Source organism: Babylonia areolata, chromosome 30 (genome assembly GCF_041734735.1).
Source record: "Babylonia areolata isolate BAREFJ2019XMU chromosome 30, ASM4173473v1, whole genome shotgun sequence".
Lineage (NCBI taxonomy): Eukaryota > Metazoa > Mollusca > Gastropoda > Neogastropoda > Buccinidae > Babylonia > Babylonia areolata.
The window spans coordinates 7,307,132-7,370,873 of record NC_134905.1 but is presented as its reverse complement, the minus strand read 5'-3'; the positions used below and the strand labels follow the sequence as shown (position 1 = coordinate 7,370,873).

Genomic DNA, 63,742 nt, shown 5'->3' with positions numbered 1-63,742 from the left:
TTGGTGTTCAAATTTGGAACATTTTGTTTTCTACAGTTTTCAGTTTTGTTTTCCTTATTTCAGTGATGAAGAATGATGACAGGGTGTTGATGCTGCTGCTATGGTGGTCCATTTTAATTTAGGACTACTTGAAAAAGCCTTTTTTTTTTTTTTTTTTTTTTTTTTTTTTTACTCTCAGAATAATATATCCTGGTGTCAACCAGGCTGAGAGATACAGTATCAGTATCAGTCGCTACAAGGAGGCGTCACTGCATTCGGTCAAATCCATAAACGCTACACCACATCCGCCAAGCAGATGCCTGACCAGCAGTGTAACCCAACGCGCTTAGTCAGGACTTGAGAAAAAAAAAAAGTAACAAAAACTAAAAATAAATAAATTATTAAAAAAAAACACAAAAAAAAAACAAAACAACTTCTACTACTACTAATATTTAAAAGGAGCAAAATCTTGATTAAGATACAGACAACGGCAGTGTTCGTCAGGGAAGCTGAGCAATACTTCCAAAGACACTACACATGAAGCGGATGACCCTCAACTTTTTCTTCCCGTTCGAGTCCATCGCTCTTTTAAATCTGTGTAGGAGCCAGTCCCATGGGACGAAAAAGAAAACTCACATATGATGGGGCTCAAACCTGCATCCTCCCAGTCATTAGTCCATGACGCTAACCACTTTGCCACGGTGGCTGGTGTTGCTATCATTATTACAATTTATGTTCATTCCTTCCTTCCCTCCCTTCTTCCTTCCTTCCCTACGTCCATTCCTTCCTTCCTTCCCCCCTTCCCTCCCTACAGTCCTTTCCTTCCTTCCTTCCCTACGTCCATTCCTTCCTTCCTTCCCTACAGTCCTTTCTTTCCTTCCTTCCCTACGTTCATTCCTTCCTTCGCCATGGTGACTGGGCTATCATTACAATTTGTGTGAAACGGTAAAGAGTGAGTGTGTATTTGAGTTTGAAGGGAATCATTTGAATGAAGATGAAAGAAAGCAGACAAAAGTAGTAAATATTTATCCTCTCAAAATGTCTCTCCTCTCTCCATCATACCCCCCCCCCCCCCTCTCTCTCTCATTCAAAATTTCTCGCTCACAAGACATAGTCTTTCAAAACAAATCAATACATAGGTACATATTTATTTATCTACTACATTCTTTCATTACAACATTAAAACATTAACAATGCCATCAAAACACACATACATATAAAACATGATTTTTTTTTTTTTGTCTGCTGTTGTGTTGTTTCAAAGGTACAATAAGATACACAGATGTACTCTTTTCACACTAAAATACGAAGAAGTGATGACCGTGAAGAAAAAGGCCTATACATACAATACCATACATTACAAACACACACACACACACACAGACATATATATATAAAACAAAGAGGAGAAAATTGGTATTAAAAAAAGAAAGAGAAGAAAGCAGCACAAGAGACAGAGATGGAGACATGTGGGAAAGGGATAAAAAAAATCAAATAGTTCTCCCCTAAATTCCATTAAAAAAAAACAACAACAAAAAAACTCCAGAAATGAAGAGACTAAGAAATTAAAACTAATAAACAGCTAAATGGGTGTGCCAAAGATAGAATTTAACACCAACAGAATGAGAGAGAGAGAGGAAAGGAACTCAACATCTTAAAGTTCCCCCATTTTCCTTTTCTCTCTCTCTCTTTTTAAAAAAAAAAGAAGATAATTTATTAAGGTTTCACATTCTGTGCTGATTCTTCTACTGTAGATGACTATGGCCCCATTCCCTTCCATCTATTCTATTTTTATACACATGGGTTCCCAATGGGTACCAAACTGCTCTGAAACATGATTTCAACCAAAAAAAAACCAAAACACCCCAATCTTTTTTTCGCTCTCTTATATTTACAAAAACAAAAAAAAAAAGCACATAAAAATACAACCCTCCCACAACTCCCCCCCCCCCAATCCCCCGAAAAAAAAGGGTAAAAAAAAACAACCCCTATTTCGACAGTTACTCACAACATAGAACACAAAATGCTGCACTCTCCTTCTCCAACAATTAGAGTGAGGCTGTTCTGTGTGTGTGTGTGTGTGTGTGTGTGTGTGTGTGTGTGTGTGTGTGTGTGTATTTTTGTATGTGTTTGGTGTTTGTGTATTTTGTTTATATGTGCTTTATTGGAGGTGAGGGAGGATGAGGGGGTCTACCAGGCTCACATCCAATTTACATACGTTATATTACAAAAGTGTATCAACACATGACTGAAAATAATGATAATAATAATAATAACAACAAACATTATTACACAGCACTGTTTTCAAACACATACAACATGCTGACACAATAACGAATCATAGTCAAAGGCATGAAGTGTTGAGAGAAAAAAAAAAAGAAAAAAAAAGAATGAATTTTGGAAACATTAACAATCCTACACTCACACACACACACACATGCATAAAAGAAAAAAAAAAAAAGCCAAATAAAATGCAAATTAAAAAAATAAAAAGTACAAAGACCTTTACTTTTCTTCCAACAAAACTTATTGGCTTAGTTTCAACACATCAACATACCCCTGTTCTCACCAAGGATTTCATTTTCACGAAACAAAAAAACCAAGATTCTCACACAGACGAGAACAATCTGAAGGGATTTGTAGGTTGCTGATGTCATGTGTCATGTTTAAAAACCTGGCCAAAGATACATTATCATGTTGAAAGGTTACAGCCCCATAGCCTTCTCATGAGTTTTATACTCACTAAGGCAGCGAACTGTTGCTGTATCTAATGCCCGGCATGAGAAAGTGGGGCCCAGCGTTCTTCTTCTTCTTCTGCGTTCACTCGTATGCACATGAGTGGGCTTTTACGTGTACGACCGTTTTTACCCCGCTATGTAGGCAGCCATACTCCGTTTTCGGGGGTGTGCATGCTGGGTATGTTCTTGTTTCCATAACCCACCGAACGCTGACATGGATTACAGGATCTTTCACATATGTATTTGATCTTCTGCTTGCATACACACACGAAGGAGGTTCAGGCACTAGCAGGTCTGCACATATGTTGACCTGGGAGATCGTAAAAATCTCCACCCTTTCCCCACCAGGCGCCGTCACTGTGATTCGAACCCGGGACCCTCAGATTGACAGTCCAACGCTTTAACCACTCGGCTATTGCGCCCGTCGGGCCCAGCGTTCAACTCAGGTGACCCATTCACACCTGGGTGGAGTGGGGAAATTCAGGGGCAGGCTCCTTTCCCAGGGACACAAAAGCCATGCTGAAATGGGGCTTCGAACCCCTGATCCCTGCTGAGCACTGGATCATAGGTCCAACGTCCTACTGATTTGGCCACCAGGGCATCCCCTATACAAATATATGAAGGTGTGTGTGTGTGTGTGTGTGTGTGTGTGTGTGTGTGTGTGTGTGTGTGTGTGAGAGAGAGAGAGAGAGAGAGAGAGAGAGAGAGAGAGAGAGAGAACAAATGAATGAACAAATGGTTTATTGTAGTTAGGCCTATTTTTGCCCATTCACAAGGGTAGAGAGAGAGAGAGACAGAGGGAGAGACACGGAGAGACAGACAGAGAGAGAGAGAGAGAGAGAGAGAAGAAAAAGAAACGAGGGGGGGGGGCAAATGAAGACAAAGCATTTTAACTGATCATACACACAAGCATGCTTCTTTTCATCAGACAAATTGATGTTGGAAAAGAAAAGAGGATGAGAGAATGAATGACCCACACTTGGAGCAGAGATTCATCGATCAGAAACCCAGGCACATACAAAATCACAAGTAAAACACCAATCTTCTATTAAAAAAACAGAAAGAAAAAAAGAGCAAGAAAAAAAAAAAAAGCAACCAAGACTTACAAAGCAACCAAAGTCATGAAACTCGAGTTCCAAAGAACAGGACAAACATGGATCACTTCTCTGTCATATCAAAGATGGCCCGATAAGTCAAACAAAAATATAACAAAAACCCCCACATAACCTGACCAATCGACTGAAGAAAGATTTGATCAGTTTTCTACTGCATTATAAATGCAAGCAAATCTTTATAGCCACCTCCCACTCCTCCTATGTTTTCGCTAGTATGGAGTAAATGAACACGAACGGTGACTCAGCAGCAGTGCAGGGTCTCCTCTGGTGTGTGACCTCCTGGCAACCTAACATCAATTGTTCCCTATGGACCCCTGATGCTGGGGCTGACAGACGAACCTGGATGTGGCTGCATGTGGGGGACTCGGAATCAGTGCTGTGGGAATAATGCCACTTAAAATGGTGCAGATGATAGGGTACTGGTGAAAAAAAGAAGAAAAAAAAGAGTGAATAATAAAATGTAGCTTCTCTCTAAAATCTATTTATGCAGTGTTTTTCTTTCGTCTCCTATGATTTACTTCATGTGATGGTGCTTGAATAACTGTACTCAGTACAGCTTCTGAGATCATGGTAATTTGTGCCACTGTCACTTGTGTAATAATAACCCTAATGTCATGTTGCCGATTTTCCAAATCTGTTATCAGAGCCAGAAATTTGTTTTCATCTTCCATTTTTCTCTCCCCCCCCCCTCTAACCACTTAAGAGAGAGCCTAATTCAAAACAAGATGGAGAGAAAAACTAAAACAGGTAAAAAACAAAAAACAAAATTAACAAAAAAACAAAACAAAACAAAAACACCCCCCTCCCCCTGAAACACATATACCACCACAGTATTAATGGTTTGACTTGACCAATTCAGGAAAGCATCTCTCCCTTACCCCCCCCCCCCCCCACCACGCCCCCCCCTCCCCCCTTCATTCCAACTCCTGCCCTCCACTCCACCATCCTTTCAAAATCATCCAATCACATAACAGAAAATGACAAATACACAAAGACAATCATCAATAAACACCACCCCACTTAAAAAAAAGTAAGAAAAAAGAAAAAAAAAAAAGTAAGCATACCATCATATGAACAAACAAATGAATAAATATATCAATAAAGACATAAATCCATCAATACATAAATAAATAAATATATATATGTTTTTTTTTTCTTCTCTCTAAAATCAGTACACACAACCTGGGTAGGCTTAGCCAAGCAAAAAACATCTCCTCCTCCCAACAAGCCGGGGCAACAAAACAAAACAAAACAAAACATTTAGTGCTCAACAACAACATGTAACACACAAACACAGGCTGCTTCCATCCCCCAGTCCCTAAATATTGCTAAATGTCAACACAATGTGTGCATCAATACCATTCGCAGCACAAGGGGAAAAAAGATTCACAATACTTGACACAGCTGCTTGTCCCAGCTGACCGCTACAGGCCCTCCAAATCAGGACCAGAAAGGTTACAGATCTATCTGACATTCACACACAAATACTGGAGAGACATTACTGACAATACTTTCCAGAAAGGTACACGATGTTCGTTTGCACACAGACACTAATGGCTAGAACATTAAACTGACAATGCCATCCTGATACGTCACATGACTCCCACCCACAAAACACGCTAGACATTAATTAACAATACTTTCTCCACAAATGACAATACTTCCCAGAAACAAGCCTAACTGACGACAAAGTGTGCAGCGTGACCCATTTCTTTTGTTGGTAGTCATATATTCATGTAACATATAAACATGAAGATCACATTATCTGTGAAGCAGGTCTGGTATAATATAGCTTTTGTGCCTGAACTGGTCCTAGGAAGAACTGAGAGAAGAGTGCTGAGTCTACAATTAACAATATCCTGGGTGTAGCAAATAAATCTGACCCAAACTGACAATGATAAACCACAGAACATGTGACTCACTTCATCGTCAGTAGCAGTCATGTAATTATAAATGCATATATATGTGAACATTGTCTAAAGACTGAGGTACTACTCAAATCTATAGCACACAAGATGGTTGTTGATAAAATGATTAATTCTGACCCTAACTGACAAAGACACACCGCAAAAAGTGACACATCATTGTTGCTAGTCAAGCATGAATTTATATATCATGTGAATATCACACAATCGTCTGAAGAAGGAGTCAGAATGAAAGAAGTACTTAGTTGACAAAGAAATAGGACATTGGTTACTTGGGGGTTATATTAATTTTGTCTCACAATTGGTCCAAGGACGGAGACAGAGAGAGAGAGAGAGAGAGAGAGAGAGAACGATAACAATATTATATTCAAGAAAGGCCATGGCCCCATTTGAAGGGGGTACACATTAATAGGAAACATCTTTAGAAAATGATGCGCACAAAAATATTGTACTGTAAGTCTTGAATATTGTGTGTGTGTGAGAGAGAGAGAGAGAGTTAGAAAAAACAAACACACCTGACAGTGCTAGCTGTACTATGTTGTCAATTCATAGATTATTTACAGGGATCAGGTTCGACATCGGTCATCGGTCATTGACGCATTTAATTTTGAAATGACCTATTGTTTTTCAAGTTGCAAGGTCACATGACTTATTGTTTTTATGACCAGTCGGTCAACCAAAGTAACCATCTCTCTCTCTCTCTCTTTAACGATCGCGATCGCTTTGTCGTCTGCTCCTACAGGAAATGACTATAAACTGGTTTATTAAAATACGGATCCGTGACGAAACGAAATCCGAAACGAATCTTTATCGCTGCCTTTTCTAGTCAACGCAGAAGACCAGAACATTGCATTTTCTTGTCAGAAATCAATGACATTCTTAACTTCTTTTTTTTCTAGTCAATGAATGACCAGAATGGCCAATGTATTACATTTTCCTTTCATTTGTGCATTATTAAAGTTTGAAAAAGCCCGGGACGGGTGATATTTGACCTATTGATTTTCAAAATGACCTATTGATTTTATGTTCTTCCGGTCATATGACCTATTGTCTATTGAACCCAACCTGATCTCTGTATTTATAATGTAACATGAGGACAACCAACTGTACTGTATACCTTCTCACTGTCAATGTATGTCATTGTATACCATGTAGTGTAGTACTCTGTAGTTAAAACAACTCCAACCGAACAAACTTGACCTTAAGGGTGTAGACGCCAATAGGTCGTTAAACTCCAATAGTCGTCCAATAGTCGTCTGTAGTTACACTAATGCATGCGGATGAAAAAAAAAGAAAAAAAGAAAAAAAAAAGGTAATACTAATGCATGCGGACGAATAAAAATGGTGCTGGATGATGGTGACATCTCCTCAGAGGGGTAGGGGGATGGGGCAACCGAGATGTCATGCAGAAAAACAGGACTATGGATGATGAATCAATACAAAATCAATACAACATTATAAAGCAAACAGACAAAACAAAACTAAACTGTCCATGACAAGTGGATGAATGCTGTCATCAACAGAAGGCGTTGCTTCCTGTCTTAAAACTCTATCCCAAAAGCTGTCCATAATTTTTATTTTATTTTTTATTTATTTTTTTTTGGCTATGAGATCTACAATGAAAAACAGGTTGCAATGGTTTGTCTGCTTCCTCCCCCCACCCCCATCTTCTCCCCACCCCACCAAATACATTCATACATATATTAAAAAAAAAAAAAAAAATCTTCTCAGTATTTCTTGTTCTTGACAACTGAGCTGTGTAATAATAAAAGTAATATCTTAACCTTAAAAAAACAAACAAAAAAAAAACAACCTTTTATTTTTGTTTTTTTCTTTTCTTTCTTTCTTTATTCCTTTTTCAATACTTCTGCACAAAATTTTCTGTTGAGTTCTGAATGGCTTTAACGAGGCACATGATTAATCGATTGGGCAAGCCAACATCATTGGGCAAGTGAAGTCTTCAAACTTCTTTCCAAGTTGCCCCCCCAGAGATATGAGGGCGAATGAGTTAGAATGTAACTGTAGACCGGCAGGTATTTATTTCCATAAAGCAAAGATTGGGACTCAGTGATAGAGAAAAAAATTGTTGGATAGCTGAAAAAAAAATAGTGCGTGGAAATATTACATTTATAAATAAAACAGTATTTGAAAAACAAACAAACAAAAACAAACTACTATACAGTGAGCAACAGACAATAATAAAAGAAGCTTTTTTTGGGGTGTGTGTTTTTTTCTCTCCTCAGTTAAATGGGCAAAATACATACATACACCTCCAATACACGCACACACACTCTCAAAAATCACATGACACACACTTTACATTTTTTTTAACACAATACTTTACACCAATCAGAACACAGCAAAAACAATGAAACAAACATCAAAAACAAATACAATAAAATCATCATCTTGTTTTTATACAACCTCAAAACATCAATAATAACATCAATACACATACAAATCCCTTGTTTTCATTGCTTGGGTTTGCAGTGATCTACACTTTATCCAAAAAAAAAAAAAAAAAAAATGACAAAATGTTATCATCGCCTGCAATCATCAAAATATATAGGAGCATTTACATATATATATATATATATATATATATATATATATATGTGTGTGTGTGGTGAACTCAAAACATTCATTTGTTCTTTTTACTTCATATGTGCTACAAAAGTGTTTCCATCTCTGTAAAGCAGACGTTGTCTCCCCTCACCACCTCTCCCACCCTCTTTTCATCTTCTCATGATTGCCAGCACCAAAGTAAAAATCATTCCAATCCACTCCTCGCTTGAACAGGTGACTGAGAGACAAAAGTGACCAAACTATTATTCATAACTGCATTATGGTTTGTACGAAGAATCAATCAACAGAACTGTGTCCAGTTATATGCATCAGTATGCCTCTTGTTTTCCCTTCTCAATTACACAATCAGTCAATTATATTATACAAGTAAACAACCACCCACAAAAAAACAACAACAAAAAACGTATGCAGGTGAAAGAGAGAGAGAGAGAGGGGGAAGGAGAATATATAAAGAGCGCGGGCAAGGAGATGAAAGTGCAGGTGACTCCTCAATACATTTCCAGTTCACTTCAGTGTTTAGAAAGTTCAATACCTTTTTGAGATGACTTCTACTTCTCAAAATTTCTTTTCTTTACACATACTGTACATAAACAAAATGCCATCTGCAAAGAAAAGTATTAACACCATATTCTCAGAATATGCCATCTGCAAAGAAAAGTACTCAACACGATATTCTCAGAATATGCCATCTGCAAAGAAAAGTACGCAACACGATATTCTCAGAATATGCCATCTGCAAAGACACGCATCAACATGATATTCGCAGAAACATACCACCTGCAAACAAAAATAATAGAATGATATCCCCCAAAATTACATTGTTTAGATTACCACAGGGTCTATGATTGGTTTGATTCTCATGAAAGTTGCCATTATAAATATCATGGGTGAGGGGTTGGGGATGGAAGTGGCAAGGGAGGGAGGGAGGGAGGGAGGGAGAGAGGAGGTGTGTGATGGGGAGCAAGGGTCCAAGCTGACTGATCATGTTCAATGGCATACATGTATCATTCTTATATATATATCTAACATATGCACACAATGACTTAATAAACAGCTGCCCAATCATCAGATCATGATCATTAATGAACAAAATTGGAACGGTTGACAGGACAAGTGGTGAAGTACACTTTTCCTTCTTCATGATCAATCCCCCCTTTTGTCATCAACATCAATCCTTCAATCCTCTTTTCGTTATCAACTTCAATCGTTCAATCCCACTCCTTGGTCAGTGCCTTTTCAGTTCCATGATATTTTAAAGTCATCCGATACAATCACTTTGATCATGATATACAATCCAACTTAATCTCGTGATAAACAAATACAAATACAGTAGAAATTATCGGTCACTACCTTTGATAACATTGTCAAGTCAAATGACTCTCTAGCCTTTCATTTTGATCACATTTATATCGAACCTACCTTAATCTTCTGAAAAAACAAATACAACAGAAATCATCGGTCACTGACTGACTGTCTTCTGGTTCCGAGATACTTTCAAGCCAACTGATGCTTTCATTTCCACCACACATGATCTAACTTGACAACTGATAAACAAATCAAAATACAGTAGAAATAATCGCTCACTGTTCTTAGTTCCATGACATTTTCAAGCTGACTGATGCTTTGATTTCCATCATATACAATACAACTTATCTGGTGATAAACAAATTTACAACAGAAATCATTAGCCACAGCCTCCCACGACTCTGTCAAGTCGATGGACTCTTTTGCCTTACATATTTCTATCATGAATAATCGAACTAATTATCAGTGATAAACAATACAAATATGATAGAAAATTTCAGTATCTGCCTTACACAAGTAAACCCTTTCCACTTTGATCACAAACTATAAATCAGTAATATACACTACAAATAAAATCAGATTTTATTTATTTTTTTTTTTTTACAATACTCCCCCCCCACCCCCCTTTCTACTTTTCTTCTTTTTTGTTGTTGTTTTTCTCTAAACTTGTTATCATCAATAATGATAAACAACGATAAACACAATGAAAAGGATGCAATAATACACTACACTACACTTAAACAAAAAGATTCTTTGTTCATTGAGGTTTTATTTTGGGGGTGGGGAGCTGGGGGGGGGTGGGGAAACAACAACAAAAAGCTGTAGAAACATACAACATGAACAAATGGCTAGGCCCTAAGAAAGCATGACACAGAGGGCTGTTAAGGGGACATGAAAACACTGACACAACACAAACATGACCGTCAATATTTTGTGCAGCACTTAAAACCCCTGCAGCAGCAGCAACAGCAGTACAAAGCAGTGGTTTGGTACACACGCACTCTCTCTGTGTGCTGCTGGTACTGTTGCAGTGCTCTCTCCAGTACTTGTGCACTTATGCATGTACTGATATGATACAACAACACCCTTCAGTACGACTAATCCACTACAACTACAACACACTTTCAGTACCAGCACACTTCAAATTGCTGTACTAAAATGGTAAATGGTAGTTTAGTACCAACACCTTTTAGTACTAAAACAACCACTCATAGTGGTAGTGGACAGACTGGTACCCCCCCAAAAAAACAAAAAAAACAAAACAAAAAAAACAAAAAAAGAACCAAAAAACAAAACAAAACAACCTTCTAATAATAATAATGTTCACAGAAGAGATAAAATTGCTCTATCCCACCCCCCCTCCCCCCAAAAAAGAGAGAAAAAAGGCATTCAGTTAATCACCCTGGGTATTTTCTTATGCTGCCTTGCCTCATGCACCGTTTCAAACAAATTAATCATAGTTAGCTATCTGTCAGAAATTACAAACCAAACCTAGTTAAAGTCTGTGACTGTCCCTAACAGCTTTGAATCTATACATAAAATCCGCCCCCTGTGATTTGGACAGTATTCCAGCATGGGACAAAAACCAGTGCAGTGCAGTGGCCATTTTGTTTTTACAGCAGTAAGTCATGTTTTCTTTGTGTGCATGTTTTTGTGGGTTTTTTTTTAAAATTCATCTTAATATGATTCTGTGGTGTGAGTGACAAGCCTTTGGATGCACACAATGTTTCCAGTTGGATTAATAAATCTGTATTGTTGAAAAACCTGAAAGCCACAGAAATTGGGTTTAGTTTTACATGTATGGAAATAACTTTTTTTTTTTCTTTACATCTTGAACAACACCAAATGATGTCTATCCACAATGCAATGGAAGAGTTCTGATGATGAATCAGAATGATTTAGTATACCGGTGCAGTTTGTTCGTCCAAACTGCTAGAGAATCTCTATGCACAAGGGAGACAGATTTAAAAAAAAAAAAAAAAAAAAAAAAATCAAAGAAAAAGGCAAGTTCTGTGGCAACAGAGAGAGAGAGAGAGAGAGAGAGAGAGAGAGAGAGAGAGAGAGAATATTCTATCACCTTACTGTGACCATCAACTCAAGCAAGAGGATGCAATGTCCTTGTTGAAGTCATAATTTGTATACATTCCAAAGTTGATAAAATACATACATATATGTTATCAAAGCACTCTGAATTTGATACATTTGTCTTTTAATTTACAATTTCAAAATATCCTGTTTAAAACGCAGAAACTGGGTTAGTGAAATAGAAATTTCGACTGAAGAAGCACAAGCTCTACAAGGACAAAACCAACACAAATAAAAAAAAAACCACACCAAGCTTTTTATTGTCATGATAAAAACTATCCTACTCATACACAGCTCCTCTCTAGGTGAGAGATCTGTCAAATGTATGTTCTACAAAAATGTATAACACCCCTCCTAGCAGAATTTCTAAACCATCATATTCTATGATTATCCATCTCTATGTTAATTTATTTTTGCGTGATGATTTGAAAAAAAAAAAAAAAAAATGACAACATTCATAATCAAGAATGATGTAGCCACAGACTCATTCACATACACACAAAGCAACAGCAGGGAAGTCGAATTTGATTACAGACTGGGTCTTTTCGGTCTGATCGTTAACCATCAACCCCATCTCCCTCCCCCCAATACTTGTCATGATAGGATTAAATCATATAAAAAAAAAATAATCTTCATGTTCCTCTCACTCCTCCGTATTTTGACACAAAAACAGAAGAAAAACTGGTCACAATGGAAACCTTTGTAGTTTCTCTCTCTTTTTCTCTCTCTCTCTCTCAAACAAACATGAATGAAGCAAGCTGCTTAAAAAAAACAACAAAAAACAAAAAAACAGTGTAAGATTCAAGTTTTCTTGTTTTTAGTCATTATCACAATACAATCATTTCAATTCATTGTAAGTGGCCTGACAAAAATTCTCTTTAATTAATCATCTCAATCTGTGTCTGAACCTTTGATGAAAACATCTTCGCACACAACAAAGAGAGCTGCAAAAAGATACACAATGAAACCTAGCCACATAAACAATGATCAAAACCTGTTTTAAAGGTCCAAACACACACAAAATTACAGCAACAGACATATCCTCTAAACTCCAAACACACATTACTACTGTAAAGCACTTTCATGTAACATAGGATGGTCAACATCAATTTTCAATCAGTCTACAGACCATATCATGCCTTAGTTAACTGTACCTTTAGTAACCTGCCACCAGTGCCAGCGTTCCCCAGAAAAAGAGACTGGGAAAGGCTCAAAACCAGACTACCCGACCAACGTCAGACTTCACCTTGTCACAGTGTGGGCAGGAGAGACTGTCACTCCTGTACCCAGCCGCACGGAACGCTAAATTATCCATCACCATCCCAGAGAGTACAACCCCACAGTCGGCTCTGAAAACTGGTTGATGCCTATCAGCTAACCTGTTGTATGTTTTAGGTGCTGGTGCTTCACCATTCTGCATGGTGCTTGTGCTTCAACATTCTGCAAATGCACAGGCTTGTTGCTTACCGATTGGACATAGTGGTTAGCTGTAACCCCCCCCCCCCCTCCCAGCCCCCACCATCTCTCCCCACCCCCACCCCCCGCCCCCTTTTTTTTTTTAAGCGAAAAAACTTCAGCTGTAACCATCAGTGGGTAAATTAAGGGGGGGGGAAAAAAAAAAAGGACATGTGACACAAGTAACTCTTAGTCTAGATTCTGGCAATTTTTTTGGTTTCTTATTGTAACAAAGGATTGGCACTGGCAACACGATTGCTATCTTCAACAAGTGACAAGATTTACTTTCAAGAAGGTTCTGGCAAATTTATGTGTTTTTTTTTTGTTTTTTTGTTTTTTTAAACAGACACAGGCGAGGGCATACATGTATTCTTTAAGCACTGGCACAACCCATAATTTGGTATCTTCAACGACATGTGACACAAGTAACTTTCAATGAAAATTCTTCTTCCTTGTCTTTGTATCAGTCACTGGAGTGGTGTGTATGTTTACTTTATGTATTGGCAACACATGATTAGTATCTTCAACCACTTTTTTTTTTCCATGTGTAACAAACAAAAAACAACAAACCCGCAGTACGAAAGTAACGAGAAATAAGCCACCCTCATTCAACTTAATAAAAGCACCAACAGTCTTCATCTAAAAAAAAAAAACCAACCAAAAAAACCAAAAAAACACAAAAACCGCAACACACAAAATCCCACAACACACACACAACACTATCCACAAAAACAACAACAAAGAAATGGCAGTGCTGGTTATTCCTGGAAACGTTTTCTTTTTCTCTTATCATTACCACAATTTTTTTTTTTTTTTTTTAAATAGAAAAACAATACAAGAAAAGTCATGCAATTTCACATCGATTGAAAGGGCCAGGGAAGGGATGACGTTCAGGGGTATGGTAAGGTTTTAACAACAAGAAATTGCTGCACATCACATCATGATTTCCACCCAGACCCCCCCCCCCCCCCCAAAGAAAAATCTGTGACGATTCAGGCTGGTAACAAACAAACAATAATTATACTTATGGTAAGGATGGCTCACAGAGTCAGAAGTGCATTAGTAGTAGTAGTTCCAAACAACAAGCAATAGTGATGCGTTCATTTAACAGTGATCTTTAAATTCAATCATCATTCATTATAACAACACATAACAGTACAAAGGCTGCATGAATGAATGAATGCAAGATCATTACCATTATTTGACCCCCCCTTCCCCTCCCCAAAAAGTCACACATATTGTAACAACTAAACAACATGAATGAACCTGAATGAGACAAATAAGGAACTGGTACACACATAACACATGTTTAACCTGTGACTTTCTGACAAGAAACTTGGGGGGGGGGGGGGGACAAAAAAACAAAACAAAAAAAAACAAAAAAGAAAGAAAGAAAGAAAGAAAAATAAACTTAAAAAATTCTAAGTTTGCTTCAATAGTATCAGTAAACTGACCGTGCCTAAAATTTCAGGTCTTCAGTGGTGAAAATAGATTGTTAAAAAAAGAGCTGTGGCTAGTAGCCTCCCATAATAAATTACCTCCCTTCTGTTTACGTATTTATGTAGAATAAATCTTTTTCATTCATATCCTCTTATTATCAAGACACTATTTGCTGTGTGCTACACACACTTATTTGCTCTTTTGTAAGAATGCACATTCTTACAGACATACGTACACACTTGTGTTACAAGCAAGCATGAATCACACAGTACGTACAACCCTGCTTTTTTTCTTTTTTTTTTTTTTTTTAAATCTCAGGCTGTCAAACTGCGTGATGCGGGCCAGATTGAAGCAATCTTGCCAGGTGAAAAAATGAGATAAGAAAAGTTTTGAAATTCATTGTTGCTGTTTTCTGTCAAGATGGTAATTTCTGCCTGAACTGTTTCATTAAAAAAAAAAAAAAAAAAGTAAATCAAATCTTATTTCACTGTCAGCCTCTTGTGAAGAAGTCTATCGCACTTCTTTATTATTAAAACAAATGAAAAATATATAAAATTATAAGGTATATGACACATGAATAAAAACTGAACAAAACATTTCTCTATGACTATGACATGCAGAAATCAGTTCAGTTTTAAGTTCATTTACTGAAGGAGATGTCACTGCCTTTGGACAAATCCATAACACACACACACACACACTACACCTATCTGCTAAGCAGATGCCTGACAAGAAATGCAAACCCAACATGCTTAGTCAGGCCTTGATTAAAGAAAATAAAATGAAATGAAGCAAAATAAGATACAAAATTAAATAGATATATAAGTAATCAAATTAAATTTATTAATGAACTGATAAAAAAAAAAGAAAAAAAAAGAAAAAAAGAATTGAAATAAAATATACCACAAAAACAAATCAGCCTCTCAGAGGCACATGTTTGCAGCAGTACCATCTTTTTTCCTCCACATAAATTTATTTTGCTATCAAAGTGGATTTCTTTCAACAGAATTTTGCCAGGGTTAAAACCCTGTTGTTGCCATGGTTTTTTTTAGTTTACGTGAGCTGAATCAGTGAATCTTATGAATGCCGCGTAAAGAGCACTGGTAAATCATTTTGTCTGAATGACTAGCAGAGCACCTCGACTGCCACACTCATGATCTATTAATATATTATTTGACAGGGGTAGACAGTTTCAAGGAGTAAAAAAATCCCACCCCCGTAGATAGGACTCAAACCGGTGGACATTCACTTCCTGGTAGGTGAATTACCTATCGGTCCATCTCCCTTGTTTTTCTTTGTTGCTGTTTTTTTTTTTTTTTTTTATATTTCAAAAAAGAAAAAGAAGAAGAAGAAAAAAAAAAAAAATCCTTAAACAAAAGATAATCCCCCCCCCCCCCCCACTCTGATGAGACAATAAATAATAACACACAACACAATGTCAATGATATGAACCCAAAGGAGAAAAAAAAACTATACCCCCCCCCACCCCCCCAAAAAAACCGCCCCGAAGAAAAACAACAAAAATACAAACTAATCAAAATATAAAAAAAAGAACTGTACATTAATAATAAAAACAAACAAACAAACCCCACACACATGGACACAATAAAATAAAAGCATAGCACTGCTTGCCATTATTTATTACATTAAAAAAAAAAAAAAAAAAAAAAAAAAAAAAAAGTCCTGACGAAATGTACTTGCTGCTGGTGTGTGTGCACACAACACAGTCACTGCCGTCACCGACAATGTCTGTCACCTGACCTCCTGACCCCGACAGATTCATCGCTGTGCAGGCATGCACGACAGAGCGGCAGTCCCGAGATTTCTTGTTTTGCGTCACCATTGTTTCATTCATTCATTGTTCATGCTTCCACCAACAAGGAGATTGGAGCGGGAGGGTAGGCGGTGAGGGGATGGGGGTGGGGGAATGGATGAAGGTCCGTGGCAAACACATCCATGGAATCAATGTACACACAGCCGACATCTCTCCACACGCCCCATGGGGTTCAACACAAAGTTTGTTGTTGATCAGTTCTGTTCCGTGATGAGGTGAGCGAAAGAAACAACTTCTCACCCCCCCAAGCCCCTCCACAAAACAAAACCATATCATTCCAGCCAGTGCAAGACTCCTCAATCCCTTGACTTGACAAAAGGCAGATTCTTTTTACACACACGGAAAAAAAAACAACGACAGCAACATGTGTCCGGGATACTACACAACTTTTGTCAGATGTCTTGTTAAAGTTAAATGATAAGATTTTCCACACACACGCATTTCTCCACTTTGCGTGGATGAGTTTTAGTACACAGTTCAGGACTTCTCCTCGTCCCAGTGATAAGATTTCCTTCCACACCCCCACTTTAATTCCACTTTGTGTGGACACATTTTAGTACAATGCAGGTGTTATCACCCCCCCCCCCCCCCCCCCCCCCCGCCACTTCAGATTTTCTCTCATAACCCTCCACGGACACTTCCAACTCCAGTTTGTGTGGATAAGTTGTTTTTTTTTGTTCAGAGTACAAAGACATCTCTCCCTCCTCACCTTGCACATACCCCCTCCCCCACTTCCCTCCCTAGCAATTACTGATAAAATAAAAAGAAGAAAAAAACACATTACAGCCACTTAAATCTCTTGACAAGTGACAGAATTTTCACTTTTCACACACACACACACGAAAAAACAGCAACAAACCCAGATACGTCCAGGGATACTAACAAAAAACAAACAAAACAACTAAAAAAAAAAAATCTTCTCCTTACTAATTAGGGACTCTGCAACACAGGCTGGGAGTGCTGTGTGGGCAGCTTGTCGATGATGGAGTTGATGTCCACCAGCTTGTGGATCCAGTTGTAGATGCGGCGAAGCGCGTCGTTGATGCGGTCCACGCAGTTCTTCCACACCAGCTTCTCCAGGCGAGGGTTGTCCAGCACCGAGGGTGGGTAGCGCATCACCAGGAAGCGGATGGCTGACATCTTGGCAGGATCCAGCGCCTTGTGCTTGTTCTCCATCTTCTTGCCCTTGATGTAGAACACTCCGGACACGTTGCGGTCGTAGACCTCGCCCAGGGTGAAGATCCGGAAGACCAGCTCTTTTGCCAGCCGCTCTCGCCTCCCTTGGCAGGCCTCCTCCGCCTCCTTCAGCACCGAGGAGCAGATGCTGATCTCATTGTTGCCCATGTTGCGCACCAGCGGCTTGCGGATGTTGGCCAGCGCTGACATGATCTGCTTGGAGGTCATGTTCTTCTGGAAGTCCTCCACTAGCATCTCCCAGAACTTGGGGTCCACGATCACAGTCTTGGGGTTCTGCGAGACCGTGGTGAAGCGCGCCCCGGCTGTGTCCTTGCTGCTGTCCGGGCCCAGCTCGTATGTCCCGCCCTCCGAGTCGTAGATCGTCACAGCGATGCCGCTCTGGCTGTCCGGGGCTGCCGCCACGTCCGGCACTGTCACCTCCGACCCCGCTGCTGCTGCTATGGGGACGGGTGCAGCATTGTTCAACACCAGTAGGTTCTGGTCGGGGAGCTCTGACACCGTTGATGTCGCTGTCTCGCCGCTGGGGCTGGGGGTCTCCGCCACAGGGAGGCTGACCGTCCCGACAGGGATGAAGAGATCCGATGATGACTCTCGCTTCAGCTCGTCCTTGTTGTTGAAACCCGTGATGGTCAGATAGTCGGCGAGGGACGCCTTCAGGTCGCTCTTGGACTGGCCGGGGCTGGCCGCACTCGTGGCCGCGGAGGAGGAAGTGGCTGTTGTGGCCGTGGAGGAAGATGTGGAGGAGGTTGAGGTGCTCTGCTTCTTCTTGGACTTGGGGGCGTTCTGGGCCAGCTGCGACTCGAGGCGGTCCAGGCGCTTGTTGGCCTCTGTGATGGCTCTCACCGTCTCCTGCATCATCACCAGCATCTTATCGACCTTCGCCGACATCTGGAGCAGGCTTGGGGACGGGGGGGCAGCAGCGGCAGGAGTGTGGGTGGCTGCTGTTGCGGCCCCCACCCCCATGTTCTGCAGCTGCGGGAGGAAGCTGCCAGGGGGCAGCACCAGGGACACGGGCTGCATGCCGCCCTGTGTCTGAATGGTGGCGCCCCCTGGCGCCGGGATGGCCCCGGTCAGGCTCTTGGATGTGATGGTGATGGCCCTGCTGCCCCCGCCCCCTTCTGAGGTGGGGGTGGTGGCGGAGGGAGGCGGGTGGGTGAAGACCACGCTGGTCCCGTCGCTCAGTGTGGCGGTGTGTGGGGAGGCCGAGGTCCCCATGATCACGTTGGCCCCTGGGCCCAGTGTCTGCTGGGCGTTCTGCGAGGCCAGGACCAGCGTCTGTGCCAGTTCCTCCTGCGTCTCCTGCTTCACAATGTAGCCCCCAGGCTGCCCGGGAGCCGCGATGACGATGTTCTGACCCATGCCTGTTGCCGCAGCGACCGTCCCCGTGGACGTGAACATGAAGTTCCCTGCCTGTTGAGCAGTCCCTGGGGACGCAATGATCACGTTCTGCCCCAGTGGGAATGCCGGTATCGACGAGCTCCCCGACGGCTGCGAGGACGCTGCTGCTGCTGCCGCAGGCAACCATGCTGCCTGCTGTGTACGTTGTTCCGTTGATCGTCTGGATGGTGGCTCCACCCCCACCACTTCCTTGACTTTCGTCCGCCACCAGGGTGGTGGCCTGGCCCTCTGAGAGAGAGGTCTGGCCGTCCTGGGTGGCTGTGGGCTGGGCGGGTATGATAGTGATGCCCATCTGCCCGGCCATCTGTCCGGCCAGCCCGGCCGAGGCCAGGAGCTGCTGCTGACTCATGGGCGTGGAGGATGACAGCTGTTGTGCCTGGTTCAGATTAGATAAGAACTTGTTCTTAAAAGAAACAGCACAAAAACAAATGTGGACAATTACTTAAACACGAAAATATTAGACATTACTTAATTAGAAAAAAGCAACATTAATCACATATGACATGTATGTTGATGACAGCTGTTGTGCCTGGTTAAGAACTTGTAATAAAGAGAAATCGCACAAGGTGCGGCAAAACAAACGTGGTCAATTACTCAACTCAAAGTATTAGACATTACTTACAAAAAAAAAGGGAACATTAAACATTTAAGACATGCAACTGTATAAAAGCATTGCATCTGTTCAGATTAGCATACTCCGCACACACACACACGTGTGCTCAAGGTTTTTAAGAATTAGAAAGGTGAACTAAAGTGGAATAAAGTCTTCTGAGTTCTGGATTTCACTTGAATTCTGAAGCGTCATCCTGATGGCAGCAGCTCATATATGGCTAAAATATGGGTGACTGTAGTAACTATCTGCCTGGCTTTCTGAATCACTCGTTTTTCAACCATCACTGTCTTGTCTCACTCTGCCGCACACATCCATCACATAATTAAAAACTCGCTTACTCCATCACTCCCTGACTTCATTTAATGTACAGAACAGATAAGGAATCTGGTTTACTGTGTCCATTATGCAAGAAATCAAAAGAAGATGAAGTACATTTTGTCATCTAGCACTTAGCAATGTTAGAGAAAGACTCATTCGAACTAAGTACTACAAACAACCTTGTGTATTTAAGTTTATTGTTGTCAAGTACTGATGCCACTGTTGTTCGTAATTTATCTCTGTACCTGTACAAGGCAGAGAAATAACTACTTCCTAAACTGTTATATTACTTGTAATCAATGCTTAGTTTTTGTTCTTGGATCTTGGATTATTATGTTTTGATTATAACATGTTTCGCACTTTATGTTGTGTATATTATAAATTGTTTACACTCCCCTCCATAAGGGACCATGGCCTGTTTGACTAAAGCATCTGTATCCGCGTGTGTGGGGTGGGTGGGGGTGGTGCGGGTGTGTGCTGATTATCTGGTTGTGGTTTTCCGCAATTCATCTTTATTCTTATCTTATCTGTCTATTATAATCAATGTGCAGTATAGTAGGCTATGTTTATAATTATATTCAAATAATGTTTCTTAATTCTTTCTGTTTTTACATTAAGAATACTAGTTATTACCTGCAGTGTGTGGATGTATGTATGAAACGATGTATGTGATATTTTTTACATTTGTATCTTCGTAATATTCGTAAAAGCTGTTGTTCACTTTTACAGTTACGGTCCCCATGTTGTTTACTTGTCTATGTTGCGATAATGCACCTGACCAAATTTCTCCATTTGGAGATAATAAAGTTATTCTTATCTTATCTTCTTATCTTATCCGTATCTGTATCCCCGACTCCCATACCTGATTGTAGGCCTGGGCGATCATCTGACTGGTGCCGAGAACAGCACCGCCTTGCGACAGCAAGGTCCCGTCCTGGCTGTAGCTGACCATATTCTGGTTCAGCAGCAGGTCAGCCAGCGGCTTGCTCTCATTGAACTCTGTGCTCTGGAACTCGCCGCTGTAGTACTCCGACGCCTTCTGGTCCGGGGAGAGCAGGTCAAGACTGTCACGAATGTCATCGGACAGATGCATGAACTGTAGCTGGTCACCACTGACCGGGACGACTTGTTGGTGTTGCTGCTGCTGCTGTAGCTGTTGCTGTTGCTGTGGTGTCAACTGCTGCACGATGGCGGCGGGTGGGGTCTGGGCCGAGGAGTGGGTCTGGGTGGGCGTGGCAGTCTGGTGGTGGATCTGTGTTGAGTCGGCTGCGGCGTTTTGGTTGTTGGTCTGTGGAAAAAAGCAACGATGCATGCACATGTTTTTTGGTTTTTTTTTGTGTGCTTTTTTTTTGGTTTTTGGTAGCCTTAGCATTTGGGACATTTGTTTTCTTTATTTCTATGCAGTGGTTTATTCGGAAGCCCTCGCATTTGGGACATTTTGTTTTCTTTATTTCTATGATGATGAATGACCTATGAAAAAAAACCCAGCATGCTGTGTTTTTTTTTTTTTTTGGTGTCCTAGATTTTGGGAAATTGTGTTGTTTTTATTTCACATTGATGATGAATGACCAAGTGAGGTGACTGTCTGTCAACGCTGCAATGGGGATGTGTTTAGGTTTGGGAACGACCTGACAAGCCTGTTTTCTCTCATAACAAATATATCCTGGCGTCAACCAGACAGAGATACAGACACCTGCAGTGTTTATCAGGATATTTAAGCAACGCTCGCAAAACGCATCCATGAAGTGGATGATCCTCAAGGGTGTTGTCCCAGTCTTCCCGTATGAGCCCATAACACACTCAACTCAGGGTAGGAGCTGGCCACAGGAAAAAACAAAACAAAAAAAACCCTATTAAACTCCCCCCCCCCCCACCTCTAATCAAACCCATGTCCTCCCAGCCATCAGTCAGCCATGCTACTGGCAAACCACTTGCCACGGCGGCTGGTCAAATGCAGGGTTCTTACTAACCACTGACAGTGAGACTGATGCCTGTGTCCAAACATACATATGTAGAAACAGATATACCAACACAAAACAGACAGACAGACAAAAAAACGTGCTCCTAAAAGCCTGTGAATCGTTAAAAATCTCTTGGTGGGTTTCACAGGTCAAATGAACACATATCAATAATCCAGATTTTGATAACGCAGTGAGGAAAATAAAAACAAACCAAAAAACAATTGGGTCAGCCCATAACAGAATATGCCTGGAATTTCATATTCAGATTCCTGATTAATTTACTGACTTATTCTGGAACAATTATAATTTGTATGTGTGGAAAGAAATATTTTTTCTTCTACAGTGGATTTCTTTTCCCTCAAATTTTACCAGGGGCAGCCCTTTTGTTTCCGTGGGCCCTTGTATGTGTGCCAAGTGCACACTGCAATCAATGTATGTTATTCACACTTCATGCAGCTTTTACTGTCGTGAAGTGTTCGCAAACCTCTTCATAAGGTGCCATAGCCTGTGATGATTATGTCTGTACTTACCTTCTTTGCCTTTTTCTTGGGTTTGGACCCACCGTCTGTGCCCTGGTCTGCTGTTTTCTTGTTTTTCTGAAATCACATGGGCAGCACTTCCGCATGAGCAAAAAAAAACAAAAACAAAAACAAAACAAAAAAACAACAACAACAACAACAAAATACAATGAATATGGCAAAACGGTCAGCAACTTTTAAAAAAATCAAAGCAATCGCTTTTATAACACTTATGTAGATGCATCAAGAATTAAAAAAAAAAAAAAAAAACCCCAAAAAACAAAGAGTATAAGTATATAAATAACTTAAGCCAACAGAAGGAGAACAGGGGTCAGTCTATGGAAAGACATAAAATCGGTAGCGTAAGCAGCACTGACTTGTGCACCTTGTGGAGAGAGTTACCACTCTTTACTATTAAATCTACGGAAAGACATACTTCTCATCCTGAGGCAGTTTCATTCAACCACAAGTTCTACATATTTCAGTTTCTCAAGGAGGCATCACTGAGTTCAGACAAATCCATATACGTTACACCACATCTGCTGGACAGATGCCTGACCAGCAGCACAACCCAACATGCTTAATCAGGCCTTGAGTGCATGCATATATATTTGTGTACCTATCCGAATAGATTTCTTTTACAGAATTTTGCCAGAAGACAACTCTCTTGTTGCCATGGGTTCTTTTTCAGTGCACCAAGTGTGTGCTGCACATGGTACCACAGTTTATAATCTCATTCAAACGACTAGATCTCAGTTTGATTTTCCAGTCAAACTTGGGAGAAAAGGCAAAGGTGGGATTTTCTTCTTCTGCGTTCACTTGTATGCACACGAGTGGGCTTTTACGTGTATGACCGTTTTTACCCCGCCATGTAGGCAGCCATACTCCGTTTTTCGGGGGTGTGCATGCTGGGTATGTTCTTGTTTCCATAACCCACCGAACTCTGACATGGATTACAGGATCTTTAACGTGCGTATTTGATCTTCTGCTTGCATACACACATGAAGGGGGTTCAGGCACTAGCAGGTCTGCACCTATGTTGACCTGGGAGATCGTAAAAATCTCCACCCTTTACCCACCACGCACTGTCACCGTGATTCGAACCCGGGACCCTCAGATTTGACAGTCCAATGCTTTAACCACTCGGCTACTGCGCCCGTCAAACCCTTATCACTGATGAACACTGGATCACAAGGCCAATGTCTAACCAATTCTGCCACAGCAGCTCTACTCCTCTACTCATATGTTGACCTGGGAGATCGTAAAAATCTCCACCCTTTACCCACCACGCACTGTCACCGTGATTCGAACCCGGGACCCTCAGATTTGACAGTCCAATGCTTTAACCACTCGGCTATTGCGCCCGTCGCAAAGGTGGGATTTGAACCCGGACCTTCACAGACTCTCTGTCATGGCAGACAAGCATCTTAACTCACTCCGGACAATGGAACGCTACAGCATTCCTGACGTAAGGTAACGCTCCGGACGACGGAACGCTATAGCGGTTTTGACAATTAAAAGCTTGTCCATGTTTTCCTCATGGGGTAGCATAAAAATCGCAGCTACACTGGGCATTGCAAATGTGTCAAGGGGTCGAATGGAAAGTTTCTTTGTGAGGCTTCCGTGACCTTGGTACCCCACATGACAAGCTAATCTGCATACGTATTGAAAATGGCGCCGCAGGCGATACAAGTGGAAATTTTTGGAGCAAACTTGATCACAACAGCCACTTTTTACTGCTGCTGAAGTGATTGAAATGCTTCAAACTGAAGGTTTCGACATCGACGAGGATGATGAAGACGTTGAATACAGTATCTGCAGTGAAGAAAGCTACCAGCAAAAAGGTACTGACACTGACTCAGCTTTTGAGTCCTGTGAAGAGAGGGTGGGGGGGGGGGGTGTACACACGATGTTAGAAGAGTCAAGTACAGGGAGTTTCATTCAGTTACTTTGTGTTTTGTATTTTTTGTGATTTTTTTCCCTAGCCCTAACAAATGGGTCGTCTGCAGGGGGAAAGCAAGGGAGAAAACTATTTGCCTGGAGTGAGTCAACCATTCTGCCACCTTCCTCCTCCCTACGAAGCATCCAGTCCAGTCTCTGTTGAACAGCTTTCTATGACCAGCATTAACTCTCTCCATACGAACGGCGAAAGAGACGACGTTAACAGCGTTTCACCCCAATTACCATCATCAAAATATTGCAAGGGGAAGGCTCTTATACTGAAGAGGTGAATGTTGACAAAGAATACCACAATTCTTACGACGGAAGCTAAAGAATGGGTCATTCAGTCACCCACTGGACATCCGAGGGGTCTGTGTAGAGGAGAAGAGAGGACTGGCCGTACTGAGTGAGTTAAAAGAAAAACAACTTACGTTGATTTCTTCCAGCTGCTGTTTTGCTGCTGCACTCTTCTCGGCATCGTCCCGCTTACGCTTTTTGCTCTTGGTCTCCTGTGAGAAAAAATAAGAAGAAATATAAAACATAAAAAATATGATACATTGTACTGAAAATTGTGATACATAACATTAGAGTCATGAGACACGTTATCTTGAAATATGGAATAAACGACACTGAATCTTTTATGCTGTCAGGCTCTGCTGGGTATTGCTGGTCAAGTATTTTAAGTAAATGTATAAATTTTACAAAAAAAAAAAAAAAAGAGGGAGGGAAAAAAAAAGTTGAGAAAATGTTCAGTTTTTTATTTATATTTCATGTGACCATGTACACTGTCCATTCATATGAAAATTAAGACAAAACTGGGCATCCGTTCATCTTTCACTATTACAGGAAGCATAGACTACTTGCATGTACAACATGGTCTTGCAAAAAACCTGTTGATTACAGTGCTTCCTGCTTCTGTTTTTATCTGTTCTCTGTAAATTTATACAAATACACACTTGTATCACACTGATGCTGTGCCAATAACACAGACAGGGTAATTTATTCTAATGGTATGCGCCTCTGTTTCTCTGCTGGCTAGCCAAGGTGAAGCACACACTTTTTTCTCCTCATTCACTGCATCCTGTGGAGGGCTTGAAGTGCCCGCCTTGTCCAACTGTCTGCAATAACTGAATCTTTACGGCAGACAAGTGCCCACTTGTTCTGTTGGGCAACCAATTTTTGACTGTGTTAGTGAAAGGGTGACTGGGTAGCTAGCTTCAGAGCAGACTGATAGCGCTTCCCTCCCTCCCTTTTCACTGCAACTCTTTCATCGCCAAGTTTCTGTGTGGAAAACACTCCCAAGCGCAAAGTATTTTTTCACTCAAAGCTCTCATGCACAGGCTTTGGCTCATGTAAAACTGACACAAAGGACTTGTTCACTTCAAACTGGATCAGGGGGCGAAGCTTAGTCATTGTTCTACTGCACAGAAAACTGGCTGAAGCTGTCAAGCTTTGTTTCAATGTGAACAAGAGAGGCAAAGCCTTCAAGACTCACTTGTGATACACTTAAAAAAAAAATCTAATCGTTAAAATGTGTTCTGTATTTGTTATTATTAAGCTTTAAAAGAAAAGAAACAAGAGAGGCAAGGCCTTCCAGACTCACTTGTGAAACACTTAAAAAAAAATATTAAAAAATCTAATCGTTAAAATGTGTTTTGTATTTGTTATTATAAAGCTTCGGGTTAAAAGAAAAAGAAACAAGAGAGGCAAGACCTTCAAGACTCACTTGTGATACACTTAAAAATTTTTTTTTAAAAATCTAATCGTTAAAATGTGTTCTGTATTTGTTATTATAAAACTTCGGGTTAAAAAAAAAAAAAGAAAAAAAAAGAAGTCCTAACCAGATTCGAACCCCACGTGTTCGGGTGAGAAGAAACTGTCTTACCCATTACACTATCGTGGCTCCTCAACTGACGTTCTAAAATTTAATATTTGAACATACTTTTTTAAAGGGCGATAAATCAATTGCGGTATTTGCAGTGAGAACGCTGTTTAAATCATATTATTCTGGTGTATCTTGGGCATTCAAAAAATCTTTAAGGGCAATAAAAAAAATTCTTTTTAAGTCCGCGGTAAAGGAGACGTGGCTATCACCGCAATGACACTGCAACATTTAGCCGTTTTCTCTAGATCTAGATAGATGTACAAGTTTAGTTACACCCGCTGGGAATGTAGTATGACACGGTCAATTCAATTTCTCTTTTATGTTCATTCTAGTTTTATAGTTTCAAAGTTGATATGAAAATTGAGTATTTTGTTAAACTAATAACATGTAGAGCCAAGTACAAGTACTTCTAAACATCGTATGAAGTGAAAAGGACTTCATTTTGAGAAAAGTCAAGATTGGACATTTTTTCGTTTCATCAATTCAAGGGTATTAACTCGCATGGTTTACAATTTTTAACTGTGAATTCCAACTGATTCTGTGGATATTTTTATGGCAGTTTGGGGCATAATCCAGTAAGTGATGAGGCGTTCACAAATCTTTCTCTAAATAAATATTTAACGGTCTCCTTCTCCAACTTTCCATCACATGTTATCGTGTATTGTCCATTGAATATAGGACTGAACAGGCAGGTCAACAACTTGAAACAAAATGGGGTCGTTCGCGTTCGCGAAGAATATGAGCACGCTTTGAATGTGTATAAATATGTGTACGCAATTGATTTTTGCTCATGACCTTCAGGGCTCTGCCAATAGATCTATAAAGTCCACTCATCGTACTGATTTTAGTATTTTCCGAAAAAGACCACATGGGCGAAGGAACATAGTGAAAGCCCTGTACACTGAGAGTAAAACACACAAGCTTTTTATGTACTGAGTATAATTTCAAAATGTAATGTTTGAGATGAGAAAGATCAGTTTAAAGCAAATTAAGTCCCCTAGCATTAATTACATATTAATTTCCCTTTTTTACCATCTGCACCAAAATGTTTGCAAAATAAATAAAACTTCCATGCTTAGCAAAAGAAGTTCCTGTTTGAACAAAAAATGATAGTAATGACTGCTCTTGTTGTTATGTCAGAATATCAGATCAAAGTGCCAAGTTTAGATAAAAAACAAAAACAAAACAAAACCAGTAAATGCAGTTTGCATATAATTTGGCTTCTTTTTAAAAAAATTTTTGTGCCCATCCCAGAGGTGCAATATTGTTTTAAACAAGATGACTGGAAAGAACTGAATTTTTCCTATTTTTATGCCTGATTTGGTGTCAACTGACAAAGTATTTGCAGAGAAAATGTCAATGTTAAAGTTTACCACAGACACACAAACACACACAGACAACCGAACACTGGGTTAAAACATAGACTCACTTTGTTTATACGAGTGAGTCAAAAATGGTCCTTTTAACATGACCTCTTGATGTCGACTAAAGTCGCCTATGGCGGAGCACAGTCTAGTCAAGTAAAGTCGCCTATGGAGTGGAAAGAGTTAACGCCTCCCCTGGTTTTTCTTTTCCTGTTTGAGATACTTACTTATAATTTATTTCTGCTTTGTTATTGTTGCACTACTGGTAGTTTCTTTTATCAAATGTCTCTTTACTGAAGAAGGGCATGTAGAAATTAGATGGGGACAAGTATATTTTTGTCCACTTGTCCCAAAGGCAACTAAAAATTATCTGTTTATTTTAGCCTTGTGGATTTGACAGGTTCATGCTGATCCTTTTTAGCTGTTAAGAGTTGCATTGCCTGCCCCCTGCCCCCCCGCCCCCCTAAAAACCAGTTTCCACACCCAACCCCATATTCTGCAACCACCACTGCTCTGCTTTCACATGTGGTTACGCTGTCACATTCTGTTCTGCTTTCTCCATCACGAATCAAAGTTTATGCAGTGCCTATCTTTGATCAGAGACCAAACTCCAAGCGCTTTACACTAATTAGAGAGTCATTTGTACAACAGCTTGCCTACTTAGTGCCTGGGCAGAGCCAACTGCCAGCTGCATTTAGGCGGTCATTATTCATTTCCTGTGTCAACTGTCATTCAGCCACGTTTCAGTCATATATACACAGATCTCTCTCTCAATATTATAGATATTGGAATTTGAATAGCTAGCTCTATGCTGGACTTCAGATTGAAAAAGAAAAACCAGAGGGAGGAAGAACAGTTCAAGATCAAGGGAAATATGGTGCAGAAGGGTTGAAAAAGATGACACTGGATAGGACACATTCTTAATACAATGTCGCCAGATGAGCTTCCAGGAATAGCCCTATGCTGGACACCAGACTGAAAAAAAAACACAAACAAAAAAAACAAACAAAAAAACACACAAAAAAACAGAGTGAGAAAGAACAGTTCAAGATCAAGGGAAATATGGTGCAGAAAGGTTGAAAAAGATGACAATGGATAGGACACATTCTTAATACAATGTCGCCAGATGAGCTTCCAGGAATAGCCCTATGCTGGACACCAGATTGGAAAAAAAAAAAACAACAACAAAAAAAAACAAACAAACAAAAAAACCAAAAAAACAGAGCGAGGAGGAACGGTTCAAGAACAAGGGAAATATGGTGCAGAAGGGTTGAAAAAGATGACACTGGATAGGACACATCCTTAGAATAATGTCACCAAAAGAACTTCCAGGAATAGCCCTATGCTGGACACCAGACTGAAAAAAACAACAAACAGAGAGTGAGGAAGAACAGTTCAAGAACAAGGGAAATATGGTGCAGAAGGGTTGAAAAAGATGACACTGGATAGGACATGTTCTTAATATAATGTTGCCAGATGAGCTTCCTGGAATAGCCCTATGCTGGACACCAGACTGAAAAAAACAACAAACAGAGAGTGAGGAAGAACAGTTCAAGATCACGGGAAATATGGTGCAGAAGGGTTGAAAAAGATGACACTGGATAGGACGCAGCCTTTGAATAATGTCACCATATGCGCTTCCAAGAATAGCTAGCTCTATGCTGGACACCAGATAAAAAAAAAAAAGAGTATGAGGAAGAATAATTCAAGATCACAGGAAATATAGTGCAGAAGGGTTGAAAAAGAACTGAATGAGAACAGCTTTACTTGGGGGAAAGCTAGCCAAGACAGCACAAGACAGACAGCTGTAGAGATCTCTAATGGCGTCTCAAGTTAAGCGCATGACGGCATGAAGAGCATTAACTATCTGTACAGCTTTTGTGTATTAACAATATATGCAGCCACCATCTGTCCCACTTCAGCTTATTTCTGTTTTAGCATATCTATATACAGCCAATGAATCTGCTTTCGCCAAATAACATGCCGTCACCTTTAGGTGTGTTAGAGTTTACAGTCCCCACAGATGTGACTAAATATTCCTCACTCTTTTCAGCTTTTTTTCAGACCAGACATGGTAAGTTTGTATCATACTCCCAGTTTGGTAACACATACTTAACCATGTCAAACTGATGCAAACTATGCCTATTGGCCAAAATTTGCAGCAACTCAAGTCATAAGTCTCGCTATTAGTCTGCCATCTGTTAGCCAATCAAACACCATTTTTGGCTGGAGCTAATAACTCATTCCAATGGCCAGCAAAGAAACGCCTTGTGTGAAACATGGCAAGAACTGCAGACATCTGAGCTTGACATGTAAAGTATATCTAACCAAACTGAGAGCATAATATAAACTCCCTATTTTGGTGTCATATACTGTACCATGTCAATCTCTGAATCTGATGCAGAATTCAAAGCAAAAAGAGGGCAACATTTTGGTTTGCGTGGGGAGCCCTTGTAACAGCAACAGCTGTGTTTGCCGTGACAAAGGAAACCCCTGGGAACCATCAGCCCTGATCTTACAAATTCCCTGAGGTGGCAACTGATGAAGGGAATCTCCAAACAGCAGAAGACCACCTCCAAAACATGTCAAGTGGCACAGAGTGCTGAAAGGCAGCCAAAATGGGGGAGGCTGGGCATAAGGGTGGAAGGGAATCTGTGGTATTTCATCTAAAGGCCAACAAAAAGCCCAGTTTCAGTTTCTCATCAGTTTTTGTCTAAAATCTACAAAAAAAAGAAGAAAAAAAAAAGAAGAAAAAAAGAAGAAAAAAAAAGAGAAGAGTTTTAAGATGAGGGTGAGAGACAGACAGACTGAATGACAGACAGAAAGGACAGACAGAAACAGACAGAGAAGAGAAACAAAAGGAAGCTAGAAGTCTGACAGGGTCCATACAGGTAAACTTACAGTTCAAAATTCCCCTACTTTTCCATGCTGTCTTCAGACATTTCCACAATAAAAATTAACAATTTTCCTCACAAAATATTTCTTCTGTCATCAAAATAGCCAAATGGGAAGATTAAATTTACATAATTTATGATCTGCATGTCCATTGTAGAACAGTCAGAAAGACACAATAATAAAGGGACACATTATGTCTTGGTCTAACATCACAAATGCGCACAACTGGTATTGTCTTCAAAGAAACTTGAAGTTGGCTGAAACCTTACAACTGCACATATACTGACACTGTACAGTTGGTGACGGCTCCATTTATTAAAAAACCCAACTTTTTTCTCCACTCTTAAACCAATGCAAGCACAATTCTTGTTGGTTTTTCCTTTTGTTTTTTGGAGGAAGATTCTATCTTTAACTGAATAACTTTTCCATGACTTTAACCACAATGTCCAAGACTTTCTAGGATTTTTTTTCAAGACCTGTATGGACCTTGTAGAAGACAAGAGGGCCAACCAGTAAAAACCAGCCATCTGTCTACCTTCTCCTTTTTCAGTTTCTCAGCCTGTACGTCTGCCCATTCTGTGCGGTCTTTCTCGTCAGGTCGGACATAGGTTCTGGCCGTGACGCCCACGCTTTTCCCCATTTCCGGCACCACCGGCGGATGCGGAAGGTCCGTCATACCCGGTTCTGCTTCCGCCTGCCAGCAGTGTCACTTTTTTTTGGAACCCCTTGGATTAACTGCCCTTATTTAAAATGGGTAAAATGCTTTTAGAGCTTTATTGTATACTTTTTTTTTTACCTACTAGTACTATCTGTAAAACTCTCAAACCATGTCTTTTTCATGGGCTGCAACTCCCACATTCACTTGTATGTACACGACTGGGCTTTTATGTGTATGACCGTTTTTACCCCGCCTTGTAGGCAGCCATACTCAGTTTTCGGGGGTGTGCATGCTGGGAATGTTCTTGTTTCCATAACCAACCAAACACTGACATGGATTACAGGATCTTGAACGTGTGAATTCGATCTTCTGCTTGCGTATATACATGAAGGGGGTTCAGGCACAAGCACGTCTGCACATATGTAGGCCTGGGAGATCGGAAAAATCTCCACCCTTTACCCACCAGGTGCTGTTACCAAGATTCGAACCCGGGACCCTCAGACTGAAAGTCCAAAGCTTTAACCCCTTGGCTATTGTGCCATCGACAAACCATGTAAGAAGAGAGGTGCACTTTCAACATGTCAAACTGACATGATTTTTTTTTTTTTCTTTTTTTGCTAAAAAGGTACAGGTGTTACTACTGTAAAGTGCCACTTTTTAAGCACTTGGTCCTTATTATTTCAAGTAAAAAAATATGTTATTTGCTGTTTTAGTTTTAACCATTTGGATTAACCGCCCTTATTTTACACTTGTAAAATGTTTTATTACCCCCCACCCCCCTCCAACCCCTCCCCAGCTTTAAAACGTTAAAGTGTTTAGTGATTTATACTTCTCCTCGCTTTATGAATTCAAATTGTTCAAACTTTTATTATTTCTCCTTGCTTTAAAACTTTCCAAAATATTTATCAAATACTTGGTGGAAGACATGAAAAAGGGGGGGGGGGGGGGGGGGGGGGAAGGAAATAAGTCAGCCATATCAGGACAAGAGACGTATCTGTGTGTTTACACGGGAGCTTCCCTTTTACTTTCTGTGATGCCACTGTCCTCTTCTCTTTCACCCACATATTGAGTCAGACAAGTGGTCTGAGATTTGAGGTGAACTGTATGTTTTCTGTTTAAGTTTTTCTTTTCAGCTGAAAGACATCTGAAACTTACCTTGGCAGCTACTTGGGGTAGTGACTGGGTGATAACACCACCACTACCATTCCAACAGTTCCTGTCATTTCTGTTGTGACATAAATTACTAAATTAAATGACAACTGCCTTATGCCCTTACTAAGATCATGTAGTTCGGTGTTTAGGGTTTGGTTTTGGACAATTTTCCACTTTAACACTCCCGAGTGCTTCTATGAGTAAGAAGTATCATGACATGCACAATATTCCCTTCCTTCAGATCCGATTTGATTTGGTCAACCAAGATCTGTCTGCTCTATTAAAAAAAACAAACCCAAAACAAAAAAACAACAACAACAAACAAAAAAACAAAAAAAAAAAACAACAACGTTTTCCAAATATCTAACCATACTCTTTTCCAGCCTCAAAATCAGTGACAAAATGTTTTCCAAATATCGAACCATGCTCTTTTCCAGCCTCAAAATCAGTGATAAAATGTTTTCCAAATATTTAACCATTCTCTTTTCCAGCCTCAAAATCAGTGACAAAATGTTTTCCAAATATCTAACCATACTCTTTTCCAGCCTTGAAATCAGTGACAAAATGTTTTCCAAATATCTAACAATACTCTTTTCCAGCCTCAAAATCAGTGATAAAATGTTTTCCAAATATTTAACCATACTCTTTTCCAGCCTTGAAATCAGTGACAAAATGTTTTCCAAATATTTAACCATACTCTTTTCCAGCCTTGAAATCAGTGACAAAATGTTTTCCAAATATCTAACCATACTCTTTTCCAGCCTCAAAATCAGTGACAAAATGTTTTCCAAATATTTAACCATACTCTTTTCCAGCCTTGAAATAGTGACAAAATGTTTTCCAAATATTTAACCATACTCTTTTCCAGCCTCAAAATCAGTGACAAAATGTTTTCCACATATTTCCAGCCTTGAAATCAGTGACAAAATGTTTACCAAATATTTAACCATACTCTTTTCCAGCCTCAAAATCAGTGATAAAATGTTTTCCAAATATTTAACCATACTCTTTTCCAGCCTTGAAATCAGTGACAAAATGTTTTCCAAATATTTAACCATACTCTTTTCCAGCCTCAAAATCAGTGATAAAATGTTTTCCAAATATTTAACCATTCTCTTTTCCAGCCTCAAAATCAGTGACAAAATGTTTTCCAAATATCTAACCATACTCTTTTCCAGCCTTGAAATCAGTGACAAAATGTTTTCCAAATATCTAACAATACTCTTTTCCAGCCTCAAAATCAGTGATAAAATGTTTTCCAAATATTTAACCATACTCTTTTCCAGCCTTGAAATCAGTGACAAAATGTTTTCCAAATATTTAACCATACTCTTTTCCAGCCTTGAAATCAGTGACAAAATGTTTTCCAAATATTTAACCATACTCTTTTCCAGCCTTGAAATCAGTGACAAAATGTTTTCCAAATATTTAACCATACTCTTTTCCAGCCTGAAATCAGTGACAAAATGTTTTCCAAATATTTAACATACTCTTTTCCCGCCAAAATCAGTGATAAATGTTTTCAATATTAACATTCTTTTCCAGCTGAATCAGTGACAATGTTTCCAAACTAACCATACTCTTTTCGCTGAAATAGTGACAAATGTTTTCAATATCTAACCATATCTTTTCAGTCTCAACAGTGACAATGTTCAAATTAACCAACTCTTCACTCAAACAGTGACAAATGTTTTCCAATATCTCATCTTCGCCAAAGTTTCACAACCAATACATGTACATCTTTCAGCCTCAAATGATGACAAACGTTTTCTGACGTCAACAACACTTTTCGCTCAAATAAAATTTTTGTACAGGTTATGCTTCATTGTAAGAAAATGAACTGTATCCCACGACTGCAGAGTGTACATACTCATCAGTGAAGGCTGTCACCTCACAGTGATAAAAATGGCCATACACTACATGTCAGGGTAAAGGTCACCTTTCTGCATTTGGTCCTTTCCTCTTTGGACTTTTATCACTTTTGTTCAGGAAATCAATTTACACCAATTCAAAGTACAAAAAAACTTTTAAAAAAGTACCAGTTGCACTTCCGCATTAGATTCACACACAGTGCTCTCATTTTACCAAGGGGCAGAAAATCAGGGGTTGATAATCATAAAAAAAGCAAAAAAAAACAAAAAAACAAAAAAAAAAAAAACCCAAAAAAAAACCGATATATTAAAAAACAACAAAACAACTGTGCATTCACTGATTCCAAAATACTGAATTCAATGCAGCCTTTTCACCACTAATAAGGACACCCATACAACCTTATATCATGACAAGTTACAACTCAAAACAGTATCAGTTCTGAGACAGACATGCATACAGAGAAATCAAAGTTACTGAATCATTAATCTTAACAACTGCACATTAACTAACAGTAGACCTGAAGCATTTTCCTAGATACACAGTGACCTCCCTTCTGCCCACATTCTCCTCCCCCTCGACTGTTCGTGAACAGGTCAATAGAAGTTTTAAAGGTCCTTGTAGCCTTTTAATTTAATAGTCCTGTAGCCTTTTAGTTTTATAGTGAATTCATATCCACTAGGCTAGGAGGGCGAGGCCCAATCCTCTCCTGTTGCCCTTTTAACCAACCTCCAACCAATATCAGGTACCCATTCACACATGGGTGGAGCAAGGAAAAATCGGAGAAGAGTGCCTTTTCCCAATGACACATCATCAGCTATGACAAAACTAGTCCTCAAACCCTGATCACTCTTCTTCTTCTTCTGTGTTCACTCGTATGCACACGAGTGGGCTTTTACGTGTATGACTGTTTTTACCCCGCCATGTAGGCAGCCATACTCCGTTTTCGGGGGTGTGCATGCTGGGTATGTTCTTGTTTCCATAACCCACCGAACGCTGACATGGATTACAGGATCTTTAACGTGCGTATTTGATCTTCTGCTTGCATATACAAACGAATCGGGTTCAGGCACTAGCAGGTCTGCACATATGTTGACCTGGGAGATCGTAAAAATCTCCACCCTTTACCCACCAGGCGCCGTCACCGTGATTCGAACCCAGGACCCTCAGATTGACAGTCCAATGCTTTAACCACTCGGCTACTGCGCCCGTCAAACCCTGATCACTGATGAACACTGGATCACAAGGCCAATGTCTAACCAATTCTGCCACAGCAGCTCTACTCCCCTTACCTCACTATTAATATTTATAAATAATTAACACCCCAAAAATAACCCCCCCCACCCGAAGATGCTTTTAAGGCTACTAGGTATTTTATCCATCCATTCGTAAACATACTTTCAATTAATCAGTTCTGTACTTGTAACTCAATGCAAGCAAGTTCACAACATAACCTTCATCAATATTCCTGACCTTAAACAGCTCACCAGCTTTTTGTCAAATTTTCATCTTAAATCCACTCATCTTTGCCACTGACTTGAGCTTACACTTCACACTACAAAAATAGCAGAGGAGTTTGGAATCGACTGATTATTGACTTAAATAATCAATGACAAATAGTGTGGGGAAAAAGTGTGACTCTTGTTCCTTTCCTAGGTAATTTTTCACTGTCTTAATTTCAATGAAAATTGATAACTGACGCATGTAAACGATAATGCATTGTATGCTTAACACTAGTAACAGCATACATAACTAAAGTCATGATCATGCATGATCTGCAGAGCACACCAACCCAGAACACAATGTCTCCAGAACACAGAAACATTTATATATATATATATATATATATATATATATATATATATATATATATATGCATACAAAAACGATCAATGCTCTGAACATGCTGACATGGACACAGAACCTATTTTTGACATGCACTTGTAATGTAATGTATTGTACTGAATTACTCTTTGTCACAAGATTTCTCTGTGTGACTTTTGGGCTGCTCAGGGAGTGGGTTTTGCCACAGTGCAGCACCAAGGCAACCCTTTTTCTTTATTCTGCCTGCAAGTGAACACGTTTTCCTATCAAACAAAGGGGATTTTTCAAAATATTTTTGCCAGGAACAACCTTTTTTGTTGACGTGGGTTCTTTTAAGTGTGTTGAGTGCATGCTACATACAGGACCACAGTTTAATGTCTCAACCAAATGATTAGCATCCAGAACACCACTCCAGGTTTAGCAGAGTGGTAGAGAATACTGGTGAGTGTAGGATTCAAACCTGTGCGCTCACATTCTCTCGCTTCCTACGCAGATGCATTACCACTAGGCTACAACTCCACTTGTCTACAAGTTGTACTGATATAGGCAGATTCCAAGACCACAAAATGGCTAATAACTTTAAATAGATGAAGGAACCCTGTCAACAAAAAACAACAACAAAAAAACAACAACTGAACAGTTAAGTAGCACATTGGAGCCCCCCAAAATTATCGTTAGAAACAGTAATTAATAATGCAGAGATCCTGTTTTGTTGTTCTTTTTCATGAAAGTGCTTTAAATGTTCTCCTTTATGAAAAAAAAAAGAAGAAGCTATCTTTATTATCATCTCATGAGAAAAACTACCTTACTGTTAGTGTTATCTCACGGAAAAGCTACCTTTACTGATGTTATTTCATCATGCAAAAAACTACCTTTATCATACACCTAAAAAAACAAACAACAACTACCTTTACTTGCATATCTCATGCAAAACGCTACCTTTACTGTACGTCTCATGAAAAAACTACCTTTACTGTTATCTGCCCCTTCATTTTCCGGGACTGCCTTTCAAACTCAGCCGCTGCTTTTACCACTTCGTCCCCATGGTTCACCTCGGGGGCTAGGGTTCCAATCCCTGGCATGGTGGCGGCAGTGGCTGCAGGGTTCCCGGCTGCTTCGGCAGCCTGCATGGTACCGGCTGGAATGGCCGCCACGACGGCTGAGGTCTCTGCGGGTTCGGGTACTACAGTCTGGGGGGAGTGGGACATGTCTTCCTGCTTGATGAGGACTGGGGCCGCCAGAGCGGGTGCTATCGTCACTGTCTGCACGTCAGTTTGTGCTGTGCCTGCAGCAGAGAAAATTCAATGAAAATCATGCAGCACACAGGGCAGGGGTCCCACAGAGTATGGCCAAACAAAAAAAAAACTCCCTGACCTTTTCTAAGACAAGACTGAATCATTTTCCAAACCTTTTCTAAGACAAGACTGAATCATTTTCCAAAACCAAACAGAAAGCTGCACTGAATAGTGTTGCATCCCTGACAAAAGAATGGTGGATATCCTGTTGCAGATGTTGAATTTGTAACCACTTTTTTTTCTGTTTGTTCTTTGTTTGTTTGAAGGTGTAAGCTGATAAAGCTCTATATACTCAATGATACTGGTCAAAGGGTTTTACTAAATTCCAACAATAAAGATTTTTTTAGACCAAAAAAATGGTTCTCTCATTTTTTCGAAGACTTTTCAAGAATTCCATGACTCTCTGTATGAACCCTGGTAACATACTATGTACATGTATAGTTTTGGTGTAAAGACTGAGCTATCAAGACATAGAAAACATGTAAATTTCTTATTTTGCTAATAGTATAACTTTTATAAGTATAAATTGTAATGTTGACCCTCCCCCTCTTTATGAATCAATTACATTGTTAAAAGTCAAATGATTCATTTGATTTTAAGAACTCTGGTATGTAAGCAATGTACATTTTAACTTCCAGCCATATTTTCTCCCCTTCCACTAGACCTTGAGTGGTGGTCTGGATGCTAGTCATTCGGATGAGACGATAAATCCAGGTCCCATGTGCAGCATGCACTTAGCGCACATAAAAGAACCCATGGCAAATAAAGGGTTGTTCCCGGCAATATTCTGTAGAAAAATCCACTTTGATAGGAAAAACAATTAAACTGCACGCAGGAAAAAATACAGAAAAATGGGTGGTGCTGTAGTGTTGCGACGCACTCTCCCTGGGGAGAGCAGCCCAAATTTCACACAGAGGAATCTGTTATGATAAAAAGAAATATAATACAAATAATGCCAAAGGTTTATTAAACCAAGTCAATAACACATCAGTTGTCAGTAATCCAGCTGCATTAATTTCAGTGTGTCATCACAGTTCCTCAATTAACATTTTCTCTTGCCCCCTCCCCCCCCACCCCCCTCCCCTCGAGTTATATGTTCATTGTGCACATTAAGTTGATTAACATACTGTACACACTTGTGTAGGCATACTATCCTATTGTGTATCTTTACTGATGTGAGACTGTAATCTATTCAAATACTTTTGTACCCCCGACACAAGCAGTGATCAATACAGATGACAATGTACTGTTTGTGATCATTTGTGATGTCCCCCGACACAAGCAGTGATCAATACAGATGACAATGTACTGTTTGTGATCATTTGTGATGTAACAAGCTACATGTCTGTGTGTATTTGGTCATAGCAACAGACATGACCATCTTGGCAATATACTCAGTCTGAAATTCTAGCACTAAAATTCCTTGTGAAAAACAAACAAGACTTCTCAGGTTCTCTGTTCAAAGCATGTAGTGAGTACTACACAGTTGCACTTGCAGTTTCTGGCCATGTTTAAATGTTTTCATTTTAAGCACACCAGCAAAGTGCACTAGTAGTGGTACAGTAGAACCTTAAGCTGGCTTAACAAATGATAGGTATTTCAGCAGATCTATATACGGTGTCTTTTTCAGCTTGAAATCAAACATCACTGGAACAAGGCAAATTCCAAACTGAACCAGGTCTATGTATGAGTGTGTCACTGAGTACTGAATGAGTGTGTGTGTGTGTGTGTGTGTGTGTAAGAGAAAGAGAGAGAGAGAGAGAGAGAGAGAGAGAGGGAGACACACACACACACAGAAAGAGAGAGGGAGACTCAAAGTGTGTGTGTGTGTGTGTGTGTGTGTGTGTGTGTGTAACTTATGTCGGCTATTTGATAATGTGAGTGTTGTTTCTTTGTTTCTTAACTTTCTAGTGTTAAAATCAACCTGTCTGACAATGAACAAATGAAGTGAAGAACAAACACCCACAAGAATAACTGAACATAACAGAATATTATAGCAGAAAAGGTTTCAAAATTGTGCATTCAAAATCGAACAGTTCTTGACATATGTTTTGTGTATGTTCACAACGAGACAATGAATGATGCTGATTCAGATACTGTTTGATTGAACAGTTATTTAATTTGGAGTAAATTAATGACCTCACATCAAATTCAACAGCTGAAATAACCTTGATATCTACAGACAATACAGTACAGTTCTGTGTATTTAATGAATTTCACTTCCATAATCAGATAATGCACTGCGTTTCATGCTTTCTGTGGGAATCTCGGTAAAAAAATAACACACTGACACATATGAGAAAGTACAAAAGTCTTATGACCAGCTTGGTTCCAACCTATCAAATGGAACAAGTATGTTTGACACTTCCAACATACCCGGTATCAACGAAACTGAACGATGCAGTCACTGGCTTGCACCATCTCTGAAACTTCACTCGCGCCAAGTTTTGTTCATTGAACTGTGTAAAAACGCTAAGTCATCAACAAAATGATATTTTGCTAAATGTGGATCGATCATTCGGAAGCAAAATATAATCATTCTACAGGTTGATCATAGTGATGGCATTGGCATTGTAAACTGACAAAGCGTGTATCAGATTGCAAACTGTTGAGTATTACCTCCCCTCTCCTCAAATCACATGCACATACACACATGCATTACAAATCCCAAGCCATTTCTTTTGCTTCTGATAAACGATCTACGACAAAGTAGGGCATGCCGTTGTTTTTAAGTCATTGTACAGTAAAAAAAAATTATGGACGAAAATTATAATGAACCAATGATGGAGAAAAATGAGAACGAAGTTTATTCTGATAATGCATAATCACCTGCTGGAATATTAGCTCCATACTGCTGAGCGTCTGCCATAATGAATCAAACATCTAACGGTTGTCACTTTAGACCATTTGATGACACATTATTATGAGAAACTATGAAATGGAAAGCGATATTCCGACAAAGAATCTTATTGACTTGCCGCCATATTAAGCACCTTACCAATGATGATAAGTAATCTGGGATTTCATTGGTTCATTCTGATGTATCAACCAATTGAGACCTCCGTGAGAACAGTAACGCTGACCCATTTTCTGGTGCATCGAGTCGTCTTTCTGGGGTTGGCTGCTCACAGTTGAAACTTCATTGCTCGAACAGTTCGTTAACACTCATGTGATGATCGAGATCACGGAATCCAACTAAAATATGGTGTATGTTGTAGGTAACAACTCCCCACACGAACCGAGAACACGAATTTTCCAGTTTGCTGCTGTGGAGAAGGAACGCCGAGAGAGTCCAGGAATCAAGGGGAGATAATTTGATATGCAAATGAGAAGCAGCCGATCAGTGAGGTCATCGCCTTGAAAATATTATCTTTTCTTGAATAGTGGAGAAGAGTGGGAACTCATATGACGCGTTAAAATTTAATTAATTCGAGAGTGTGACCAAAGAGACCGAAGTAACTATGTCAATCACAAAGAATTAAAATGCATTTTTTGAGAACCACCCAGGAAACCGATTAACTGCAACATCTTTTTGTCGAAATAAACGATAATTTGTGCAGAAGTACATAAAATAAAAACGTTTCCCGCCTTTTCGACCTGGATAGCCCAATCATTGTCGAAAAGAGTGTGTGTGTGTGTGTGTGTGTGTTAGCATACACGCGTGACTAAAAGTACAGCATGTGTGTTAAACATTCAATTTTGCTGATAATCATACACGGGTTGTGCATGCGCTCACATTATTCTGAATACATTGCAATGTTATATGAGAAGGGTGATGGAGTTTGCTTTGACCTTTGTGCACATTATTTTGCGTACATGTATGCGTGTTCATGTCAATTGTGTATCGTATTTAAGTTCTGTTACACTGGTCGACGGATTTCTCTGCTTAAACATTTAGTTGTTGTTTTTTTCTTGAAGATATTTATAGGAGATTGCTGAGCACTGACATTGTCAGGTGCCATCCTTCCTCTTTGTGTGTGTGTGTGTGTGTGTGTGTGTGTGTGTGTGTGGCATGTATGTGCATGAGTGTATGCGTTATACAATAATATATAATGCGTGTATTTTTTTACAATATTTTCCCAAGGACAACTCTCTTGTTGCCATGAGTATTTCACATGTATGTGTCATATTCATACATTGCTGTATATTGTGTCAGTTTAAAGGACTAGCACTCAGACCACTATATTTAATAAATTATGTATATTTGGGGAGTAAGCAACTCAATCAGGCCTTTCAGGAATTGAGCCTGGGACACTTGAGTCCTAATGGGGTGCTCTGGAGGTATGTGTGTGTGAGAGGGGGGAAAGAAAATTATGTGGTGCATGTGTATGATTACATGATCTCAGTAATGTTGTATTTTATAAGCACTATATGTGTTGGATGCATGTTCACACTTTATTACATGCATGGTCCAGTAGTGTGTGTCTGCGTCAGTTGGACTATATCAGTTTTGTAGTGCCATGAACCTAGCATTATTCTTTGCTTATTAATATCTTAATTTCTACTTCGCTGTAACGCCTGCAAAAAACAACAACAACAACAACAAAAAAACCAAAAAAACCACAACAACAGATTGAAGGGTTGTCCCTAACAGAAGTTTGTATAAAAATCTACTTTGATAGTTAAAACAAATACATTTGCAGACAGAAAAAAAAGAAGAAATTAAAAAAAAGGTGGTGCTTCACTGACAATGCCATCTCCCTCAAAAGCTCAGAATGCTCCAACATTTCCCAATAATTCACAGTACATAGCATGCCTAAAAGTTCTCTTTTTATCAATCTTTATTCATTCAAAAGCAAGTCATGACAGGAAAAAAAAAAAAAGGTGTAAAATGTAACAAACATGATAGACAGAAAACTGCGGTCAATCAGTGCAGCTAAAATCATCAAAGTGTGTCAAAATTCAAATTTCACCAGTGCGTAATAAAAACTGATAAAACCAAAACAAAAAAAAAGTCCTTAGCAGGTCAGTAGTCAGTGTGCTTTGATGTTTATTTTGTGCACTGTATACATACAATTATATAGAATACTATCAAATATGGACGGGGAAGAAAAATAGTTTCAAAAGGCATAAAAACATAAACAAGTTTGTGAAAATAAAATACATTTCAAAAGGCATTAAAAAAAAATTGTGGAAAAGAAAATTTTTTCAAAAGACATGAATATAAAACAACCGTTATTAGAAACACGTACTTGTGCATAATTATTGTTGTTCTTTTCTCTAAAACTGTCAATATATATATAAACTATGCTTGACATATTTTTCCCAGAGCATGTGAAAGTTTGCTGTTGTTATTTCTTCAGAATATGATTATGTCTGAAAGTGTTTTCGTGTCATGTCTCTGATGAGTTTCAGATATTTCCTTAAAAACAGCCATTAAAACAACTATGTAGGACAGTTGTTTTGGGGAAAAACAAAACAAAACAAAACAATAATACCAAAAAAAGTTATGTATATATATATATATATATATATATATATCTTATTATTATTATTATTACAAGTGTACATAAGAGATTTCAGAATGAATTTGTACCGAAATGAATTTGCAAAAAGTTATAAGCTGAATATCAATTATCGTAGAAGTCATTGTTAATTAATAATAATACACCACACACAAAAGCATCAGAAAGTGTTTACAAAATATAAAATGTAAAAAGAAAATATGTGATATACAGGCATATCTTATATGTCTGTTGTTGTTGTTGCTGTTTTGTTCTCTGTCTTTATTATCACAGAAAACATTTTCTGCACACTGTTTTTTCTGTTTATGATATCACACCCTTGATTGGTTGTGACAGAAAAGTAATTTACACAAGAAAGAAAGAAAAAAAAAAAGAAAAAAAGAGAGATTAAATTAGTAAGATTCAAGAAAAACTAGGAGACAGAGATGGCCAAATGCAGGCGGGACAACAGGGAAGAGGGGGAGTGTCTGAAATAAATCTGAAATAAATAAATAAATAGTAAATATATAAATAATTATGTTAATTATAACAATAGTTATAATGATAACGATAATAAAAACAATAATAATGATAATAATAATAATAATAATAAATCAATAAATCCACAAAGAAAGAAGAAGCGGAGGTGATCAGTAGTTCTCCACAGATGTGTGAGGGACGACGGGGGACAGCGGCATGTCCCCGATAGCGGTACTGGTGGCGTCGGTCATGGTAGGGGAGGGAATGTGGGTTCCCATCTCCTCCCTCCTCTCCCGTTCCTCCAGGTTCTCTTCCACGTGACGGCTGATCTGTGGGACACACACATATATGTTGTATTGTATTGTATTGTATTGATTGTATTGTATTGTATCGATTGTATTGTATTGTATCGATTGTATTAAATTGTATTGTATCAGGAATGTTTTGTATTGTGTTGACGGTGCTGCATTTTTTGTATTGTATTGTATTGTATTGTATTGTGCTGGAATGTATTGTATTGTATTGTACTGTATTGTATCAATTGTATTGTATTGTACTGTATCAGGAATGTTTTGTATTGTGTTGATGGTGCTGCATTTTTTGCATTGTATTGTATTGTGTTGGATCGTGCTGGATTGTATTGTATTATACTGTATTGTATCGATTGTATTGTATCAGGAATGTTTTGTATTGTGTTGACGGTGCTGCATTTTCTGTATTGTATTGTATTGTATTGTGTTGGATTGTGCTGGATTGTATTGTATTGTACTGTATTGTATCGATTGTATTGTACTGTATCAGGAATGTTTTGTATTGTGTTGACGGTGCTGCATTTTTTGTATTGTATTGGATTGTGCTGGATTGTATTGTATTGTATTGTACTGTACTGTATCGATTGTATTGTATTGTATCAGGAATGTTTTGTATTGTGTTGACGGTGCTGCATTTTTTGCATTGTATTGTATTGTGTTGGATCGTGCTGGATTGTATTGTATTATACTGTATTGTATCGATTGTATTGTATCAGGAATGTTTTGTATTGTGTTGACGGTGCTGCATTTTCTGTATTGTATTGTATTGTATTGTGTTGGATTGTGCTGGATTGTATTGTATTGTATTGTACTGTATTGTATCGATTGTATTGTACTGTATCAGGAATGTTTTGTATTGTGTTGACGGTGCTGCATTTTTTGCATTGTATTGTGTTGGATCGTGCTGGATTGTATTGTATTATACTGTATTGTATTGATTGTATTGTACTGTATCAGGAATGTTTTGTATTGTGTTGACGGTGCTGCATTTTTTGTATTGTATTGTATTGTGTTGGATTGTGCTGGATTGTATTGTATTGTATTGTATCGATTGTATTGTATTGTATCAGGAATGTTTTGTATTGTGTTGACGGTGCTGCATTTTTTGTATTGTATTGTATTGTGTTGGATTGTGCTGGATTGTACTGTATTGTATTGTATTGACTGTATTGTATTGTATCAGGAATGTTTTGTATTGTGTTGACGGTGCTGCATTTTTTGTATTGTATTGTATTGTGTTGGATTGTGCTGTATTGTATTGTACTGTATTGTATTGATTGTATTGTATTGTATCAGGAATGTTTTGTATTGTGTTGATGGTGCTGCATTTTTTGTATTGTATTGTGCTGGATTGTATCGACTGTATTGTATTGTATTGTATTGTATCAGGAATGTTTTGTATTGTGTTGACGGTGCTGCATTTTTTGTATTGTATTGGATTGGATTGTGCTGGATTGTATTGTATTGTATCGACTGTATTGTATTGTATCAGGAATGTTTTGCATTGTATTGATGGTGCTGCATTTTTTGCATTGTATTGTATTGTGTTGGATTGTGCTGGATTGTATTGTACTGATTGTATTGTATTGTATCAGGAATGTTTTGTATTGTGTTGACGGTGCTGCATTTTTTGTATTGTATTGTGTTGGATTGTGCTGGATTGTATTGTATTGTATTGCAGTGTTGTGTTGTGTTGTATTGCATTGTGTTGTGTTGTATTGCATTGTATTGTATTGCATTGCGTTGTGTTGCATTGTGTTGTACTGTATTGCACTGCAATGCATTTTGTTGTATCATGTTATATTGTGTTGTGTTGTGTTGTATTGCATTGTGTTGTGTTGTACTGCATTGCACTGTGTTATATTGTGTTGTGTTGTATTGCATCGTCTTGCACTGTATTGCATTGCAACGCATTGTGTTGTATTGAATTGTGTTGTATTGAATTGCATTGCTTTGTTTTGTATTACATTGTATCATGTTGTATTGCATTGCATTGTAATGCATTGTATCATATTGTATTGTATTGCATTGTATCATATTGTATTGTATTGCATTGTATTGTATCATATTGTATTGTATTGCATTGCTTTGTATTGCATTGTATCGTATTGTATTGCATCGTGTTGTATTGTGTTACATTGCATTGTATTGTATGGTGTTGTGTTATAACTTGTATTGAACTGTATTACATTTTGTCACAAGAGATTTCCCTGTGAACTTCGGGCTACTGTCTTTAGGGAGAGCATGTTCTTGCTGTGCAGTGCCACCGTTTTTTTTTCTCTTTTTTTTGGGGGGGGGGCGTGGGGGGGGGGGCAAGATTTTTTTTTCTTTTGTTTTGCTAGCAAGTGTATTTGTTTTGCTATCAAAGTGGATTTTTTTTTCTTCTTCAGAATGTTTCTAGGGATGATCCTTTTGCTAGAGGCTTTCAGTGGCTCGTGTGTGTGTGTGTGTGTATGTGTGTGTGTGCATGCTCGTGTGCTTGCATGTGTGCCTGTGTGCGTGCATGCTGTGTTTGTGTGTGCGTGTGTGTGTGTGTGCGCGCGGGCGTTTGTGTGTGTGCGTGTGTGCGTGCGTGCGTGCGTGTGTGTGTGTGTTTGTGTGAGTGAGGCCTCATCTCAGTCATACAAGTTGGCTCCATGTCCGAGTCGCCAACCCCCCCCCCCCCCATCCCCCCCCCCCACGCCCCCCCCCCCCGAACGCACACACACACACACACACACCACACACACACACAAAACATGTAAAAATGATTCCCGACGGCCCAAACAAACAAACAAACAAACAAGAAAACGCCCCTCAGGCGATATAATTCCCAAGTGGCTCACAACACCGGACACACTGAAGAGTAACCGACAGAACCTACCTCGCTTAAGGTAAGCGGGCGGAAAGCCGCCTCGGTAGGCAGGCCGCTTTCGTCCGCGTCTTCCTCCTCTTCGAACTGCGGAGGCATCACGACGACACGCTGCACCACAGCCTGTCGTGGAGGCATCGGTTCCGGAGGCGGAGGCATATCGCCGTGGCGGCGCGCCCTGTCGTAGGCCAGGAAGTCGGAGAGGATCTTCAGGTCGTAGATCTTGTTGATGTAGTGCTCCAGCTCCGCCAGGAAGTCGCTGATCTGTCGTCAAAATGAGAATTCTACGCAATGAGAAGGCGCCGCCTCAGAATCATGGTTTGAGTGTGCGTGCTTACGGCTATCTGGGCGTCAGTTCGTGTCTAACTCGTCTGTGCGTCGGTCGCTTATATCACAGCTCGCGTCCGAGTCACTCGGTTGAGTGCGAGTTTTTGTTCGCCGGCGTAATTAATTTCAGTTTAAACTTCTTTATCGGATACCTAGTCTGTGATACAGTAGAAAGTCTCTTGCAGTTCATTATTTCTGAACGTGGATGTGTCTCGGTTACCTGTTTTCTTCCTGAATGCCATGGATATATACTTCTGTGCGAGGTTCAGTTCCCGGTTCAGAGAAAGCTACTAACACACACACACAAACACACACACACACACGCACGCACACACACGAGCCACTGAAAACCTCCCCCTCCACTAGACCTTGAGTGGTGGTCTGGACACTAATCATTTGGATGAGACGATAAACCGAGGTCCCGTGTGCAGCATGCACTCTGCGCACGTAAAAGAACCCACGGCAACAAAAGGGTTGCTCCTGGCAAAATTCTGTAGAAAAATCCACTTCAATAGGAAAAACAAATAAAACTGCACGCAGGAAAAAAAAAAAAAAAGAAAAAAAAAAAGGGTGGCGCTGTAGTGTAGCGACGCGCTCTCCCTGGGGAGAGCAGCCCGAATTTCACACAGAGAAATCTGTTGTGATAAAAAGAAATACAAAATACATACATACATATATATATATGTATGTGTGTATGTATGTATATATACACTCATTACAACCCCAGTCCCACAGATCCTCTCGATGAAGCTGATGCCGGGACCGCCGGCCGTGATAGTGTCGACCGCTGTGCAGGGCCAGAGAACGCCTAGCCTGGTTGGTGTGGAAGATGGCCAATGGACGGGACTATAGCCAAGGTCACCAACACTCCTGGGCCCGGGGCTTTCAAACTCGACTGCCGGAGCTGATGGCCTGGGGGCAGCACCGACTTCCTTCTTCCCTCACCAGTATCAACGGACAGCCGTCTCTCAGTCACCAGTGTGTCAGTGTGTGGCTGCCAATGCACTGGGAGCAGCCCGGCCGGGTCTGCCTGGGTCACTAGGCTGTTTTCCTACCTATAGTGTTCACCGTGACTTTTGTCGCTACTGACACCGGCCAAAGGACGGCCGGCTACGTGAATTTCAGTTTTCAGTTTCAGTTCCTCAAGGAGGCGTCAGTCACTGCGTTCGGACTAATCCATATACGCTACACCACATCTGCTGGGCTGATGCCTGGCAGCAGCATAGTAACCCAACGCCGCGCTTTTCAGGCCTTGAGTGCATGTTTGTATATTTGTGTACCGATCAGAGTGGAATTTTTTTTTCAGTTATGCATAATATTGCCAGAGGACAACACTCTCGTTGCCATGGGTTCTTTTTTCAGTGCCACTGCGCCAAGTGCTTGCAGTATACGGGACCTCGGTTTATGGTCTCATCCGAAAGACTAGACGCTCAATTTAATTTTCCAGTCATGACTTCGGGGAGAAAGGGCGAGAGCGGGATTCGAACCCTGGCACACCCTCACAGACTCTTTATGCTGTGCAGCTAGTGACTGCTCTTTCAGTCCTGGTGGTAGTCTGACGTTGTTGGACATGCAGGTTGTCTGGGCGGAGCATGAAGTCATTCTGGCTGCCTGATCGGGACTGCCGGGGTGCCCGTCCTGCCGGACGATGGCTGAGCACAGCTGGACCCCCCGTCTTCACAACAAGACCTCCGCAACGAGCAACAACCATCTTACAAAGCTAACGACCAACACAAGGCACAAACTACAAGCTACGCAACCATCTCACAAGTTAACGACTAACGCAATGCACAAACTACAGTCGGACTACGCAACCATCTTACAAAGCTAACGACTAACGCAATGCACAAACTACAGACTACACAACCATCTTACAAAGCTAACGACCAACGCAATGCACAAACTACAGACTACGCAACCATCTTACAAAGCTAACGACTAACGCAATGCACAAACTACAGACTGCGCAACCATCTCACAAAGCTAACGACTAATGCAATGCACAAACTACAGACTACGCAACCATCTTACAAAGCTAACGACTAACGCAATGCACAAACTACAGACTACGCAACCATCTCACAAAGCTAACGACTAATGCAATGCACAAACTACAGACTGCGCAACCATCTCACAAAGCTAACGACGAATGCAATGCACAAACTACATACTACGCAACCATCTCACAAAGCTAACGACCAACACAATGCACAAGCTACAGACTTCCATGGAGAAAACTTCTAAAAGAGTATTACAGCCTCGAACAACTTGACCTTAATTGTGTCAGCCACAAGGTTGTTAAACTCAACTCTACAACAACACATGATGACTTATGCAGTTCATGCATTTCCCTCAGCCTCAGTGCACTTGGACTAACATATAGGGAAACAAGAGAGGCAAGGCCTTCAAGACTCACTTGTGATAAATTAAGTCCCCTAGCATTAATTACAGAGTAATTTCCCTTTTTTACTATCTGCACCAAAACGTTTGCAAAATAAATAAAAATTCCATGCTTAGCAAAAGAAGTTCCTGTTTGAACAAAAAATGATAATAATTACTCCTCTTGTTGTTGTGTCAGAATAAGAGGTCAAAGTGCCAAGTTTAGAGAATAGAAAAAATATCAATATAACAGCAAATGCAGTTTGCATATAATTAGGCTTCTTTTTTTAAATTTTTTTGTGCCCATCCCAGAGGTGCAATATTGTTTTAAACAAGCTGACTGGAAAGAACTGAATTTTTCCTATTTTTATTACCAAATTTGGTGTCAACTGACGAAGTATTTGTAGAGAAAATGTCAATGTTAAAGTTTACCACGGACACACAGACACACACAGACAACTGAACACCGGGTTAAAACATAGACTCACTTTGTTTACACAAGTGAGTCAAAAAGTTCAATAGGGAAAAGATATTCTGTATATCAGTGCACTTGAACTAACATATAGGGAAAAAAGGTTCAATTGGGAAAAGATATTCTGTATATCAGTGCACGTGAACTAACATATAGGGAAAAAAACTTCAATAGGGAAAAGATATTCTGTATATCAGTGCACTTGAACTAACATATAGGGGGAAAAAAATTCAATAGGGAAAAGATATTCTGTATATCAGTGCACTTGAACTAACACATAGGGGAAAAAAAGTTCAATAGGGAAAAGATATTCTGTATATCAGTGCACTTGAACTAACATATAAGGAAAAAAGTTCAATAGGGAAAAGATATTCTGTATATCAGTGCACTTGAACTAACATTTGGGAAAAAAGTTCAATAGGGAAAAGATATTCTGTATATCAGTGCACTTGAACTAACATATTGGGAAAAAAGGCTCAATAGGGAAAAGATATTCTGTATATCAGTGCACTTGAACTAACATATAAGGAAAAAAAGTTCAATAGGGAAAAGATATTCTGTATATCAATGCACTTGAACTAACATATAAGGAAAAAAGGTTCAATAGGGAAAAGACATTCTGTATATCAGTGCACTTGAACTAACACATAAGGAAAAAAGGTTCAATAGGGAAAAGATATTCTGTATATCAGTGCACTTGAACTAACATATAAGGAAAAAAGGTTCAATAGGGAAAAGACATTCTGTATATCAGTGCACTTGAACTAACATATAAGGAAAAAAGTTCAATAGGGAAAAGATATTCTGTATATCAGTGCACTTGAACTAACATATAAGGAAAAAAGGTTCAATAGGGAAAAGATATTCTGTATATCAGTGCACTTGAACTAACATATAAGGAAAAAAGTTCAATAGGGAAAAGATATTCTGTATATCAGTGCACTTGAACTAACATATTGGGAAAAAAGTTCAATAGGGAAAAGATATTCTGTATATCAGTGCACTTGGACTAACATATAGGGAAAAAAGTTCAATAGGGAAAAGATATTCTGTATATCAGTGCACTTGAACTAACATATTGGGAAAAAAGGCTCAATAGGGAAAAGATATTCTGTATATCAGTGCACTTGAACTAACATATAAGGAAAAAAGTTCAATAGGGAAAAGATATTCTGTATATCAGTGTACTTGAACTAACATAGAAAAATTAAGTTCAACAAGGAAAAAAAAAATTCTGTAAAATTATCAATGTAAGCTGTCAAAATCAATCGTCGCCACAGTCAGTGATGCAGAACGCACACAAATAATGAGGCCAGGAGATGAAATGATTAATAGTAAAGAGTGGTAACTCTCTCCATTCACAAGGTACACAACTTCAAGTCGGTGCTGCTTACACTACCGATTCAGCTAGGTCACAGGTAAACAAAAGGTACATTGGAACAAACCCAGACACTTCCTCAAAAAAGGAAGCGCCGGGCCTGTAACTTATTTGCTGTTGTGTGCACATGTCAAATAATCGGTATAAGGACAGGCCCGGCGCTTCCTTTTTTTGAGGAAGTGTCTGGGTTTGTTCCAATGTACCTTTTATTTACCTGTGTGCCAGCTGAAGCGGTAGCGTAAGCAGCACTGACTTGAAGTTGTGTACCTTGTGAATCAGTGGAGAGAGTTACCGCTCTTTACTATTTGTTGATGCAGAACGCACGTTTCTCTCCTCGATGCCACTGAAGACCCCGGCCAGCTCTGTAATGCGCTCCTCCGTGTAGCCCAGCTTGTTCAGCATGGCCAGGATGCTCTTGATATAGATCTGGATCACCTGGTCCGCCTTGCGGATGAACTCCTCTCTCTTCTCCGACCTGTGCTCGTGGGACACACACACACACACACACACGTACACACACACACACACACACACACACACACATACACTCACACACATGTGCAAGCACACTCACACACAAAAGTTCACATGTACTTCATAGTAGAAGTCTATCACGAACGATGAAGACATCTGCCAGTGACCCCAGAAATAAGAACGCTGCCCAGATTCACTGACAAATGTGACTGCATTGTGGGGCAGACAATCGTAGAAGATAGGTATCATCTCCCGTCTTCCTCTCATTGCCGGATTGACACTTCTGGTTGACTGAGGTCCTAAAGACGCCTCTCCTCAAACGCCAGAATCATCGTTGTTGTAGACAGCCATTTGCCGGGCACTGTAGTCTGCTGTGACTGAGGCTTTCCATCTGGGAATGGAACATCAGCAGGCCCCAAGGGAAGCTTCCAGGTCGTCCTTGAAGTCTTTCGGTGATTTTTTGACTCACTTGTGTAAACAAAGTGAGTCTATGTTTTAACCCGGTGTTCGGTTGTGTGTGTGTGTGTGTGTGTGTGTGTGTGTGTGTGTGTGTGTGTGTGTCCGTGGTAAACTTTAACATTGCTATTTTCTCTGCAAAAACTTTGTCAGTTGACACCAAATTAGGCATAAAATTAGGAAAAATTCAGTTCTTTCCAGTCATCTTGTTTAAAACATTATTGCACCTCTGGGATGGGCACAAAAAAAAAAAAAAAAAAAATGAAGCCTAATTATATGCAAACTGCATTTACTGTTATATTTATATTTTTTGTATTCTCTAAACTTGGCACTTTGATCTCACATTCTGACACAACAACAAGAGCAGTCGTTATTATCATTTTTTGTTCAAACAGGAACTTCTTTTGCTAAGCATGGAATTTTTATTTATTTTGCAAACGTTTTGGTGCAGATAGTAAAAAAGGGAAGTTACTCTGTAATTAATGCTAGGGGACTTAATTTATCACAAGTGAGTCTTGAAGGCCTTGCCTCTCTTGTTTTTCCAATGTTTCATGTGCCAGCAGCCAGTTCAGAGAAGAAGACAACCTTTGGCAATTTGCGTGTCCTCCATTCAGTGTATTCGTACATGTCCACTAAACCCACCAAAGTTTGGATTCATGACGTGCTTTAGCCCCAGTCATCTTTCACATGCACACACACACACACACACACACACAAACACACGCACACAAACACACACACACACAAACAAACACACGCACACAAACACACGCACACACACACACACACACAGATGCATGCATACGCTGCATGCACAAACTCTCACACGCAACATGCCACGTACTAGGCAGCCATACTCTGTGTGCGGTTGCGTGCACGCTGGGTACTGATGTTCTTGTTTCCATAACCCAGTGACCACTGACGTGGATTACAGAAAAATCAACGGGGGTTATTTTGATATCCTGCATGAGTATGCACATAAAGGGGGGTTCTGGTACTGAGCAAATCTGCAAGGCATATGTGGACCTGCGAGATGGGAAAATTCTCCACCCATTAAAATTCCAGGTCAGTGTGCCATCGGAAACAGGAGTTTGAACTCCCCGGGCAGCCGAGAACCCATTGCTTTAACTCTCTCCATACGAACGGCGAAAGAGACGACGTTAACAGCGTTTCACCCCAATTACCACCATCAAAATATTGCAAGCAGAAAGCTCTTATACTGAAGAGGTGAATGTTGACAAAGAATACCACAATTCTGACGACGGAAGCTAAAGGTTGGGTCATTGAGACACCCACTAGACATCCGAGGTGTCTGTGTAGAGGAGAAGAGAGGACTGGCCGTACTGAGTGAGTTAATAACCATTCAGCCACTGCACCCACCAGTCAAGGGCTTAACCCTTTCACCACCAGTCAATTAAAAGTGCAAAACTCCCTTGTACTATAAACACAGAAATATGGTGTCTAGGAATAGCTGGGGATTCCCCCTGTGATGTGTTGAAAATATGGCCTATCCTGCCACCGAATATGAAGAGCAGTAGGTTCATGGATAACATACCCGTGATCTGGTCACCCTTCAGTGACATGGGTCTTCTACCTAGCTGCTGCACAAATGCGAGTTTGGCAGTGAAAGGGTTAAAAGGAAAAGAAAACAAAGAATACTTTCTCTTTCTTTCTTTCTTTCTTTTTCTCTCCATCCTTTTTTCTTTCTTTTCAATTCATACACAGTTCATTGAATATCTACGTCATTTTCTGATCCGGGTATGAGTACCTGTTTGTCTCTTCCTCTCCCACACTCTCTCTCGCCCCCACCCCCCACTCCAAACAAGATTGGCATGCAAGTTTAGAGTCACATGCATTCTATGATGTCTACGCCTCTTTTTAGCATTCTTTTTCTCCAAGTTGTGATTTACTTCATATTGCCAACATCAAAATTCGTAGCGTTTTTCTCGAGATTCAGGATTGGAATGTCTCCACTGAACTGTCATTTTTTGCAGTACAAACGTGATGAGAACAAAAATGTAAGTGTCCTTTTTGTGTCAATGTCCCAGAAACAGAACTTCACTTTTTTTTTGACGTGCAATGAATACAAATATATCCCGAAGGGGAGCTAATACCAGAAAATTTCAAAGACAACCATCCGTGTTTAAATTTGCACTCCTGTTTGTAAGTGTAAACGAAAGAATTGTCTGGACTGTGTCCTTTTTTTGTTTTCAAAGCGTTAAAAACTAGACAAAATGTGTGAATGTGATTTCATGTCGATGTATAAATTCACACTTTTTTTTCATACTATGCTCACTCTACCGTGTGGGCAAATGGCCTGCGTCCTCCCACACCACCCCCTACTCCAACTCCCCACCCTGTTTCCTTATAACCACTCACAACAATCTGAATATCTTTGTCACGTTTTCCACACCAGACTTACTCTTTCTTGCACAGCTCCGTTTTTTCCATGAGCTCCATCTTGTGGGCAAAGGCCTCTTGTTCAGCTTGCTGTCTGGCCTTACGGATACTGTTGATCTGGGACTTCACCTCCTCGATCTCTGTCTGCAACACACGATGCACGTGCGTGAGGGTGTGGGTTCGAATCCCTACTCTCGCCGGGCTCTTTCTCCCAAGTATTATATAGCCTTGAACAACTTGACCTTAAGTGTGTCTGTTCTGATTTAACACATGTTCGTGCGTCTAGTCTTTCGGATGAGACGATAAACCGAAGGTCCCGTGTGCAGCACGCACTTTGCGCACTGAAAAAGAACCCATGACCACAAAAGTGTTGTCCTCTGGCAAAATTATGTAATAAAAATTCCACTCCGATAGGTACATTGATATATAACGATGTATTCGAGGCCTGACAAGCGCTTTGGGTTATGCTGCTGTCAGGCATATGCCTAACAGATGTGGTGTAGCGTATAAGGATTTGTCCGAACGCAATGACGCCTCCTTGAGAAACTGAAATAAAACTGAAACTGAAATGAAACTGAAACTGCACGTGCACCCTGCTCAGTCAGTGCTCTCTGAAAATGTAATAGTGTACGTCCTGAAATCTGGGATCTATTTCAATGAAAAATACCTTGCGTTTTACGATGTGGGCGTGTGAGACGTTGAATTAATACGTGTAATCCGTCTTTTAAACCAAGAGTTAGGCTTAAAACACGCTAAGTGCTCTCTGAAAATGTAATGGTGAACGCCCTTCTTCTGTTGCTTCTTCTGCGTTCGTGGGCTGCAACTTCCACGTTCACTCGTATGTACATGAGTGGGTTTTTTTTTACGTGTATGACAGCTTTTACCCCGCCATGTAGGCAGCCATATTCCGTTTTCCGGGGTATGCATGCTGGGTATGTACTTGTTTCCATAACCCACCGAACGCTGACATGGATTACAGGTTCTTTAACGTGAGCATTTGATCTTCTGCTTGCAGCGTACACACATAGGGCCGGGTTCAGGCACAAGCAGGTCTGCACATAATTATGTTGACTTGGGAGGTCGGAAAAATCTCCTCCCTTTACCCACCAAGCGCCGTTACCGAGATTCGAACCCGGCTGGATTGAAAGTCCAACGATTTAACCACTCGGCTATTGCGCCCGTCCCTGGATCTATTTAAATGAAAAGTGCGCTTTCGTTTTGCGATGGGAGAATGTAAGACATTAAATGTAATACGTGTAATCCGTCTTTTAAAACCAAGAGTTAGGCTTACAACAACACTCAGTTGTGCTCTCTGAAAATGTAATGGTGTACGTCCTGATTTCTGGGATCTATTCAATGAAAAATGCCCTTTCGTTTTGCGATGCGGGTATGTGAGACGTCCAAAATAATGCAAGCATGTAATCTGTCCTTTTAAACCAAGAGTTAGGCTTTAAACAACGTGAAACTGACTCCTATAAATGAACACGAACTGCCACTTGTCAATTTACGCCACCATGTTTTTGTTTTTGTTTACCGTTGCCTTGTTTTGGAGGCGGGCGACGGGCGCAATAGCCGAGTGGTTAAAGCGTTGGACTTTCAATCTGAGGGACCTGGGTTCGAATCACGGTGACGGCGCCTGGTGGGTAAAGGGTGGAGTTTTTTTTTTACTATCTCCCAGGTCAACATATGTGCAGACCTGCTAGTGCCTGAACCTCCTTCGCATACAGAAGATCAAATACGCACGTTAAAGATCCTGTAATCCATGTCAGCGTTCGGTGGGTTATGGAAGCAAGAACATACCCAGCATGTACACCCCCGAAAGCGGAGTATGACTGCCTACATGGCGGGGGGTAAAAACGGTCATGCACGTAAAAGCCCACTCGTGTACATGCGAGTGAACGTGGGAGTTGCAGCCCACGAAGGCAGAAGAAGAAGAAGAAGAAGAAGAAGGAGGAGGCGGGCGAAGAAGTGGTATGCAAAAATGGAAAGAACGCCTCTCTGACTGGACACAGACCGAATGAGCGGTCAGCATCATTGCTGACAATTCTGTGGACCTGGCAGTTAAGATGGGTGCACACCACTGTAGTGACTGAAATTGTATTGAAATTCAGTACAATAATCCTCAAAAATGAAATCATAAACCACTTCTCCACCCCCCTCCACACACACACACACACACACACACACACACACACACACATATACACCCTCCCGCCAGCACACACAACAAACATTCACATTCATATCATAGCAGCACTTGAGGGTATCAGAGATGTTCTCGACTGAAGAGCATGTAGTTCTCTCGTACGATTCCACAAACCTCTGCCCCCGCCCCCCCGGCCCCCCCAAACACTGACACAACACAACCCCACCTCCAAACACCTCTATCAATTCCCCCCCCCCCTCCTAACCCCTCCCCGCCCCCTCCACACCCCCCTTAACACCACCACCAACAACAACACACACAACACAACCACACTCACATTCATGCCATGACAGTACTCGCGGGTCTCGGAGATGTTCTTGAAGAGCATGTAGTTCTCGCTCTCCAGCTCCACGAACGCACTGATGATGAAGTTAACGTTCTCCTCCTTCAGGTCGCTGCTGATCCGGTCCAGGAGGGACCGGTAGTGCATCGAGTCCTTCTCCGTCATGGACGGTTGACTGCGGTTCTCTTGGCGTCTCGTCCGGCCCTCGTCAGGTCGGAACTGTGTAGGTAGGTAGGTAGGTAGGTAGGCAGGTAGGTAGGTAGGTAGGTAGGAAGACAGATAGGGAGAGAGGTTGGTAGGAGGTAGACAAACTGACAGACAGACAGATGGAACTGTGTGGATAGGTAGGTAGGTAGGTAGGTAGGTAGGGTTGGTAGGTAGGTAGGTAGGAAGACAGATAGGGAGAGAGGTTGGTAGGAGGTAGACAAACTGACAGACAGACAGATGGAACTGTGTGGATAGGTAGGTAGGTAGGTAGGTAGGTAGGGTTGGTAGGTACGCAGACAGATAGAAAGACAGGCAGGTAGTAGGTAGATAGAAAAACTGACGGAGGGAACTGTGTAGATACGTAGGTAGGTAGGTAGGTAGGTAGGCAGAGAGAGAGAGAGAGAGAGAGAGAGAGAGAGAGAGTAAGAGAGAGCGAGAGAGGTAGTAGGTAGACAGAAAGACTGACATATAGACAGATGAAACTGTGTAGATAGGTAGGTAGGTTGGTAGGTAGGTCATGTAGGTAGGTAGGAAGGTAGGCAGGTAGGCAGACAGATATGGAGAGAGGTTGGGAGTAGGTAGATAGAAAGACTGACAGACAGACTGAACTGTGTAGATAGATAGGAAGCCAGAGAATCTGAGCGCGCTGGTTGGAATCACGGCTCAGCAGCCGATGTTTTCTTCCCCTCCACTAGACCTCAAGTGTTGGTCTGAACGCTAGTCATTCGGGTGAGACGATAAACCGAGGTCCCGTGTGCAGCATGCACTTAGCGCACATAAAAGAACCCATGGCAACAAAATGGTTGCTCCTGGCAAAATTCTGTGGAAAAATCCACTTCGATAGGAAAAACAAATAAAACTGCACGCAGAAAAAAAAAAAAGGGGTGGCGCTATAGTGTAGCGACGCGCTCTCCCGGGGGAGAGCAGCCCGAATTTCATACAGAGAAATCTGTTGTGACAAAAAAAAGAGAAATACAGAAATAGCCACAGGAAGGCGGACAGTTACATAGAGAGGTAATGACAGACAGACAGATAGGCAGACAGAAATAGAGGATTGAGATGTAGATAGAGAGTCAGATAAATGGGTGGATTGATAGACTGATTGATGGCTAGACTGGACAGACAGATAGATTTTGTATTTGTATTTGTATTTCTTTTATCACAACAGATTTCTTTGTGTGAAATTCGGGCTGCTCTCCCCAGGGAGAGCGCGTCGCTACACTGAGAGCGCCACCCATTTTTTTGTATTTTTTCCTGCGTGCAGTTTTATTTGTTTTTCCTGTTGAAGTTGATTTTTCTACAGAATTTTGCCAGGAACAACCCCTTTGTTGCCGTCGATTCTTTTACGTGCTCTAAGTGCATATCGTCTCATCCGAATGACTAGCGTCCAGACCACCACTCAAGGTCTAGTGGAGGGGGAGAAAATACTGGCGACTGAGCCGTGATTCGACCCAGCACGCTCAGATTCTCTCGCTTCCTAAGCGGACGCATTACCTCTAGATCATCACTCCACAGATATATAGATAGATAGATAGATAGATAAACATATTGACTGATATGGCTACTTGGCCTTTGGGAACCATTCCAGCGCCGACTGTCCAAAAACCTCTCTTGGCCGAGAGAGCAGAGACGTGACTTGGGCAAGATGTGGCTTTCTGCCATATTCAAATTCTAGATAGTCAGGATAGCAACTGCCTCCTCTGCTGTTCTGATGGTCATAGTCAGACACGGCTGGTCTGGCACTATTGTATTGTATTGTATTGTATTCTATTGCTCTTTTCGTCACAACAGACTGATTTCTCGGTGCGAAATTCGGGCTGCTCTCCCCAAAGAGAGTGCGTCGCTACACTGAGAGCGCCTCCCTCCTTATTTATTTATTTATTTATTATTATTATTATTTTTTAGCACATGATTTGTTTCTGATACTACTGCCTGGAAGGCGCGGCGTTACACTGAGAGCGCCACCCATGTTTTTGTTTGTTTGACGAAAACCAATCGCTTCGCCAATAGCTTTTTCCCGAAAGCAGTCAATGCCCTGTCTCTCGATCAAATCCAGTGTGATAACTAGAACTGTGCAATCAACAACCATCTACCTGAAGATCTGGTCATCAGCGCTATCCACATGTAATATGCGGCTTCTGTTCACACGTGTGTGTGTGTGTGTGTGTGTGTGTGTGTGTGTGTGAGAGAGAGAGAGAGAGAGAGAGAGAGAGAGTGTGTGTGTGTGCGTGCGCGCGCGCATGTGTGTGTGTGTGTGTGTGTGCAGTGCGTGCATGAGTGAGTGTGCACAAGTTTTTATATTGATATGCACTTGTTTGTATCCTAATTTCTACTGTATCTGTGTTTGTGTATGATTTTCGATTTATGTTCGCTCCTAGTTATGTACTACCCCCCCCCCCCCCCCACCTTAGCCCCCCCCCCTTCCTTGTGACATCCGGTACACTTGGTAATAAAGACATATTCTATTCTATGCTATTCTGCTTCTTTTTTTTTTTTTTTTTTTCTAGTGACTTGACTGACCTTATTCTTGGTGGTCATGAATCGCTCCATGCGCCTCAACACATCAATGCGGAACTGCATCAGCTGCATCTCTCCATCGAAAGCTGCCTCGTTCTTCTCGTGTGCGTCTTTGATCTTGTTCATGTTCGCTCGGGCCATGTCACGGCTTTCGTAAGTAGTCTTCGCCACCTCCGTGTTCGCTGGAACCCAGTAAATAATAATAATAATAATAATAATAATAATAATAATGGAGTCTCCCGTTGGACCGACGGACGAGTAGGCAGGCAGGCTTATCTGTAGGTGTGTGTTCTCATATGGGAGATGAGGCCGATTCTAGATGCGCAGCACTTCCCACAGGTGTTGCAAGGGAAAACGTCTCCAGAAGTTGAGCCGTGCTTCCTTCGCTCACGCTTCTCCTTAATTAATGGCCAGCGTTCTCTTGTTTTCAAACGTCTTTATGCCACTAGAGCACAGCATCCTCCAGCGAGAGCGGTCAAGGGCATCAGTTTCCCAGGAAGCGATCTCTATGTCACAGGCTTTACGGTTTGTCTTCAAGGTGTCCTTGAAGTGCTTGCAGGGTCTTCCAAGTTCGCGGTGGCCTTCCTTCAGCTGGCCATACATCCGCAGTAAGTGAGTGGAGGGGTTCGGGGATGGGGGGATGGGGGGATGGGGGCATGGGGGGTGGGGGTGGGGGGGTGTAGAGGGTTATTGGGGTCGGGTGTGGTGGACTGAGTTGAGGAGGTGGGGAGGAGGTGGAGGGTAGAGGGTTATTGGGGTATGGGGTGGTGGAGTGGAGGAGGTGGGGGGATGTGGGGGTGGAGGGTAGAGGGTTATTGGGGTCGGACGTGGTGGACTGAGTGGAGGAGGTGGAGGGTAGAGGGTTATTGGGGTCGGAGGTGGTGGAGTGGAGGAGGTGGGGGTGGTGGGGTGGAGGGTAGAGGGTTATTGGGGTCGGAGGTGGTGGACAGAGTGGAGGTGGGGAGGGGGGGGTGTAGGGTAGAGGGTTATTGGGGTCGGAGGTGGTGGAGTGGAGGAGGTGGGGGGGGGTGGAGGGTAGAGGGTTATTGGGGTCGGGGTGGTGGAGTGGAGGAGGTGGGGGGGGGGGGTGGAGGGTAGAGGTTATTGGGTCGGAGTGGTGGATGAGTGGAGGTGGGGGGGGGGGTGGGGTAGAGGGTTATTGGGGTCGGGGTTGGTGGGTGGAGGAGGTGGGGGGGTGGTGGTGGAGGGTAGAGGGTTATTGGGGTCGGGAGGTGGTGGACTGAGTGGAGGTGGTGAGGGGGGGGGGTGGAGGGTAGAGGTTATTGGGGTCGGGGTGGTGGACTGAGTGGAGGAGGGGGGGTGGGGTGGAGGGTGAGGTTATTGGGGTCGGAGGGGTGGATGATGGGGTGGGTGGGGGGTGGTTATTGGGGTCGGAGGTGGTGACTGAGTGGAGGGGTGGGGGGGGGGGGTGGAGGGTAGAGGGTTATTGGGGTCGGGGTGGTGGACGAGTGAGGGGTGGGGGGGGGAGGAGGTAGTGGTTATTGGGGTCGGAGGTGGTGGACTGAGTGGAGGTGGGGGGGGGGGTGTAGGGTAGTTGGTTATTGGGGTCGGAGGTGTGTGGACTGAGAGGAGGTGGGCGGGGGGGTGGAGGGTAGAGGGTTATTGGGGTCGGAGGTGGTGGACTGAGTGGAGGTGGGTGGGGGGGGGGGGGGTGTAGGGTAGAGGGTTATTGGGGTCGGTGGTGGTGGAAGAGTGGAGGTGGGGGGGGGGGGGGGGTGTGAGGGTAGAGGGTTATTGGGGTCGGGGTGGTGGTGGACAGAGTGGAGGTGGGGGGGGGGGGGTGGAGGGTAGAGGGTTATTGGGGTCGGTGTGGACAGAGTGGAGGTGGGGGGGGGGGGTGGAGGGTAGAGGGTTATTGGGGTCGGAGGTGGTGGACTGAGTGGAGGTGGGGGGAGGGGTGGGAGGGTAGAGGGTTATTGGGTCGGGGGTGGTGGACTGAGTGGAGGTGGTGGGGGGGGTGGGGGTGGAGGGTAGAGGGTTATTGGGGTCGGGTGGTGGTTGAGTGGAGGTGGTGGGGGTGGAGGGTAGAGGGTTATTGGGGTCGGAGGTGGTGGACTGAGTGGAGGTGGTGGGGGGAGGGGGTGGAGGGTAGAGGGTTATTGGGGTCGGAGGTGGTGGATTGAGTGGAGGAGGTGGGGGGGGGGGTGAAGGGTAGAGGGTTATTGGGGTCGGAGGTGGTGGACTGAGTGGAGGTGGTGGGGGGAGGGGGTGGAGGGTAGAGGGTTATTGGGGTGGGAGGTGGTGGATTGAGTGGAGGAGGTGGGGGGGGGGGTGAAGGGTAGAGGGTTATTGGGGGCGGGGGCGGTGGACAGAGTGGAGGGGGGGGGGTGAAGGGTAGAGGGTTATTGGGGTCGGAGGTGGTGGAGTGGAGGAGGTGGGGGAGAGGGGGTGGAGGGTAGAGGGTTATTGGGGTCGGGGGTGGTGGAGTGGAGGAGGTGGGGAGAGGGGGTGGAGGGTAGAGGGTTATTGGGGTCGGGGTGGTGGAGTGGAGGAGGTGGGGGGGGTGGAGGTAGAGGGTTATTGGGGTCGGGGGTGGTGGATTGAGTGGAGGAGGTGGGGGGGGGGTGGAGGGTAGAGGGTTATTGGGGTCGGGGTGGTGGAGTGGAGGAGGTGGGGGGGGGGGGTGGAGGGTAGAGGGTTATTGGGGTCGGGGTGGTAGACCGAGTGGAGGAGGTGGGAGGGTGGTGGAGGGTAGAGGGTTATTGGGGTCGGAGGTGGTGGACTGAGTGGAGGAGGTGGGGGGTGGTGGAGGGTAGAGGGTTATTGGGGTCGGAGGTGGGTTGAGTTGGGATGGGTAGGGTAGGGTAGGGTAGGGTAGGGTAGGGTAGGTGTAGTGTAGTGTAGTGTAGTGTAGTGTAGTGTAGTGTAGTGTGGTGTGTGTGTGTGTGTGTGTGTGTGTGTGTGTGTGTGTGTGTGTGTGTGTGTCTGTGTGCGGTGGATTTAATCAGCATGAGAAGACGAGAGACACTGTAGATTCTTCTTCTTCTTCTCCTTCTTCAGTGTTCGTGGGCTGCAACTCCCACGTTCGCTCGTATACATTCAAGTGGGCTTTTACGTGTATGACCGTTTTTACCCCGCCATGAAGGCAGCTATGCTCCGTTTATGGGGTAGGGGTCGGGTCGGTGTGTGCTAGGTAGGTAAGGTAGTCATCATCATCGTCTCTTCCTTCCACAACCCACCATGACATTATCCTTCCTTCCACACCCACCATAACATTATTATTATTATCATTATTATCAGTAGTAGTAGTAGCAGTAGTGTCAGCATCATTATTGTAATCAATAATCATCATCATCTTTTTTCGTTTTTTTTCTTTAGCTGTCCCATCATCTGCACCGTTTTAGTGGTATTACTCCCACCCCCCTCATCACCTCACGCTCCCAATGAACAGCCACACCGAAAGTCCATGGAGAACTGTCGAGGCTCAGCTGATCGTCAAGAGGCCACGCACCAGAGGAGACCCTGCACTGCCACCCAGTACCGCCGAGTCACTCTCAGTGGCGTTCAGGGAGTGCCTGTTCTGATTGAACATACTGACGCAGGTCACCACCTACCTACTGAGCCCCCCCTCTCCTCCCCCTCGCCTCCCCCCCCCCCCCCCTACTACTGACGATAATTCTTCTTCTCCGTTCGTCGACTGCAACTCCCACATTCACTCGTATGTACACGAGTGGGCTTTTACGTACATGACCGTTTTTACACCGCCACGTAGGCAGCCATACTCCATTTTCGGGGGTGTACGTGTTGGGTATGTTCTCGTTTCCATAACCCACCAAACGCTGACATGGATTACAGGATCTTTAACGTGCGTATTTGATCTTCTGCTTGCGTATACACACGAAAAGGGTTCAGGCACTAGTAGGTCTGCACTTATGTTGACCTGGGAGACCGGAAAACTCTCCACCCTTTACCCACCAGACGCCGTTACTGATATTCGAACCCGGGACCCTCAGACTGAAAGTCCAATACTTTAACCCCAGTTGGCTATTGCGCCCATCACTGACGGTAATAGTTCAAGCTTAGTCCCCAGAGCCCGAGCCAGTCAGCCCCCCCACCAAGTGGAGTGATGCGGGCCCAGTGGTAATGTGTCCGCCTAGGAAGTGATATAATCCCAGCGCTCAGTTTCGAATCCCACAGTCGCCAGTATTTTCTCCCCCCCCCCCTCCCCCCCCCCCTGCCACTAGAC

The 63,742-nt window shown here is 41.6% G+C and overlaps 2 protein-coding genes across 2 annotated transcripts; both read right to left on the bottom strand.

The window, feature by feature from the left end:
• Positions 1-17,257: 17,257 nt before the first annotated feature.
• On the bottom strand, positions 17,258-40,577 carry LOC143275240 (uncharacterized). The gene is given in 8 exon segments (XM_076579215.1): positions 17,258-18,654; positions 18,656-19,433; positions 20,851-21,276; positions 22,480-22,545; positions 24,840-24,917; positions 31,088-31,246; positions 37,024-37,340; positions 40,180-40,577. Coding segments are annotated over 8 exon segments (3,126 nt in total). The 5' UTR covers positions 40,220-40,577; the 3' UTR covers positions 17,258-17,392.
• Positions 40,578-41,661: 1,084 nt separating this feature from the next.
• LOC143275474 (uncharacterized) lies at positions 41,662-46,726 on the bottom strand. Its single transcript, XM_076579622.1, has 2 exons — positions 46,449-46,726; positions 41,662-43,603 (listed from the first exon to the last, which is right to left on the bottom strand). The coding sequence occupies exons 1-2, from the start codon at positions 46,593-46,595 to the stop codon at positions 43,445-43,447; spliced, it is 306 nt and encodes a 101-aa protein (XP_076435737.1). The 5' UTR covers positions 46,596-46,726; the 3' UTR covers positions 41,662-43,444.
• Between the last annotated feature and the right edge of the window lie 17,016 nt (positions 46,727-63,742).

Coding starts and splice junctions, on each gene's coding strand:
- LOC143275474 (XM_076579622.1), bottom strand. CDS start 46,595: ATGCCTCCGCCTCCGGAACCGATGCCTCCACGACAGGCTGTGGTGCAG. Junction 43,604..46,448: donor GCCCGCTTACCTTAAGCGAG/GTAGGTTCTGTC, acceptor TGTGTCCCACAG/ATCAGCCGTCACGTGGAAGA.